The sequence below is a fragment of the Gambusia affinis genome, linkage group LG16 (assembly GCF_019740435.1).
Source record: "Gambusia affinis linkage group LG16, SWU_Gaff_1.0, whole genome shotgun sequence".
In the NCBI taxonomy this organism is placed as follows: domain Eukaryota; kingdom Metazoa; phylum Chordata; class Actinopteri; order Cyprinodontiformes; family Poeciliidae; genus Gambusia; species Gambusia affinis.
The window spans coordinates 18,297,715-18,369,803 of record NC_057883.1 but is presented as its reverse complement, the minus strand read 5'-3'; the positions used below and the strand labels follow the sequence as shown (position 1 = coordinate 18,369,803).

The 72,089-nt window shown below is 39.2% G+C and overlaps 2 protein-coding genes across 2 annotated transcripts; one reads left to right on the top strand and one right to left on the bottom strand.

Annotated features, from left to right (window-relative positions):
* Positions 1 to 52,743: 52,743 nt before the first annotated feature.
* Positions 52,744 to 64,615, bottom strand: exoc5 (exocyst complex component 5). Its single transcript, XM_044143198.1, has 18 exons — positions 64,390 to 64,615; positions 63,952 to 64,046; positions 61,604 to 61,751; positions 61,254 to 61,448; positions 59,549 to 59,613; positions 58,592 to 58,620; positions 58,386 to 58,495; positions 58,193 to 58,237; positions 57,938 to 58,078; positions 57,770 to 57,852; positions 57,482 to 57,691; positions 57,236 to 57,383; positions 57,039 to 57,147; positions 55,732 to 55,852; positions 55,561 to 55,647; positions 55,358 to 55,463; positions 55,025 to 55,240; positions 52,744 to 54,637 (listed from the first exon to the last, which is right to left on the bottom strand). Exons 1-18 carry the CDS (start codon positions 64,414 to 64,416, stop codon positions 54,449 to 54,451), a joined length of 2,124 nt encoding a protein of 707 aa, XP_043999133.1. The 5' UTR covers positions 64,417 to 64,615; the 3' UTR covers positions 52,744 to 54,448.
* An 845-nt stretch (positions 64,616 to 65,460) lies between these two features.
* ap5m1 (adaptor related protein complex 5 subunit mu 1) lies at positions 65,461 to 71,644 on the top strand. Its single transcript, XM_044143197.1, has 8 exons — positions 65,461 to 65,680; positions 65,816 to 66,473; positions 67,235 to 67,462; positions 67,538 to 67,677; positions 68,613 to 68,698; positions 68,803 to 68,915; positions 69,234 to 69,330; positions 69,415 to 71,644. Exons 1-8 carry the CDS (start codon positions 65,613 to 65,615, stop codon positions 69,495 to 69,497), a joined length of 1,473 nt encoding a protein of 490 aa, XP_043999132.1. The 5' UTR covers positions 65,461 to 65,612; the 3' UTR covers positions 69,498 to 71,644.
* Positions 71,645 to 72,089: the final 445 nt, after the last annotated feature.

Here is a 72,089-nt window from a genome sequence, read left to right as displayed (position 1 = left end):
CACAATTTGCTACAACAAACCTTGTTGAATTATAGTGGGAATTTTGTGACAGACTATCACAAACTGTGGAGGAAATGGCTATAAATGAAAACCTGAAAGGGTGACTTGTAATTATATTCAGCATCTACATCCCAAATGAAATTTAATACAACCAGTTGACTTAATCCAGACAGCCGTGCATTCATTCATCCATTTTCTTTCAGTTATCAGAGATTAGATTCTTTGGGTAACAGGTCGAGAAGAGCAACCCAGACATCTTTCTCAGCTTCACTTATTCTGGGGGAACCCAAAGTTTTCCTCGCCCTGAAGGGAGATACCTTCCCTTTATCAGGTTCCTGACTGGGACCCCCTGGAATGGGTTTCAATAAACTATTGACTGACAGAAGCCAAGTATTTTTAAAGACAAAGCATCATTTTTGTTTCCTCAACAAACATTTGCTACTTTGTGTGGGTCTATCCTTCAAATACATACAAGTTTGCTGTTGTTAGCTCGCTAGAATATTAAGGAACGCCATTGTTCTCGTTCATGAGTTATTTCACTCTCTTATCACTTATCACTTAACTCATTTTCAAAGAGTAAAAATAAAGTAAAACAGCGAACACTGTATGAATGACAACTTTCTGTCAGAGTTTGTTGTGATCTTAAGTAGTGTAGGACTCCAGCTGGTAAAATAAAAACAGGCACTCAGCCTTCCTCTCTCATTCCTTCACCTCTCTCCTGGTTGCTCGGGGGACTGGTTAGTGGCTACAGGAATGCGTTGAGGGTTGCTGTAGAGGCTGTAGCTCTGGACCTGCTTTGGAGAGGAGGTGGGGGCAATGTCCCACCCTACCCGAGCCACCGTACTCTGCCCAGGCAGGGAGGAGGGCCACGGGAATGCTAAGACCAGGAGGGGAAGAATTTCACCAGAGGACCTGCCAGAAAAATGTCATGCAGCGAGCAATGAAGAGAGCAACCTAGACAGAGAGCAGGAGGAACAGAGGTCTCAGCCAAGTGAAACGCAGCCTGTCAGTGTCATTTTAGGTTCGCAGGATACTTACTGATGATGCGCCAGTAGCTGGTGGCCTCACAGACACTGTGGCACCAATTCTGACTCGGATCTTTCTCAACCTCATCAGCAATCAGAAAAAACAAATTTGACTTCTAATACATCTGCCTTGCTTCCTTCTCATGTCTAACCCAGAATATTGATGTGTGAGTTTTGCAATCAGATGGTGGGCATCGGTGTGAGGCACAGAGTACAAAGGGAGGCTTGGTCGAAGGCCTCAGTCCACTTGCCAAAGTCTTTATGGCACCCAGAGAGCCATGCTGCAGCATCATGGTCCACAGCATGGAAAGACATGGGGCAGATGGGTGCAGTGCAGCAGCTCAACCTTCCCCCTTTCTTCTCCAAAATGTAAGTAAACAGTGGTGGGAATGGCACAGTGTGAGAGGGTCCATGGCTAAAGCAGAAAAGCTGTTGGAGGAGCATTTGGGGGGCTGGGAGAGAAAGTGGGAGTAAGAAACTGTTTGAGGTGATGGTGGAGGGGAGTCTTTGGGATCCTGTAAAGACAAGGGAAAGCCAGTCCCCCCCCAATCACATCTCTTTGAAACCCAAGAGCAGGGGCACGAGCCCAGCGAGGAGTGGCAGTGTGGCCCAGCGCCTGGGCAGACAGGCAGTCACCGCGCTGGGCTACCGTCCAGCTAGCCTCTCCTGGCCCCTTCCCACTCAAGCCCACCCCGTCTGTCCCAGGCTTATGGGAGTCAGACAGCTGACCCCCAGTGAACACACTGAAGCGCCATCTCATATCCTCGGTTGGGTTTGAAACAGCGGCAGTATCCCCCCGGGAGAGAAGCCCTGCAGGGATGAGAGAGGGTTGCTTCCCCTGCGCTCAGGCCTCTGGATGACAGCCCAAACTGGTCTGCTGCTGACGATAACCCCCACCTCACCATCAGGCCGTTCTGCCTTCAAGGCCTGTGCAGGTCCACACATCCCCATGGCAACAGTGGCAAGGCCGTCCACACAATGTGAGTGGGCATTGAGCCAAGTGGTGCCAAACTGGGATGAGGGAGAGAGATTTCGAGAGAATGCTCAGTCCAGAACCTTTTCACCTTTGTTTTGTCTCAAGGTAATCTTGTTTTTGGCTCCAGTGATTTAGTATCACAGACCTAATCAGGATTGTCATTGAACATTGGTCAGAAGAGACCTTTGTGATGTTCTCCAGAATTGCTGCATGTCTCTTAAATACCAGCAACTCTCTATGCTGTCTAAAACTGTGACAGACAGCTAAAAACTACACCCTGAATCAGAACTGGACTGATACCCCCTGAGCTCTTGGTTGTGTGTTTTAAGAGACGTCGTCCCGGAAATATTAAGCCGGCGTGAACGCAAGTAGTTTGATGACATTCACAACAAGCAACTAAAGTTGGTTCCCCACCCCCTCTAAGCCACCAGTAAGACATTGTATATGAGGGGATGGATGGTGTTTACTGAGAGGGGATATCTGCTGTTTGTTTTGTTGCTCTGCTTTCCAACCGTCAACACGACACAGATTTCCTTGAGTGCTGTTTGAAACGCGTATGTGTGTGTGCCATGTGTTATATTTGCTGATAACAGGATTTGCTCGAGTTGTAACTCACCAGTTGAGGAAGGTTAATTGTCAGCGAGAGTAGTAGAATAGCTACATGCAGTAATTATTAGTCTAAGTTGCTTTATTATTTAATGGTGCTAATTAGGCATTAACAGTGCTCTTCTTTTTGGATCACAACTTCAAATGCATGTCAAATTGCATGAAGTTCACTCTGACATCCATTAGTGGAACGAAGTGAGTGGTGTTTTGTAGATGTCCTTTGCCTGCTCATTATTATGAAACGGATCTGTTCTCAAGGTATTGATCCGAAAACTAGCAGTGGGGATTTTCAGAAATGGCTCATTTAAGTGCATCCTTATTTAGTTTGCAATAAGAACAATACATTTTATGGTTGGTCATTTTCTTTTGTTTGTTTCCAGGACAAGATGTGAACAAAAAAACAAAACAAAAATACAACATCTATGTTACAGCCACAGACATCAGTGTATTGAATTGGGATTCAATGTTATAAAACAATGTAAAGCAGTGATTAATTGTGAAGTGTGATTTTTTCTGCAAGCAGAAATCTAAAAAGTGTGGCATAAATTTTCAATTAGTTCTTTTTACTCTCATGCGCTCAAATAAAATTGCTTAATTATTATGTAAACACCACGAATGTAACAAAATCAGAGCAAATAAGGTTCCAAAAGGTTTGCTAGAGAACATTACTGAAGAAATGGCATCATGAACACCAAGGAACACAACAGACAGACAGGGAGGAAAACGTTTGCAGGGGTGCCCAAAGTTGGTCCTCGAGGGCCGGCATCCTGCATGTTTTAGTTTTCTCCCTGGTTTAACGCACCTGGATCCAATGATGGCTCTTTAGAAGGCCTAAGAAGAACATAGACATGCTGAAAAGCTTGTTGCACGCAGTTTGCCAGAAGCCACGTAGGAGATATAATTTTGAATATGGTGCTCTGATCAGGCAGGACTAAAACTGAACTTTTTAGCGAGCATGCAAAGAGTTATTTGTCGCAAAAATATAAAAGAAAATCCTCTGGTAAAACATGGTAATGGCAGCATTATCATGCTGTGTGATGCTTTTATTCAGCAGGCGCAGGGAAGCAGAAGAAGCTGGAAGAAAATGAGTGAGACTTGGAATCTGGTCAGATGTTTACCCTAAACTTAAAGGAAATGCTATTAGGGAACTGTTTAGGTAAAGGGCATACCTATGCGCTATAATGGTCTCGTTGAAGTCCACACATAAATCAAATTGAGAATCTGTGGCAGGTCCTGTAAAATGATCTTCACAGATTTCACTTCCCAATTATAGACTACTTTGAGTTGGTCTATTTCTTAAAGTCCTAATAAAATGTGAAAATATGAACCCTGTAAGAATTGTTTCTCAGTTGGACCACTAAGTGGTGTATGATTTGTTTTGAGGTGCACCCATGCGGAGAAGACTGGCATGAATCTGGCATAGAGGTGAGGGGGAAAGTGACAAGGAAAGAAAGCAAGAGATCAAGGCATGACTGCCAGTGCATGTCATTGCCCTACACCCTCATCAAATAGCCCCTTGCTGCTAATGCTGCTGACCAGACGCAAATTAATTTGGACGCCTGAAAAGACCGCAGAGCCCGGGACTCATCTCTGCCCTTTAAAAGAGAAAAGACACCAGCGGAGAGCACTCTTCCAACAAGGGGTGGGGACGGAGGCCAAGCAGAGAGGTTTTGATGGGTTTCAGTGGAGGGCAGCACAGTGTCTAGAATAAGATGGGAGGGTACAGAGGACACGGTTGAAAATGCTTGTCCTGCTATGATGACAAGATGGCTCAGCCATCACTGTGCTGCTGGCCTTCCCCTGCTTTTCCCTTGCTGGTGCTCCCCCTCAGGATACCACAGAGGGAAGAAAGGGGCAGTTGAGGTGGGGGGTGGAGGACCTGGTGGTTAGCTGCCGTTTAATCTTCTCCTTGGCTCACTGGAGATTCTTTCACTACAAGTCCCACTCCCTCCTCTTCCCAAATCTTCACCTGATCATCCTTGGGTCTGCTTTACGGGGGAGCTCTTGATCAGTGAGGTGATGGAGAATGGCTCTCGTCACACACTCCAAATAGGATCGGATTGCCTGGGAGAAAAAGGTGAGAACTGCATGGAGCCTGGTTAAAAAATAGGAAAAAAAAGGTAATGGAGGAGTAATGGTGGTGGTATGGGGATGCTCCAGCAATCAGATACTAACAAGAAATAAGCTCAGTTTCAGCTGGACTATTTGAAGGAGATTGGTCAAGCATGAAGCTGTAAAGCTTGTGTTTGCTGTTAATGGGAAGACGGTGGAGGGCTTGTTCTCCAGTGGCATCTCGTTGGCATGTCGTTAACCTCCCAGGGTTCAGGGAAACAGAGGCTGAAGTGCAGAGTGGAAGGAGCCTGTGGAGAGCTGGATCCCAGCTGGAGGACAAGGTAACAAAACAGCAGCACAGAAAAAAGGAGGGGTTGACGATGGAGTGAAGGAGTTAAAAAAAACCCCACATGCTGGGTCTCAGAGCGCACCCCCCGGGTTCAGCATTATACCTTTAAGTGACTCAAATTAGATGTTTGAATAATGTGGAAATGCATCCAATTCCTGCTTAACCAAACTAACCACTTATTAAGTAAAAAAAACACACACATGCAATAATTATTCTTAAAATATCTACATAAAACCAATCAGTTGAAAAATAGCCACCAGTAAGCAGTTTTAAAAAACGTTATTTTAATTATTTATTTCTTTGTGTTTATGCTTGTTTCACATTCTTATCTCTTTGTAGACTTTTCTGAGCTCTTTAAAATAGTTTACATATTGTTTGCCTCTTTTTTTTCTTAATTCACATTTTCATTCGTTTGTTGTCTTTGTTTTTATTTTAGAAGTGACGAAATCAAGAAATTCAACAAAGATAGAACAAATCGAGTTCTACGCATGATGGCATACACTCAGAAAACAAACTGGGACATGACGACCTAGCAAGATCATGAACTTATCATAGAAGATCAATAAAAGATCGATTTGAATAAACCAATCTTTGTATGTTGAATTTTATGTCAGAGTTACGAGTGCATCACTGCACTTTATTATAATTCCTTTATTAAATATGAAGGTACAGTAAGGATCCACTTAATCCTACATTTGACAGTAAAAAATTATGAAAAAAGCTCAACATATTTTGATGTAAAATATTGTTTTATTAAACCATGCAAAACTATACATTAGAAAGCAATCAAGTAAACTTCTTTGGTTAGAATGGCATGAAGAGAAAAGCTACCATTAAAAAGTTTTTAGATTCAGAGGAGTTAGAGTAATTACATGGCTCAACTTCACAGAACAAAAATGTACGAAGAGATTCAGAGATGGAGCTTGGTAACTCTCCCAAGTCTTATGATCAAGTACTGCTGGTGACACTACAACCTTCTACCCCCTCTTTTCAGAATTGCACTTTTCCTTCCCCCCTTTTCTTTTCTACAGTAGTAATGCCCCTCACTATTTTTCTACATCTTATCCCTTTTAATTAGAAAGCAAATTCTGCAGCCTGGAGAGACCTAATCCTCTACTGCCCAACAATGCACAGAGTGGCTTTGAACAGCCGACCTACAACCTCAACCCCCAACGCTTTAAATCCCCCCCAGCCTGATGGACCTTCAAGGGAGCAGCGGGCTTGTTCTCCTCAGAACATTATTACTGAAGAAATCAAGTGCTACAGTATTTGTAAAACTGCATATTTGCATTTTAGCAATGTTAACAGTAATTAACAAACTGAGTGACACGCGTGACAGAAACTACACAAGAGTATGCAAACTTGCACTATCTCCCCCCGGAAGAGATATAGCAGCAGCTGATTTGCATATATATTAATGTCCATTATTGTATAGATTAGATCCCATTAGTTGAGCTGATTCTGAGAGAAGGTGCAGTCTCTAAGATGCTAAAAGTCCTGTTATTATGTTAAAATCATATTTAAATAGTTGGAGGGCAAGAAATGAGAAGGGGGTTACGGCACTGATACAAGGTTAAGAGCGATAAGGCGCCCTGACCATCTCAACAATATGTTCCGATTAGAAAAGAAAACATAAAACTGAACATAATTAACTGCACATTTCACAATTCGTGTCGACAATCCCAGCTTTTCTTAGCTCATTCAAAGTGTGGACAGAGAATCAGCACACAGTCTGTTGAAAGTCATTTCCAGATTAATTCCTGGCTCCTTCGCACAGTTAACACCTAGTAGATGAAACCTTTATGAGAGTGTGAGTCTCCAAAGACATCTCACATAATGAAGACTTAATTCATGTTAAAGCTGTAATATGTCATTTCTATAAAAATGTTTTCTACATATATGTTAAAACTGTCACATATTATATGTTACAATATAATATGAGACAAACAAGAAGGTGAGCTCCTCTGCCTCCTGTCTGTGATCCTACTGCCATCTGCAGGAATGCACAACTCTGTCAAAAACAACCAATCAGAGCCAGGAGGTGGGTCCTAGTGCTGTCAATCACGTGTGCTGCTTACATCCCCCACCACACATAACAATAATTGATGACTTAATTGAATGCCACTCTTATAGTTGAGTTCATAATTATTCACACCTCTGGCAGATTTAGATTGAATTAATTTACATTCTTATCAACAAAGACACTGAGAAGAGAAATGGGACAGATATCTCCTAGAAGATAAAAAAAACAAAACAATGTAAAGGATAAAATAAATGATAATGTTGAAAATTACTTACACCCTTATCAATTTTCAGTGTTTGTTTTATAGACTATTTTTTACAGACCACATTTTTGCATGTTTCCACAGGATTTATGATGATTTATTACAACTTAATAAACTCCAAGCCTTTGAGATTGGAGGGTGTCCTTGCCATCACCCTAATCTTTAGGTCTGCAGATTCTCTATTAGGTTCAAGTGAAAACTCTTGCTGGACAACTCCAAAATATTAATTTTACTTTCAGTAAGAAAAAACCTATTGATAAAAGTAAAATATTTTTTAAACCCAAATCTGTCAAGGGTATGGACAATTTTGGAAATTATAAAGTAAGTAAGTAAGTAAGCTTCAGATAGTATAGATGATTAGAAGAAAAATACAGTATTTCTTAAAAATAAGCTAAAGTAAAGCAAGTTTGTAAGTCTTCAGTTGGGTATTAAATGAGTTCAGATTCCCAAGACAACATTTCTACCTTATTTTCAAACTTCCTACTTAGAAACCTTTCCTTATTGGTTTAACGATGTTGTCTTTGATAATAACCACAGGAAACAACTTTCTTAGACCAAATTAATAATTGCTAAGCTAGTTAACATTGATAGAGATGCCCTGGGCAGGTTAAGGTTTTGTGTTTGAGTGGGCTGGGAGTGCTGGGAGACAACATATTCACTTTTTGACTTACTCAAAGCTTCAAGGATCTTTCTTAGATCCTGTCTCAATTAGTTACTCACGCTGTCGCTCAATCTGTCACGTCATAGATGTCAAACTGACACAACAGTGGAGGGGGCCGTCTGGATGAACACACAAGTCTCCGTGTAAGCATCCAACATGAGAGCGTGGGTCACACTCTGTGCCTAAGGCCACCGTATCCCTTTCTTACTCAAGGGTTCAATTTTCAGAAAGCTACTTAGGTATTATTCTAATCCCCACCCAGCTTCACCCCCTAAGGCCAGAACCTTGTGTTGCCATGTTGGACCCCTGATCAGACGCTGTGTAAAAGTTTGAAGCGACACTCTTCAGTTTTAGTTTGTTGCAGCAATGGTAGATTTGAAGTGTTCTGGCTTGTTTCAGCAATGAAGTGGCCCAGTGCTGCTGCCAGACTCCTTTGGAAAACGCTGAGCTGCCAGTCAGTATCTGATGAATTTTATGCCAACATATTAATAAAACATCATCGCCTAATTTGCTATAACAACACATTAGCATGACAAAATCAATGGCTTTGATTTGGTATTCATGTATTTCTCTGAACATATTTGTAGATCTCTTGGGCCTGATTTCTGCTCAGAGGCGGTGTATCTGGAGGCTGCTGCAGATGGGGGAGCAGGGGAGGTTATAGTAAGGACTGCAGGGAGTTGTGGGGACGGACGCCTCTGTGGGGTTTTTTCTCTCTTGTACAGTTTTGTTGTCTAAATGTTTTACAAACTTAATTGGCATCCCCAAGGGGAGGCAGCCAGCTGTCTGCCTGATGGCCGGGGTTTTTAATTTGGAGCATGGCGAAGGTTAGCTGAACGTGGAAGCTAGCAGAGCGGAGCAGGACGTGCACATGTCCTGATCAAGCCCAGTGTTTGCTTGTTTTTCCCTCGTTCAACAACAGCTTCACCAAACAAGAGTGAAACAGATGCTATCTAACAAGCAGAGAGCTCAGAGTATTAGAACTAACATAAATTTTCTTCTTGCAAGTTTTACTTCTTCTTGGTATGCTAAATTTAAAAAAATAACCATTTTGCAAGTTTTAAAGGTTTTTATTAAGAAAGACTTCATGTTTATCCAAAGAGCCAATGTTATCTCACAGGGATTATGTTTCCTGGTTATTTCCCTGAAAATGTTGTGTTTTGATCCTTGAGGCACTACATGCTAGATATTTTTCCCTTGACCTCCATCTTGCTAGAACAAGTGTTGATCGGCAAACTCCTGGATTGTTGGGCAAAGTTGTCTTAGCTCCATTTTTTATTCATGGCAGCATTTTAGTTAAGTTTGGGGCCAATGACAAGAGACAACCCCAAATATAAATGATCTTGGGATGTTTCACTATTTGAATGATGCAAAAGTCATTGCAGAGTTTACCTTTTCTTTTCTAATCCTGAAAATTCTTGCAAAATCATAATCTGTCCTTGAAATTTTTAATGTCTTAACCCTCCTGCTACTGTTCCTGCATGAGATCTGCGCTGGTGGCAATTTAATCTCCTTAATGAATCCTCTTTAAGAGATCAACCTGGAACTTTCTAGACCTTTTTCTTGAATGAATTGACCCACTCTCATTGAAGCTCTTGATTTCTCTAAGAATGGTTGATTTGAGTGCAATTCTAAAAGCAACAATGTCCTTACCTTGTGAGACAAAGCTTTGATGTTTATCAAACACCTGCTCCCTTCAGAGTCAGATCACCTCTTCTACAATCGCTAAGATTTTTCCCTGAGATGAAATGATGTCATTTTGCGGCAGAGCTCACACCTAGAACAAATGAATTTCTAGAGAATATGTTTACTTTAATCAATTTTGTATTTCATCAGATTACTTGTTAAAAATCTCCTTGGCTCAACGCAAACTGGCACCATAAAAAATGAAGCAGTAAAATAATTATTTCTGTCTCAAAAGTTTCAAGAGAAATCTGGGGTAACAAACATGGGAAAACTAGGACTTCACGTAAAGGATGATAGATATATGCCCATGTTGCAATTTTGTGTTTAGTGTAATCAAATCACTTTGTGCCTATGTGCTTAAGTCATGGTATATTAGTTGGTTTTGTAGTTTGAAGCATTTAAATTGATTATTCACTTCCAGTTATATAATTAAACATATCAGAGCTATAATTTATTTTAATTGTGTATTATTGTATAGTTTATCACAAATTAAAATTGCTGATCAAACCAAAGAGCCTCCTGCCGCTAGACATTAATAATGAGTCATAAAACCACATTTCCTTACTGTAGACTATGAGGAGCTTTCACAAAATCTCCCCATAGTTTCCTACCTTATCATCAAATAAGGTAGAAAACATCTTCCCGGTATGAAATGTGCCATGGCCCACATCTCCACATTGTACCTGCAAACATGACTGACACGACTAGAATCTGTTTTTGAATAATGACTTAAATGTGACTTAATTTGACTAACAGTCCTTGTGCTTATATTCATTTAACATCTTATAGGTAAGATGTATACCATTCCTTAAGCGTAGTGAAGCCAGATTGCATTTCTCCTAACTGGACAATATTGAGAGAAAAGATCTTCCTCCAGGTGTAGAAGATCAAAGAGCACTTGAGAGGGAGCAGCACCATTCACTTCCCTTGAAGCCAAACCAGCTTAGAATGTTACAGAGTCAGTGTGAATCCTTTGATAGTAATGTCTCTCCATCATACTCCACTTGGAGTCTCCATAATCAACTCCTTTATAGAGAAATGATTAGCAGATCTAGGACAGGTGATTCATGCAGAAGAGCCATAGTTTTTACATTGTCTTCCACAACATGTGTATTGTTCAGGTATTGCTGAAATCTATTGAGAGCAATAATCTGAAACCCCATGGCATGCCACTTATTCTACAAAGGTTTATCTTCATCATTAATTACAAAAAACTCCATCTTTGCTCAAGTCCTGTGTCAAAAATAAACATTTTGTTTGTGACCCAAGAAAGCATGCTGATGAAGCGCTGCTGTTTTTAATCTTAATGTCAAGACAACATATTTTTCCAGACATATTTACCTTTTCTTCCCTTTTAAGCTATAGGGTTTGGTCTGAATTATCCAAAATACATAGAAGTGGTTCCACATTGTACAAGGTGTGTAATCAGCCTACAAGCACACACCTGTGCAGGAAGTAAATACAAATCCATCCTGGTTTGTGTTCTGCTGTAGTGGTCTACATGGCTGAGTTTGCTCTGGTTTGCTGGTCTAACCCCTTCCAGTGAGCTGTATCTGTAGGACATGTTGACTTTGCACACATTATCACCAATGCATGGTGGTGCATAGTCATGCAGGATAATTGGGCTGCAGTGGTGGCACAACAGCAGGGAGTACAAAAGTTTGCTGGCAGCTCAAGGGTAAATAGGACTTGTCATCCTCACAAAGTGACATTGACAGCTGAGGGAATTATAAATGTTTTCATTAATTCATTAGTTGTAACTGTTCAATGCAGCTTTGAGGTGGATATATTCACTTAATGTTTAACTTTAGGTGATCAGAAACTGTTGCGCAAATGGCTTCTTTTTTCATAAAAAAAAATCAGATGTGACATCTCAGCAGATATTGTTGAGATTACTAACAGTGGCAGCCTCTCTTCTTTAGATGGGATACTCTGGAAAAATGTTGGCTCTAGGCCCATCGGGATTTCTTTTTTCTCAAACAAGAGGCCGGATGTGGAGGATGTAGAGGATCAAGGGATCTGAGGCTTAGTAAGAGCCCTGTATTCATGACGCATAAGTCTGGTGGCTTGAACTGGAGCAAGCATATGCTGAGGTCTTTGCTGGTATTCAGGGTGGGACAGTCATTTAGCCATCAAGCTGCCTATTCCTGGGGACTCTTGTCATACCCTGATAACTTAGTGGTCAAGCCCAGTAAACCAATGTTCACTGAACTTGACTTAACATGAACAAATGCAACTGGATGACAATTAATCTAGACTGGCAGGTCGGACTATCATGGAGTTGATATAGTTATTCTAGACTTTTATAGGTTTCAAAATATTCTATCTGATAAGTGTTGTGAATGGGCTGTGGACGGTTGCACCACACCCCTGGATGAGGTGCCGACTTTAACGGAGCACGCGGGGCACTGCTCATTATTCAACATGTTTCTCTAATCCCAGCCCTTGTGGTAGGAACCTGCGAAAGAGCCTGGTCTTTGTGTCGGGGGGCTAATCGTGTTTTGGAAACGCCGATTGGGGCTAATCTCCTGGCCTGCCTCTAACGTGGAGCCGCTGATATCCTCTGCTGCGATAAATTAAGCTTCTTATTAATCTAATTATGGTACATTCATCCCCACAAACTTTCATGTGACTTGGAAAGCCCCCCATTCACCAGTAACTCCTGCTCCCCCTCTACCCAGCACTCTCCAAAGGCAGATCTTGAGACTGACTGCCCTTTTTCTCTCTAAGACTGCCTGGTCCAGGCTGGACCAATTAGGAACACTCAGGATTTTGCCTCTAACAAGCATTCAGGCTCCAGTCAGGCTCTCTACACACTCTGGGGCCAGTTTTAGTTTTTCTCCACCTACCCCCGTTGACCCCTTTAAATCTCCACCTGGTTCACTTCATCTGACTTTAACCTTGTTTCCAATAACATTAGACATCTAGAAGACACATAATGCCTTCACAAATTATTAATCACACATGCAACACTTTGTAATTTGATACCATTAAATACAATCACCGAATCCAATTATGAATTTTGTGGCAAGACTAAAAAGTCACTATCCACACCAATAATTCAATATCAGATTGAATGGATCTTCTTGGTCTACCCTAACTTAGCTTGAGATATGATGTAAAGAAGGGCCAATATTTTAGTCTCTATAAATCTGGTGGAGACATCAGTTAAAGATCTTTATAAGCATTAATGACTATGGAGGCCTGAATGCACACACACCTCAAAAAATATTGAAAACCGCATAACATTTTCCATCCACTTGACAACTGAACTTTTTTTCTACTTAAAATCCACCCAAAGTGGTGACGTTTAAGATATTATTGTGACAAAATGAATAACTTTGAAAGGAACTGTATACACATCGTTACCTTTCGTGTTTTCTACCAATTCTCTTTTGGTACACTTCACTTTTATACAATGTTGACCTTTCTTCAAGTCCATCTTGATTGGGATTCTTACCTTTTGCCACTTGCTCAGCATCCTGTCTCTCTAAGGTGCCAGTGCTTCCTTAACTGCAGTTCCACTCTCTTTGGCCTGATGCTTAGCTCAATGTTTTGGCTCTTTCTTGTAGTGCCATGGCCCTGTTTGGTGGGAATCGTGAAGATGTGGTAAACTCTCTGCATAGAAGTGAGAACAGTTCTCTGTCCTTTACGAGGACAGTGAACCTGAAGGGAGATGAAAGAAGTTCACATTTGCACTTTAGCTGCTGAAATGCAACCCCAATCTACCATGCTGTCTCTCTTACCTTACTCTACTGCTGAACTCAGACAACCATCCCCTGTGAGGCAGAGATGAGTGCTAAACTATTTTTGCTTCTTTTTTCCCTTTTCACTAAAGTTTTATTTCAAAGTTATTAAGAATCTGATCATTTCAGACTGTTCGCTCTTTGATAACCCTCCAAAACTCACCTTCCACAGGTATAATCTGTGTGGCATTAACGTTCTCCTGCTCTCTTGCCGATGTTTTGGAATTGTTCTTGCCTCAAAGCAAAATCTAAAGAGTGAGACAACAGGAAGGCGCTTGCCGCTGTTTGTTCTTAAAAACAAAGGTTCCTTGCTGCTATCAAACTCCCATTAGATACGGAGGAATTGAGTGTGCGGTCGTCACCGCGCACCAAACGGCGAGGTGATAACACAACGCAGAGGCAGGCCAGGACGTTAATTGCATGCCGAATATTTATAGGGTAGACAATTAGCTGGTGCCTTTTATATGCAAAATAACAACAGCAGCAGTGGCAACAGAGAAATGAGGGGGGGTAAGTAATTAAGATGCTCAAAACAGGACAGGGACATGCAGTCTGTTGTGCTCTGATTTGTTGCTAACAAACACAATAATTAGCCTGTTATTGGCGGATAATGAAGTTGCCACTGTCCTCTTCCCTCAGTCAAGTGTCATCCTGAGCAAGGATGTTCCCAATGCTGCTGCTGGGACCCCAAGGACGAAGACGTACAGAGGGTAGACGGGTCATGAAACCTCTCAAGGATCTTGTCAGGGTAATACATCAAGCAGGCACAACATTATGACCAGTGACAGGTGAAGTAAAAACACTAATTAACTCTTCATGTTAAACAAGGGGTATAAATGGAAGCAGGTGCAGTGACACAAGCACATGTACATACAAAGGGCATCCAGTGAACATTTCCCACTGACATTAATGAGCATTTATATAATAAATAAATGCACTTTAATGCAGCCAGAAGCTGATCCATTGTTAGTCCTGATAGGCATATCTGTGAAGAAGTTAAACAATAAAATGTTGTTAAAGAACATAATAGTGAGTGATTAGTTATTTAGTGAATCGATAACTTTCTGAAACAAGCCATCATTAGATTGAATGTCATACAGCCAAGTCCTGTTAATATCCCTTGAAGAAGTAGGATTATAGAAAACCTTTCATTTTACCTACATGTTTCTTCTCAGTAAAGGTACATTTTTAATTTTGGAGGAGAGTTCTGACTTGAATCTGACAGAGAATATATGGAGGGAGCAAAAGTTACCATCACTTAAACCCAGATTTTAGACCATTGTTGTAGAAAATTTGCTTAAATTCACAGTTATGCCAAAAAATGAGTTGATTTTTTGAGAATTTCCACGATAGCAGAATAGCAAAATACTGGAGGGACTGATTCATGTAATTTGCCCAGTGGAGTTTGGAAGGCCACATAAAAAGCTATTGTGAGCCAGATTTGGCCCTCGGGCCTTGAGTTGGACACATGCATCCCAAATTGTCTGCTAGAGTGTGTTCTGTGACAGATTAAAGCTGTTTTGGCAGCAAAAGAGAAACCCATAAGATATTTGACAGGTGGTTATAATGTTGTGCCTGATCAGCGTACAACAGTCCGCTAGTCAAAACAATAAATGTTCTTACTGCTGTACGTTGGCTTGCATAGTGTCATGAAAGTGAAACATCTTAATATGGGTGTACATGTGCATGTTATAGTTTGTGTGTGCAGCAGCTTCATAAGATTGTGACCGCAGGTTCACTGAATCAACAATGCTGTCTGGCAGGATTAGGTGCAGCCAGAGCTGATTTGATATTTGTGGCTGATAGTGCTTGTAAGCACGCCTTTGTTCCCTCCCATTGTGGCTAAGATTAAGGCAAACCTCCTCTTCATCATCGTGCTTCGGTGTAGTAATAACCTAGATAAAGCTACTCTTTGATTGAATCATTGCTGCGTGTGTGCAGGACCTCCTCACTCTCGCCTCCCCCCGTCAGCTGTCGCTCGCGCATCATATTCCTCACTTCTAACTCCATCGCTGTTATTCATCTCAGTTTTTAATTTCCCAACTTTTTATCTCTAATACCTGTCACTCACTGCTTGTCGCTAATGAGAATGTTTGTGCTTGTTGATTTTCGCTAATGAAGTCTAAAATGTGGATGGTTTTATTGATTTCTACTTGTAAAGGTTGAAACTTTTGAAATAACTTTTAACAAAGTCTAACAATTACACCAGTTCTTTAAGATTCTTAGTTTCAATAAATAACTGAACATATTTTAACAGCTGCAGAATGTTTACTGAGTTGTTTGGAGTCATGTGGAAGTTTAAATTTATAAAAAGTGGCTGTCACAATAAGAAACATTTCATTGCTCAAACACACTTAAATTATAGGTGATCTTGAAAGTGTATTATGCTAGAGTTATCACATGGCAAATAATTCTTTGTTATTTGAACATTTTAATATTACATTTTAAATTTACTCCCACATTGCATATACTGTGGTACATTTTTCACTAATGACTAACAATGAAAACCTATCTAGGCAATGAAGTAAAGATTCCCATTTCAGGATTGAAGTAAAATGTTTTTGACAAAGCCCATTGTGATTCTTCTGTATTTGGGATGATGACATCACAACAAGATCAGCTGGAGTACCAAACATTATGTATGTCGCATGGGTGACTTTTGAAAGTTTTGAAGATGTTATCCCTTGTGGTTAAGGAGACATTTTCTAGTCAAAAAAAATGCCTGAGTTCTTTATGTTTTGCTTAATTGCAAAATTTAAATGAAAAATCTGTTTCTTGATAAGAAAAATTTGGTTTTCTGTGGCAATCTGTACTCTTTTTACTCTTCACTCTGGGTTGGTATATTTAAAAGGTCAATGATGTTCATCTTTAACCCAATTATTATAATATGACTTACACAACCCCCTGAGCAAGTTGCCTACTAATCTTTGGATTCCTTCAGTCAGCTAAGCTCGAGTCAGAGTTGGAGTTTAGCTTTACTGAGGAAACCATTTTGCAACTTGTATTTTGGTGAAATGAAACTTTTAGACACAAATTATTTTAACTGGCCAGATTTAAAGCTGCTGTCCTTTCAGCAGAATATTAGGAGACTTCACAGAGCCAAATTGACATGAAGGACTGCTATTGTAACCTATGTTACACTATAGCACTCATGCAATGTTACAACAACTTTAAACCCCTGGATTATTTTTGCAGGCCTCTGTATCTGTGATTTTGCTTTAATTGCTAGCTTTAACAATTTCACTTCAACACAACTTACAGAAAAGTTACATTGGAGCTTATTTTTGCCCCCCTAATAAGTGTTGTCACATGATAAAAGACACTCCAAGTCATTGATGTGATTGTGAACCTTTCCTCCTTCTCTTGCTTCCTCACAGAGGTTAATCTCTACAGGTATTTCTCCTCGGCTGCTGTTATTAGAATGCAGCAAATGCTCTCTATTGATGCATGTCAGAGCCTCATTCTTTCATCTCCAACATTTAATTTACCGTCCTGTTGTGCCACTAATCCTGTGTCGTGCCATTTCCTCCGCTCCTCAGATTGCTCTCTCAAAGCCCTCTCTTCGCCAGATAAAGAGGAAGGTAATCGCCATTGTCTGGCTACAGATACACCAGTGCCGGCTCCCCTTCTTTCTGCGGCTCCAAATTAAAGGGCCGTCCTGCCCTTGCGCCCCCTTAATCACTGCCCTCGTCTCTCTGTGCGAGTGGACCCCAGGGCTGTTGCACTTTCATCCGCAAATAGGCTTTGAGTGAGAACCACCCAGGGCTGGCCTCCTTGCAGGAGATCCCCACAGTCTCTGCTCTCTTTTGCTCCTCTCTGGTTGTTCCTGCAGGAGTTTCACTTTCAGCCTCACACATTTTATCTTCCTCAGGCCCCCTCTGATTACTGAACATGGAGAGCATTCTGGTTCAGCTTCTGTTGCACCCTTGTGGATTTCCCTCTCTCTCCTCAGGAGGTCTGACCCACAAGTCTGTTGAAGAACTTCAAAGTGGAAGAGCATAGATTAATTTCTAATATTCCAAAACCGTAGGTAGAAACAGCCGCAGTGACATTTTTCTTTGATTACTGCACCACTAATTAGTCCAAGCCTCAGCTTGAATACAATGCAGTTTCGTTATTATCTGTTTTTGCTCTTTTGTCACACAAAAATGTCTGAAATCATCAAATAGTTTTAAATATCTATACAAAATTAATGAGATTAAATACAAAAAGCAGTTTCCAAGTAAATATTTAATTTATTAGATTAATAAACAGTTCAAACCAAGATGATTCAATGTGAAACATAAACACCTGCCCTTCTGCTAACTATAATAGAAAAAAAAGAATATTGCCAGGCATTTGGATTTATAACATCACTAAAATAGAACTTGTCTAGCAACATTATATAGATCTATAATCAACATCTTATGACCCTATTTGCAGTAATTTCAGAACAAATGAGAAACAAAATCACCAATAAATTTCAGAAAGTGTTGGCAACTTTGCCTACCAAAAAGTATTTCAGTAGCTGGAGGTTGTAAGAGAAACAACAACAGCATCTAAAGCAATGCATAAAAAACATAAAAGACCTTTTCACATTCTCTAAGAAAACATCTTCACCTCAAAGGCACATGGGGGAAATATTCTGAGAACTTTTTATAGAATATGTGTCCTGTTAGCTTTACCATAATGCTAACAAAGCATTTTACAAAAGAACATCATGATGATCTGGATTTGTATCTTCAAAACCTGGATGAAGATACAAGAAAATCCATCTTGAATCGTGGATTTTGCTCTCTACCAGGAACTCCTGAATAAGAATGCAGTCACGATTTCTTCATCGGAAGCTAAAACATCACCACTATAATCAGCAGCACAGTCATCCATTAGCCCATTTCTAAATGGCTAAACAACAAAAAACAGGATTATTTTTTTCTGGTCTGGCATTTAATCCAAACCATTTGCTGTGGTAATATGATTTAATTAATACAATCCTGCAAAGAAGTTTGAGTAAAACTTTTCTCCACATCTTTGTTATTGCAAACACTTAGAAGGTGGCACAACCAATAATTAGGTTAAAAAAAAGGTGATAACTTTTTACATAGTGTTTACATTGTATAGCTTTTTCCACTTCAAAGAACAAAAAACGCATTAAAACTTAATATTTTTGTCTGATTTCAACATTAGGTTGGTGATCTGGAACTTAGAAATCAATCAAAACGTGAAAATGTCAGAAATCTGTGTGAGAGAAAAAAAGCTTCCCATTTTTGAAATGAGACACAACCAAAACAACAGAAACCGCAGAAAAACCGAGCTGACTAGCAGCTTTATCAGGGTCAAACTCCAGCCTGCAGATTCACAATGTTAGCTAAGAACATTTGACTAATTTCTGTTAATTGTGGCTCTCACTTCCCTCCGCTCCACTGACATAGCGCCGGAGGGCTCAGCCAAATCATCGCCATTATGACATTAGCAGCAGCTTATCCAGTGCTAAGAGCTTGAGCTGATACTAACACTAAGGAGTTTAGGATGCTAAGATGAGGACGAGCAATCGGGGTAGCCGCCGTAAGACTGACGGACAACAATGAAAGTTTACAATAAGGATCAAAAGATCTTCGCAGGGTTAAGGGAACTATCCAATTAAGAAAACGCGCGCCTTTCAATGTGTGTGTGTGGAAGAAAAGAGACAGGGCTTGGGCTAATGCTGAAAAGCTGCTTCCCCATTTACTAATAACAAGCCGTTTAGCTTGAACGATTGCTGCCATGTACAAAGCAATTTGTTATATGGTTAGCTTCTTTGCCCTGGACTTATTAAGGGGATTCTCGTTGACTTGGGTGAAGTGGCTGTTCGTACATAGCTACACCAATAATTAGTGGGGAAACAGTACGGTGCGTTTATGAAACAAGAGACGACAGTAACCAGGGGTTCTGAGTTCTTTGGGAAGATGATTTCTTGTGATGTGTCCCAGGTTATAATCCTTGAACAAGAGATTTTGGTTCTCCTTTTAGCCAGCCGAGGGGCTCTGGCAGGGAAACGGCTCTGGGCTTAATTAGATCTGTCTGGGGAAGAGAAGGGCTTTAGGTGTAGCTAATTAAGATCATAGCGTGGCTGAAACATTTTAAAGTGCCTTTCAAAAGTATTCATACCTCCTTTTTTGTACATGTAGTTGTGTTACAAGAAACTTCAAAGTATTTCACAGGAATTGTATATGACAGATCAACACAAAGTAGCAGATAATTGTGAGGGGAAGCCATAGTTTCTAACATTTTCTGCAAATATACATTTGAAAAATGTGGTGTGTATTTTACCCTCACAAATTAAAACCTTGTAGAAGTCGCAATTACAGCTACAAGACTTTTGGGATAGATTTCTAGAAAGAGACACAAGATTTTCTCATTGTTCTTTGTGAATCAGTTCAAGCTCAGATTGGGTGGAGACTATCTGTGAGCATCAAGCCATACAGCCACAGATTCTAAGTTGGATTTAGGTGTGGGCTGTGATCCAGCGCTTCTAACACACAGACATGTGTTGATCTTAATTCATTCTTCTCTCGCTGTATATCAAGAGTTGTAATGCAGCTGAATCATTTGGATCTCAGTTTTTAGCGGCATGCATCTTCCTATCACATCTCCAGCTTTCGTGTTGAAGACAAACATCCCCACAGAATGATGCTGTCCCCACCATGTTTCACTGAAGGGATGATGTACAGTGTTATTTTCCTTTCAATGTAGGTCAAAAAGTTCAATATTTGTTGTGTCCCCTTCATAGGTTACAACAATCTCCACTCTTCCATTATGACCTATTCAGCGTTGAGTGAATATACAAATAATTGTTCAAGTTCTCTCACCCAAGCTGTGTGGATGTCCAGAGCTCCTTCAGACATACTTACTAATTAGGTCACTTCTAAAACCAATTACTCTCACTCAATTTTATTTAGATAAATCAATGTAAATGAGCTAAAACCACCTTAAAGTCACGCTCTTTCCTGTATATCACATAAACTCCTGCTAAAATCCCTCAGATTTCTGTTTGAAAATAAAATAATGTTGAAAAGTCCAAGAGGTTTGAGTAATTTTGAAAGGTTCATCAAACTGCTGCACCAATCAAGTCCAAAAAGAGCACAACAATGCTAACAAGAAGATATTCTTCATGGATAAACGTCATAATGATGAGATCTAGGTTTGTTAATCCTCCAGTTGCCTAAATTATCTCCACATTTCAATTATATCAAGTGCTATCTGACAGGTGACGAGTTTAAAATATCACTGGGGCATTTTCAGTAACTGCCAAATGTACGGCATTGCATCTGCTTGTTCCTGGACCTGAAAGAGTCAGGGACACTTCACAATAAAAGTGGAACTGACTCAAACTGGAGCCCCCTTGTGTCTTCTGGCGGCTAAAATGGTTGGAGGCCAAACTGCTGCTCCTATAATCCCTCCTATTGACAAGGGCTGCTCTGTTCTCTGCCTGATCTGTTTGGTCTGTCAAGTTAAGGGAGCCCCTCTCCTGCTTGTGGCAGCCAAATCTATGAACAAACCCTCAACCGATCTCTGAGCCTTCCCCTCATATTGTCTTTGGTCTACCATTATCCCTGCTGCTTCAGTGGGAATCATTATTTAATTGGCCACCACAACAAAATGGATACTTTTTTGTTCTGTATTGAAATTGTACAGATTATGTTTCAGATCACATGCACATGAGGTTTCAGGGGTTGCTCTGCGATTAAATTAGATGCTCCCTTCATATTTTGAAAATTTGCCTCACACAAGAATAAAGGTATGAATAGAGCTGTAGAGAAAGACATCTGATATTTCCCTGGAGCTTTTCAACCCTTTTCATCCCTTCATTCTTTTTTGTTAGGACCAAACCTTTCTTGCTGTGACTTTGTTTAACCGCAGTTATTTCATCTCTTGTTCATTTTGGCGAAGGGTGAAAAGGGAAGGGAGCTTTTTAAATGTTGCGCATAGCTGTGATAACCGGGCTCTCGCTCTCTGTTTCCCCTCTGACCAGCAGTCACCTTTAAATCTGTCTTTTCATATTCCTCCCAAAGAGTCTTGTCTATTGAAAAGGTGTCTGCCAAACCGGATTTTTCGACAAACAAGAGAAGGACGGAATAGGAGAGAAGGGATACCTAGAAAAGGCAAATAACCACTGAAAAGAAATAAAAATACTTCCTCCTCCGTCTACTTTACCCTCTTTCTTCCATTGTTGGACAAGCTTTAACTGAAAATGTGTCCCTTTTAATTGCAAATTGATAGGTAAAATTAAACATTTATTCTTAAAATATTCACCACACAATAACATTTTATGATTTTTGTAAATCTAGTTCCTTGAAAAGATATTTCAAATTCTTCATATTTTGTTACATATCAATGACTAACTTTATTGTGTTTTATTGGGATTTAATGAAATAGATCAACAAAAATAGAGCATAAAGTATGAAACAGAAGGAAAATTCTAAGTGGTTCTTAATTTCAAAAGTATAAAAAAACACTGCATGCATTTGTATCCAGCACCCTAAAAAGTGATACAGCTAAATAAAATTCAGTTCAACCATCTGTCTTCATATTAGTATATCCACAATCCACTTTGCATATACCTAATCTACCATATTTTCTGACTTAAATCTGCATTTTTTTCTTTGCTAAAGACACTGGGGATTGATAATCCATGATAATCAGTTTTTGAATATTGCCACAGATTCACCTTTGGAGTTACGTCTGAACTTTGACTGGGCCAACAAAATGGTATACGTTTGATCTAAATGGGATTGGTTGAGATTATGCAGGCAACAACATTCTTCCTATCCTGCTATTAACTTTTTTACTTTTAGTAAAAATAGAAAGCATTCCCACATCAATTGTTCTTGCGTTTATGTGTAAGCATCTGTCTTCTCTAACCTGCTTTATGTCATGGCAGATGTTCGCTTGCACTGAACCAGGTTCTGCTGGATATATATATATATATATATATATATATATATATATATATATATATATATATACATATATATATCTATATATATAAAGGTTTGGTGAAAAAAAAAAAGAGGGGTGTGAATACTTTTGCTTCACCCTAAGTAGTTAAGTAGTATTCACACTACATTTTGTAAGCTGTCCAACACACCTGAATGATTTTTGCAAGACTTTCAAAAGTCTCCTAATGAATATTAACATGTTTTGTTAATGTATTACATTTCGATGAGGTGTGACAAATCTAAGCAGCAGTTTGAGCAAAATGTATATCAATCTGGGTGGTTTTCTGGTGACAGGCTGCGGGACAGCACCATCCCATTTGATCGACAGGCCTGCGATAGGTGACGACAGCCTGGCTTCTTCGTCCATTAGCAGCTAAAGGCCCCGCGTCACCGTCCACCACATCTGCCAGTCCCTCAGAAAAAAGGAAATATTCAAATGGTAATCGGAAGCCCGTGAATCATAAGCCCAAGGTAAGCTATGTAATGCTGGTAAGACAGTGAGTAGCGCTTTATTGGTGAAGAGTGAAATCCTTTTTGCCATTCAGGAGAAGAATTGCAACAGTAATGCCATTAGCTTGCACCCCAAATCACCAAATGCCATTTAATTGCCAGAAGCAGCCCATTGTGTGGATTGGGTGAATTTAGGCTTTAGCACGGCTCTGTTTGTATGTGTGAGAGCATGAGGGGGTAAAGATGGAAGTGCCTCTGTTGCAAGGGGGAGCTGTAAGGGTGTCATAGTGTAAGATGTCTGAAGAATGATTGCCCCTAACACATGCACAGTCACACAAGCAACCGACGCCTAACTAAATCTCCGAAGTAACTAGCTTAACTAAAGTCTTTAAGGAAAGTAAATTCGGACAAACTCCTTTCTCCTTAATACCTGATTTGTTCAACAACATGATTTGCAGCACGTCTATTCAAGGCCTTTTTGGGCCAAGCCGAGGTCTTAAGGCTCAAGGCTTGTAGCTTGCGGTTATTGTGGGCTGTTTAGGGTTTGTCTCAAATCTTCTTGTGTGGGTGTGTGGACGATCCTAATACTGGCTAATGGGCTTCGGCAGAGTAACAGTCCCCCAAGTCCTATTGAGGACCCCATGGAAAGCAGCATAAGCTCTATTTAATAAAAGCTCCAGCCGGATCTTTCTTTGGAGTCTTTTTTTTAGCATTGAGAAGAGGCCACCCTCCACCAGCCCTGTTTTCACCCCAAATCTCCTGTCCGTTCTCTTTGGATCTTCTATTCCTGCCGACCTCGCTCCAACCGGACCAATACCAGCATCTCTCCTCTGGACTACTAGCCCAAACCCATCAGCATTGTTATTTCCTCCCTCCTCCTCCTGAAACCTGCCATAGTCCAAGACATTGGCCTCCACCCCCAGTCCTGTCTCATACCGTCAACGCTGACCCTGACAGCCATGTCCCGGGGAGGGCTAAATTGAATGTGAAATGCATGGTGGGTCCTCGCAGACTTCATTGTGCAAAGTGGGAGTCTGGGAGGCGAGCAGCGTCACTGCTCCTCACTGCTGATCTAGTTTGACAGCAAGACGGGAGGAGGCAAGAAAAACATTCTCTTGCTCTCTTTGAGAACGAAAAGAGAAGGCCTTTTTCAGGCCCCCCTCCCCAACCCGTCTCTCATCCACCAGCCAGCTCCGCCATGCCTCCATCATCTCACCCGTCTTCTTCTTTTAACCATAAACTGAAATAGGCTGCAGCTTTCTTTGGACTGTTAGTTCTCCTGAGATCACAATATATTTCAATGAGCTCATCTTTGGAATGATAACAGTGTGATCTCTTCTTGCGCTACTGGTGTTTCTTTTCGTAATTTCCACTCAAACATCCACAATTTTGCTTCAGAAAGGCATAAAAAAACAAAAAAACTTTTAGAAATTTTCTCACATTGCAACCACCGGATTTAATTTATTGGCACTTTATCTGATAGACCAAAGCAAAAAGTGCATAATTCTGAAGTGAAAGGAAAAGAAAACATGATTATTTTTATGTTTTGACACTTAAAAATCAAAATAAATGTTGTATTTAGAACTTTTTTTCTCTGATACTCCAAAATAAAATTCTCAGCAACCAAAATACTGACTCTACGGGGGTTCATTAAAGGCATCAGAAGTTTGTTAGAAAACAAGAGTGAGCAAAATGAATCATAAAAACCAAGGAGCTAGCAGATAGGCCATAGATGACATTATGGAGACGTTAAAGCAGAGTTAGTTTCCAAGCTTAGGACATCTCACAGAGATCTCATGTCAGAGAAAAAGCAAACATCTGGAAGAAGGTGCTCTGGTTAGATGAGACCTACTTTGAACTTTTAGATAAAATATTAAATATTAAATGTAGCAGAAAATTATTTGCTCTAGACCCTGAATACGCCATTCCACTGTGAAACATAGTGGTGATTTCATGCTTTACTTTTACAGAAAAGGGTGACTATGCTTTTCAGATTTTTCTGTTTAATAGAAGTTTACATTCATCATTTTCTTTCTACTAATTTATTACTCTGTGATAGTATATAAAATACATTTTAACAATATATACTGAAATTTGTGGTTCTATGATGAGAAAATGTAAAAAATATTCAAGGGGGATGAATACTTGGAGCTTGGAAGGTGCAGTAAGAGAGTCCCTAGTCAATGTCTGAATGAATGTCTGAGCACACATTAAGCAAAGGCTGCTTGTCTTGGACTGCGCCTCTCCACTGGATGCTCCAAATCCCTCATTTGATGCAAATGACAGTCATAAAACATCCAGTGATTCTCTCATCGCTGCACATTGCCTAATCAATGTGAAGTGCTGTGTAAAAAAATACATTGGCTCCCTGTAATAGTTGTTTTTGACCGAGTCAAGTGCAGCTCCTAAAATTAATCCCAACCTGAGATTCAATTATAGGCGCTTGGCTAAGCAGGAGAGGGATAGAGGCATGGGCAGGACTGAGGGGACAGTGATTGCGTTTCCATATATGTTTGTGCTTCTGTAAAGTGTATGTATGTGTGAACTTTTCTGGTTTCAGACATAAGGGTGTGAAACAAGAAGAGTGAAGATATCTTCTTGTTTGTTGACCTTGCTGGTTTTGATAAGGGTCAAGAAGACTCCTCAGATCTCTTACCCCAGGAGTCTTTTCATCATTCGAAGGCTCCCCACGTCAGTCTCACAGAAAAAGAGAGATGTGCAATGCCGGGCGAGTGGAAATTCAGTGTCGCGAAACCTCATTGTCACCTTTTTCTAATGAGTGCCCCTATCATCAAATGTGTTTTCAGCTCTGACACTGCCTGCAGAGAAGGAACAGAAAGCCTGGTTTGGGGAGACAAATAGGAGCTACACTTTATCTTCATCAATGTGCAGGAAAGCCAGGCTTCCGGAAATGTATTTCTGCCGCCTGTGCCAGATAAGCAAGTTTCGGGTCAGTGTTTGTGCTGTGTGGTTTTGTGAAGACGCTGTATTCATTACAAGGTGTTAGAGTGGCTCTTGTAATATTAATTCACATTAACATACTATTGCTGCTAGGATCCATCAACACCTCAATCGTGTAGAACGACCAATTTGTGGATATTAGATTAGCCGTCCTCAAAGTTGGCAGGTGAGAATTTAATGCAAAAACAGAAACTAAGTTCAGAACTGAGAACATCTGACGGCAGCAGATGTGCAGCACAGAATGAAAAAATAACTAATAAACAATGCAAACAGAAAATACATTTTCACTAAAATGTCTAAAACAGTAATAAAATCTGTCTGTTTAGGAAAATCAAGATTCAATAACCTTATTGTCATTTGAAACCAAATAAAAAGCAATGAGTAACATGTTAACAATTAGTAGTAGTAATTAGATGTTTCCCCCAGTAACCAATGCTTTTTGAGTATCCCTGTAACTGCTGAATTAAATCCTTAAAAGAAACCTCTTGATACAAGCAGACATCAATGCACTCACAAAAAAAGCATAGGAGCAAACCTGTTTTAAAATATCTGAAACGTGTGGCATGCATTTGCTCTCAGCCTTGTTGAATCAATACTTTGAAGAAACATTTTTTTACAAGTCATTTGGTGCATGTCTGTACCAGCTCTGCAAATCTAGGGAAACTAACAACTTTGCTCATTCTTTTTTTTTAATGAAAATAGATAAAACTCATCTAGATCAGATGTGAACAATGTTTTTCAAGTCTTGTCAGATGTTTATTTGTATTTAGGTCTGCTAAACCATAAAATAAACAATAATCTAGACAATGCCATTGCATCTTTGTTTGTCCTGCTGGAAGATGAACCTCTTTCCTTTTTCTGATTTGAAAATGTTTTATTCCAGGATGTCCTGTGTTTGTCTCCACAAATCTTCTTATCAGTTCTGACTAGCTTCCCTGCTTCTGCTGGAGAGCAACATCCCCACAACATAATGCTGCTGCCACCACCATGCATTACCATAATTATTCTGTAATTCAGCATTCAGGCTGTTATTTAGGGTTAGTTTTATTTCTTGAATTCTAACATTGGTTTAAAGTTTCCTACAGTTGCTCATCATGATGCTGTTTGTTTACTAATGATTTCTTATGTCTGTGGGAAACCGATTAGGTTTTAATTAGGGGTGTAAGAGTACACAGGGGCTAGATGCATATGGACGTCTCACTTTTTAGATTTATAGTTTTGAAAAACTGCATTATTTCCTTTTCACTTCACAATTCTGCTCTTCTTTGTATTGGTCATTCACATTAAAAGTAAGGCTCTGTCATTACTACACAACCCATGGACAGATATAGAATATGATATGTATTTGTGCTCACATTTAAATTTTTTAGGTCTGACTCAGGTGAAAACAAGCCAAAGAAACAGCACAATTTCTTTGTACTTTAAAAGGCTTGACACTTATTATACAACATAAGACATAGCTAAATTATTTGTGTGAAGGTATAATAAATGAATTTGGCTGTCTTCACCACTCCAAAAATACTTTTAATCATTATTTTACAGTGTACATGCTCTTTACTGCACACTATAAGTTGATCTTCCACCAGCCCAAGGACGATGCTACTGTCTCCCATCCCTCCCCCCTTCTCTACCCTTCCTGACAGTGGGCCAATGACAGCATAAACACAGAAAAGGCAATTTAGCAGCTTCTTTTATAACTACTTTGAAAATAAAGGAATTTTAATTATGGACACAATGAAAAGAAAAAAGGAGGAAAAAGGGAGGAAAAACATTCACACACAGTAAACAAAGCTGAAACAATTATCTTCTGGTGACCAGTCGGTGTTTTTAGAACAGTCATTTTAATCTTTTATTTACTGCAAACAGAGAGAGAGGGGGGAGTGCGAGTCAGCAAGAGAGGATGGGGATGCGAGGAGGGGAAGCTCGGGTGAAAAAGACGGAGATAATATGCATATATTTTAAATATCCCCACCCTCACAATCAAAAGATGCATTTTATTAGGGAAACAATTTTGCAACACCAGGGTGGAGGAGGGGGGAAGTTTGTCATTTTGTTGTTGGATATTGTTCGCCGTCAACCCCCAAACACAGCATTGCATTTTCCCCGTATATTCAGTGAAAGGGAAAGGAAGTAACATTGTGAGCTCCCGAAGTGATGATGGCAGCCATAATTGAAACTGGAAGATATCTTTTGTTGAACTGTGGCGGTTATAGTAAGAAGGTGATTGACATAACTAACTAAAATTACTTTAAATGGTCAACTGTGTGAAAACAACAACAACAAAAATCACAGGTATGGATTTCTTTTAAGGCATAAAATCTAAACTAGCCTGGCTAAATCTGAAAAAATTATCCCCTCCTAAATCCAAAAACAGATTCTGGCAGCAACAACAAACATCAAGCATTTGCAATAAGTGTAGCTGGAATAATTTTCATTAGGCCACTCCAAAAACTTGATTAAAGAAGAAAACATGAGCCATTCAGATGGACTTCGCGATGTGCTTTGAATCATTGAGTTTCAGCTCAACTCCAGTTATTTGCTGGATCTTGTCCTTCAGGATTTTATGATTCCATCTGAAGAAGCAACAAAACACCTCCATGTTTGACTGCTGGCATGATACTTTTTGTCTGAAGTACTCATCTGTCCACAGAACATGTACACAAAAGTCTCAGTGATCACGAAAATTTGTTTTGGAAATGTGAGGCACAGCTTTGTGTTCTTTTTAGTCAGAAGGTATTTTGGCCTCAAAACTCAACCATATTTTTTTTTTTATTAATCTCTTACTTATTCTATTCAAATACACTTTATTAGTTTAAATTTGATGCCAAATATCGTGTACAAATAGTATTTCACAGTTGAAAAATTGCATACACTTTTGAAATTGACGACAATTGTAATTAGGTATAATGTATAGCTCTTATTTGCACTCACACCTTCCTCTGCAATGAAAGAAACTGCACTGTGGAACATCTCCTAAAGGGAAAAACAATTATTTTAACACGTGCTACAAATGAGTCTTTGAAGCTGTGAATGTAGATGCTTATCGGCTGTTTCTGGCCCCTACAAGCCTCAAGTATGAACATTTACTTCATTGGATGCTGTTATCCTCCAGTGAGTGACACTGATGAGTTGTATGATTGCCTAAGATACCAAAAGCTACGAAATCTCCATTTGCAGTGAGGAGAAAATTCCATAGGATTAATTTTCTGTATAAGACCCCTGCTCAGGCCTCCAACCCCCACCCTGTCCACAACTTCAGCTGTGCAGCCTGGTGTTAAAAGACCCAGAGGAATACTGTCTTTGTCATCCCACCGTTCGCGGCTGAAGAATAAGAGAAGTTTTAATCCCCATTGTCCACGAGTCTGTGGGTGGAGGGGGGTCCGCGGCTGTAAGATGATCCAACCGGCCACACTAATCCCTCCATACCACTTTCGCCTTCACATCAAAAACACCCCCCACCCTCCCACAAAGCAGCAGCCCTGTGTGTTGGACCCCAATGTGCAAATTCTAAAGAGCAAAAAGGAGCAAAGAAATAGTTGCAACAACAGGGCAGAATAGACTTAAAGACAGTTGCACAGAAGACGGGGTGAGATCTGGGGTGAGGGTGGGGGCATCGCCGGCTCCTTCCAGCCTGCGAGAACACACGCTCCTCCTGCTGCCACTCGCCCCCTCAGGTCAAGCCCTGATGCTGCTGCTGCACTTGCTCTTTTATAGGTCTCCCTGGGAACCAGAATATTCCTCAAAACCTGTATATTTCTTTCTTTTTTTTCACGACTACAAGCTGGGAGAAAAGGGACAGGTGCCTCTCGGCCGAATGCACATGAGCTTAAAGTTGTACACAAATGCCAACTGTGACACACCATATTGTTTCGATCTAAATCCTGGATAAGCCAGTAAAATAACAGGCAGCCAAATGTAAAAAGAAAACAAAACAAAAAAAAAAACTGAAGAAGTGGATGCTGGAGCTTCTGGATCAGACATGACTTGTTCAAACTGACAAAGAAGATTGAAACCTCACTCTTTAAGCTCTATCTAAATGTTGCTGTGAGGGAAATAATGGCTGTATGCTGTTCAATGCTACTGGAAAAAGATACTTTATGCCAACAGATGAAGATTAAAGCCAGCAACACTTGACTCAACAGAACCACATAATCAAGACAAGAAAAGGTGAAGCAGAGCAAAAATTTAGGAAATATCCAAAGGTTAAAAGTGTTCATAGTGCAAGTCCATGCACGATTTTATAATATTTATCACAATTCTTTGTGTTTTCCAAAAATGAAACTCTGATGAAATAAAGTGGTAAATAGGAAAAACATTAGATTGTTTTCATGAGTCGTGATTCTATTGTCTTAATATTTAATGTGTTTGAGTGATGAAGCAGTGAAACAACAAAGTAGGAATAAACAGCTGAATGAAGAAACATTTGAGTAATATGAACTAAAATATGATTTTGGTTAAAGCCAAAAATGACACCAATAAATTAAAATTAATTTGCTCTCCACCTAATTGATTAAAATGCAATACTAAAAAATACTGTCAAATTGTATGCACAAATTTCTGATTTCTATTTATTTGATAAACTAAATTAAGTAAAAGCTAATTCTGAAGTCTTCATAAATGTTAATGAATATGTTGATGACACTGATTTATAACTACATAAAACGCAACTGGAAAGTGCAGAATGTAAAAATGTGCTATTATTAAATACATACAAATTAAGACCAGAATTATCCAAACCACTGACAGACTTAATTTTTCCAATCAACCAAGTTTGTTTCTGATATAAAATTGTAAAGCTGTCTCTCAAGTAATATGAAAGAAGTGTTTTTAAAAAATTCTCTGCTAAAAATAGCATGTTGAAAAAATCTATTAAAGTGTTCTTATTAGTACAGACCTTTTTCTATGTTTCTGCTGGTATTTTTTAACATTTCTCTTTTGCACTGAGCTCCAGGTCTTTGAAGGTAGAAGGTCAAAGAAAACACAAGACAGCTGAAACTTTTTAAAGAGTGATGACACTTCAAAAAATGAACTCTGAGATTTATACCTGCAATCACAGCAGAGTTAATCAAGATTTCATGTGCTTGAACAAATCTGGTTTTTTCAATTTAAAAAAGAGAAAACAAATAAAAGGATTAAAGTGGATGAAAAAAGTCAGTCAGCATGATGATCTTGATGCAGGACATGGAAGAAGTTGTCTTGGACTGATGATGGTTGTAGTGTCCAATTTGGTGGGAGGAGCAAGACAGTCAATGACACAAACTCATAACTCAATGCTACAAAGTGATTCTTTGTGTGGCCTCTGGGGGCAGACAGTCACACACATCAGAGATAAGATGCTCTGATGAAGTTCACTGTAACATAGAGTGAGAGACGAGTCAAAGAGGGGGCAGGAAGAGACGAGGGGTGTGTGCGTATGTGTGTGTGTTTGCGTGAAAGAGCCAGGAGACAGCCGTTTAAAATTCTGTTTCCTGCAAGTGAGGAGGCTAATCCTGCCCCTATAATTCCCTGCAGCCATAGCACCCCTCCTTCCTCAACATCACCACTCCCTTTTTCTCTATCGAACTCACCCTGTATCTCTCTCATTCTCCCTCTCTCTTAGTGCACACTCCATGAGTGACAGCACAATGCCCAGGCCCTCGCACGCTTATCTAACTCTAGCAGATGGTCGACTTGGATCAATGCACACACGCCACGATCAATGGCTGTGATAAAGAGCGGCGGGGATGGTACCCTTCTCTCCAGCTCCCTCTCTCCTTCTATCTGCCTCCCCTCATGCCCAGCCTGCTGCCCCTGCCCAATTGTTTCTCTCCTCTGCTTGTTCATCTGCATCTGGACTGGCAAGCACCCGAAGCCCTGCTGATGGAAGAAGCGCTCAATGTGCCGTCCGCTGCATCGATCAGCCTCCCTCGACCTCTTCCTTCAGAGAACTCTGAGCCTCGTTTCTATCAAGCTTATCAGAAGATCGCCGCTTCATCTCCTCCTCAACTTATCTCGCTCTGTCTTTCTTTCCTACACCAGCTCAAACTGTATCTCATATGTTAATCTCCCATGGCTGTACTCATTCTCTTCAGCCATACAGGGCAGCTTTCTGCTCCTGACCTTCTGTCCTCCTTCTGAATGCCTCCTTTACAATGAAGTTGCAATCTTCTGATGATTTAGCCTCTCTGGTGCCTCAGGGAATGGATTTGTTTCCTCAGTTTAGTTTCATTCAACACCATCAAAGGTTCAGAGGTGACAAAACTGAAGTGAATCAAAGTGGGTCACAGACGTAACCCTGAAGAGAAAGTGGAACAGAAGTCTGACTGAGTGAATCCCCAACACTAACGATGGGTGCAAAGTGGGCCACGGAGCACGCTGATAAACAAATTCAAACAGCGTATGCAAGAACTACATTGACAAACTCAGTGGGGGATCTGGTTCTCAAAAGTCGGGCAGTAAAATCCATTTACTGTTAATCTGAATCAACCTGAAAAAAAATAAAATAAAAAAAATCATAGGACAACCTTGTGCATAGAGATTAACCCTCAAAACCCCAATTCTATTCAACCTCTCTTGCATGTTTTTAGATACAAAAGGCAGAACATGCAAAAACTATCTTTGTTTTATTAATCTGAGTAATGATTCATGCAAATACTTTAAAACATTCTATTGCCCCAGTCATAAATCTTTTTCAGCCGCTAACAGTTTATTTTTCATCAGTGTTATGTATTATTAAGTTCCTTCAATCTATTGTGACCAAGCTCTCCGTCTCTACTGAAGAAAAGCATCCCCCCAGCATGATGCGGCCACCGCCATGTGTCACTGTGGGGATGGAGTGTTAAAGGAAATGTGCGGTATTGGTCTTCCAACACACAGAGTTATTCATATAAAACAAAAGGGTTCCTTTTGATGATCCTCTTAACTTTAGAGATAGAAAAATTCTCAATTAGAGCACTAAAATTTTACTTTATTGATACATTTATTCATAATAAAACTCATGCAAACATCTCCAACTTAAATTGTTGAAACAAGACAGATGTTTATTTAGAAGGACATGAAAAATCAAGTTGCTAATTTAGATAGAATTGCACTATTATTGAAAACTACACTGATAAACTAAAACACTTGTCTAAAATCTAACTGAGTTTGATGGCTAATACTTAATCGTCCCATGTCTGCAGTGTCCCCTACTTTAAAATACATTTCTTATGACTTTCTCTGTCAGAGAAATTTATAAACCGAAACTATGCTGTGTCGGTTTATAATTTAAGGTTGTAGTTGAGTTCAAAAGTATGAAAACTAAGTAGTAAGAGGTATGAATACTTCCTCAAGTCACTGTAGAGGTTTTTTTAAAGTAAAAATTTTCCTTCCCTTAAAGGAATTGTAATTGGCCATCGGTGATGTAATGCAGTTCATAATAAGCCCATTAAAGCTTTTTCTTTGAGCTGATGGAAAACGCAGTGGCAATATGGACACCTCTGCTATTTATACCTCTCAAATCCTCATGCATATTCACACAGTGCAGAGACGAGGGAAAAAAGCAGGCAGACATTCTGACAAATAAGTGCCTGGATCTCATTTCTTTTAGAGCCTGAGCTATTTCAGCACACTATGGCCAAAGCCTCATCTATTCTCTGTCTGAGCCTCCTTTTATTTGGTCTTGGTCAACATGGTCAGCATTGAATGGGTGAGAGGAAGACAAAAACAGAGATAGGAAGAAGGAAGTTTTAAAGAAAGGCCTGATAAAGAGTTTAATTTGTTAATCTAATCATTCCAGGGACAATTTGTGTTTTATTGTGTTCTCTTTCGATACTAATTAAGTTTAGCACTTTTGTCAAATGACTAAAAACCTATTTAGTCAGCAAAGGCTGACAAAAGTAACTAAAGAGACAAACTGTGCTTGTTAAACTGGAGATGTAATTTTGTAAGTTTAATATTTGTGTCATTACAATACATGTTTTAACAAAAATAGAAAAAAGGCACCACAATGATAAAGGCTGAGTAAAGTTGAATTTGAGTATTTGTTCTGATACAAATTGCATCATAATTAATATTATAAAATTGGGAAAATTAATTGAAAAAAATTAGGAACAGGGCAAAAATAAAAAATAAAAAGTCAGAAATGGATAGTTTGGATGCAGGTTTATATATCAAAGTAAAGTTTTCAGAAACCTTAGGAAGTATTGGGAAGTAATTGCCATGCTATTGTGTGGATCAGACTCTGACAGAGTGCAAAGTTCAGCCCACTGCCTAACTGACCTGACTGACCGCACTCAGCTGTTGTCACCTGATCTGTTGTTCAGGTGATCTGTGGTCCAAAAGCACTTGTGCTCTCCTTCTTGTTCTTCTCTGTTCCTCAAGAAACACTTCTTAATCCTGCTTAATTTGAGCAGAGAGAAATTCATATGTGCCAGTCAGAACAGTTACAGAGCACACCGCCTCAATTTTTCCACGTAAAATAAAACCGAGCTTAGGCTCTAAGCTGTATTGATCTTAAGGCTTGATAGTGTGATCAAGGGAAAAGATGGAGCCTATAAAAAGGGCACACTTTTAGATTACAGGTGACACTGTTAGCACTGTTAACCATGCAGAGCTGGAGAACATTGATTGGGAAGTCACCCAGTCAATGGCAGATTGAAAATATTTTAATTATTATCATTCTACCAAGAAGTTTGTTTACCTTATAGAAAGTGAGACAAACATTTCTCAAAATAAATGCAAAATGGGGTATAGATAAAAGCAAAAACGAACATCTGTTCATAAAAAACATTAGCAGCAAACAGCTCATTCTAATAATTGCTGTCTTTGGTGAGAATCAATTTGGGCTCAACTAAATAGTGTTGTGAAATATCCCAGGTCATAAGCTAGGCGAGTCATTTTATTTTTGTTTGATTCATTTACTACACCTCAAAGGTTGGTTCATGATAATATTGTTGAGCAGGTCTATGACACAAAAAAGTCATAGTTACAAAAAGTCCCACAAACGTTAAAGCATTGCAGGCATTTGCCTCAGGTGATTTCGGTCATGGTTCAACAATTAGAAAGAGAAATTGATTAAAAAGTGCATCCATGGGATGGTTCTAAGGCTTTGTCTTACTGTTTTCTTTCTCTTACAGTAAGATATGCTAACTGACACACTGACCAGACCAAAGGTTGCAATAGCAGCAGCTTAGATACAGGTGTTTTTAGTGGTTCTTTAAATAGCCTATCTATCAGTCTCATTTAAGTTGCTTCCACAAATTCCAAAAACTTCAAACTAATTCTTACCCTCTAAATGAACACAAGTAAAAGGCAAACTGTTTTCTGTTCCCTGTCTATTTTTGAACAAGTAGATTAGATGTAGTGACAAAATAAAACAAAGGCAAATCCATCAGCAAAAGACTGTGCAAAGACTATGCCACACTTTGCTAAGATTCCTCACACAGTAAGTCAAAAGGTAAGAAACACAAGACAAAAAAATCATCTTCATACAATGGGACCGTTTCTTTGTTTGAAATGCTGAATGTGGCGTCTCAGATCTCACTGGCATCTTCCTCTGGCAGCATCACTCTTTCCTTTTTGTATTTTTGTCATTGTGGATTGTTGTTTACCAGCTTCGGTGCCTCATATCTGTGTCTCTGTTTCCTCAAAACACCTACTCATTTGAAGACTGATTCATTCCGGGCTAATTCAAATTCCCTAGGGATTAGAGACATCTAATTTGGTGATATTTCTGCCATGCACTCTTTGGCTGTGATATTTGTGCAGTCAACCCCTCCCCATTTGCCACAAGCACAAACTCACACACATGCACACACACACACACAAAGAAAAAACTGTAAATATTGTGCAGTTCTTTCTCTTGCCAAGCTCAGCATATTCTTGCAATTTTGAGAGGTTTTCAATTCATGTGCTTGCTGGGCATCTTTGTTGTATCGTGAACTGCTCACAAGGATTCAAGATAGGGACAGAAATAAAAAGAACTGGAGGGGAAGTTTTTCTAAATTAAAATATGTGTTTAGAAACAAACTGAAGCAAAAATGTTTGTCTTGGAATCAAACTAAAAAAAGAGGAACTGTCTTGGGTGATTTCTTTGACTTTATGCATATTTGTGTTTGTGAAGCCACAAGATGTCAACACCTACACATTATTTGGATGTCAACAGCCTTAAATATGCAAATACCTGTATCGGAGCTCTTGTAGAATAATATGTTTTCATTTCAGTTTGTGTAAAAAGAACCACTTATACTATCTAGAGAACTGTTAAAAATGTATTTACTTTTAGTACTATTTTGGTCATGCATAACTCTATATACATCTTTAACCTTTTTAGAAATTGCCATATTACAATTACAAACTGCACTGTATTATGTTGGGGTTTACGTGATACAACAACACAATACATGATTAGTAGTACATGATTGCGAAGAGGGATAAAAAAAAAAAATTAAATCATTTTTACATTTTCATTTACAAATAAAAAGTGTGGTGGCCAGAAACCACAAAATTTCCAGTAAAGCAACTGTTGCTGCCTCAGAGAAAAGTAATGGGGCCATTTCAAACAACTTTGAAGCCAATACGCAGAGAGAACTTTCACTGGCAAAAGAAAAACCTTCAAGACGGCTACTGGCATATTTAACAGTGGATGTCCTTGCAAATTCACAAAGTGGTCAAACTGTAAATGATCCAAAAGGCAAATATTAGATGGTTCAGGCAGTTCAAGCATCTTAAATAGTAAAGTTCATACAGAATAGTTAGAAAAGCACTTGATTCAAACTTCAACCTCAAAACTCCACTTCCTCCTTTGACATTGTCTATAAGACACAGTTTGGAGTTGGGAACCCTTCAGTGGAGTCATTCTCTTGCAGCAATCATTACCAATTTTTATAAGCAGGAAGCCTGGGCATGACATGTATTGGTCACTATTGTGTATATGCTATAATGCTATCATTCAACCATAAACTGAACTGGGACATTTTGTGCTTACTCAAAAAAGTTGGGGAACTCTCACGCTCAGTCATGAGCATTGGAAAACCCACTGCACTCTGTTATGGTTTGCATTTACTTTTGATGGCATAGTCTTCAGTCTCTGAATTATGGTGCAAAAAGGGCAACAGTGTTGGGCTACTGATATGAGTCTCTGTTTCTGTGTGATCAACTTAAATATGAAACTCCAGGCTGCTTGGCCATGATGTGTAAAATGTTATTCTGTTTTGTGCACAAACAGGTCTAATATTTTCAAATAAAAAATGTACAAGAATGTTCATCAGAAAAGAACACAAATAGAAAAACTGTGTTTGCTAATTAATAAACACTAAACTTTTATTTTCCCTTCAAAAAGGTTTTAGAGCAGCCATCTTCCTGAGAGTCACTTCTAGGCATAAAGCCAAAGGTGTTGACAAAGTTTCTCCACAATAAGCCTTGCATTTCAGAGGGTGGCGTGACAATGATGGATAGCTGTAAGCTTGGTACCAATAAGAACCTCCAAGTGGTCGGTTTGAGGCCCGGGACTCTAGAAGATGGGCTCTCCAGGAGATCCACTCTAAATTAAATCCTCAGAGGCTGCTAGGCTACAATGGCGCTTTCCCTTTACTGCAAACTCACTCTTCACCACTGCTTCCAACCAGCCTCACTTTTGTTCTCCAACAACAAGTTTTTCCTCCTTAATTAATTCAACAGAAAGTAATTAAACCTTTGCATTTTGCCGACATCCTTCATCTGCCTCGCCCTAGCAGGCCTCAAAGAAAAGGTAGGATGGAGTGAGGGGGCACAAGAAATTAAGAGCCCTCACTGCCAAATGACCGTCGGAAGCAAAACAATATTAGCCCCCCGAGTTAGTGGCCAGGACTCATAATAAAAGAAAAACAAGACTGCGCAGAGAGCCGGGCTGAATGCTCTGCGGTGGCAATGCAGGTTGAATTGGTCGGCGGCGGGGAGCTAGAAGCTGCTGAGATGGACGGCGGTAGCCACAGAGCCTGCTCTTAATTTGCTGAGTGAAGTGAGTCCTCAGGGGTGCATGTTGTTTGGCTCCGAGGGGTAATAAAGGACTTGGCAACTTCAGCCAATTTTCCTTTTATTTTGCACTTCATGTGGAATCTTGGAGAAATGTGTTTGCATTTGCAAACTGCTGTGTTACCACACACTCAGTGGATCAAATTGTTCTGTTAATAATTAGGAACAAGAAGTTCAAGTAAACCTGAGATCAGGTTGATTTTCAAAATTAAAATCAGATTTGCTGGCCAAAGGATTTGAGGGATAAACTTTAAGAAAATTAAAACAAGAATAAAGAAGCAAATTATATAAACATAATAGTAGTCAATTTATTTTTTTAGATAAAAACAGAACAAAATAAAGGTGCAAAAATGTTCATCATAGTGATAACCTCGGGGAAGATGCTGTTTCTGTGGCAGCTTCTTTTTGCAAATAACACCAACCTGAAAGTCAAAGTCTAAACTGTTTGTCTCCAGGTTCTGTGGAGTTTGCAGAGATGCTAGTTGTCAAGCCTCTGACCTGTGCCCTGTCCAAAAACTCAATGGAGGGAAGGTCAGCCCTGATTATCCTCTCTGCAGACCTGATTGTCCAACCTCCATTTGGACAAATGGACCTCCTGGAGGTGATCTACAGTAGACACAGTGGTGTTCACCTCCTGTCTTTATGCAGACACATCATTGTCATGGATCACACCAATGACAGAACTGTCAACTTCAAGAGTTTCACAGGCAGTCCACTTTCTCCTGAGATCTCTTGCTAATGTAGAAGTTTATAGATTTTATTATTGCATCCTCTTACTGTGAGAAAGATTTGTAGGGAAACTTTTTAAAAGAGTTTGTGAAATATTTCAAACTCTACAAAGGATTTTATGTGTTGTTCTTTGGAGTTTTGGGCATAATCTGTGGCACAATTAAGAGTGATATTGGCTTGAGGAGTTATCATATTTTTTGATGCAATTGTGATAACAAAAGTTGTGATATTTATTACTTTTTTAAGTATACGTATAGCTGTGGCTGCAAAGCACAATTGATAAAAAAAACCCCACATCTGTAAGTCGGTTCCTACTTTAAACTCAAAGTGTGTCTTGGGAATGATTTGACAAGTCAAAAAAAAAAGAAAGGTCATTGTTGGGTCAGGTAGCAAAAACACAGCTCAGCAAATGACAAGTTTAAAGGATGGAGGTCTGAAAGTGGGTGGAGGATTGTGGAGGTGGGGCCTCCTTAGTCTACTTGGAAGGAGCCAAACAGCACAATGTGGTTGGAAATGTTGGGGCAATTCAAGGTCATGCTAAAGCCTACAAATTCACCCCAATAAAAACTGATTTATATGAGACATGACCAATACTGTCACTGATCTGAACTGGTTTTAGTCTGAGGAATAAATAAGAATAGTGAGTCTTTCATGTAAAGGATAAAGAGGCTGCCTTCAAGAAGCCTCTCCTTTTCTGCACTTTGGATTACATTTCTCTTGAGTGGAACTGTTGTGCACCGCTTGCTCTAAACGTTTTTTTTTTTCCCACTGATGCACAGGAGCACACTCTCCTCAGCCATTCTGCGACTCTTGGCATTTTGCTTATTATCAGAATACTCTTAATCATGGTGGAGACAGCGCCAGTGAAGAGAGCGAGCTGAGAGAGACACGTCAAAACATCTTCAACCGTAAAGGACCAGACAGCGAGCGTGATGGGCAAATTAGTCAGAGGCGCTGCCTAAATGGATGGCGAGGGCACAGAGTGAGGGGGGGGGAGGGACGGGGAAGGATGGGAGTATGTGTGGAAATCAGAGAGAGGAAGCAGAAAAAAGGAGAGGAACCTTCTCCATTTCGCATTTCAGCGGTGCCTATATTCCTGAAGCACTTCGCCAGATCACAACCCACTAACTGATAGAAAAATAAATTAAGGAGAGGCTGCTCAAATAGATATGATTCTGAAGAAGATTTAAGGAGTGGAACTGATTGTGCATGTCTGATTCCTGTGCTTCAGAGTCCTCACCCGGGGGGCTTGGCTTTCAAAGCTGCAGTGACTTGCACAGAGAAACACTCCATTAACAAAGTTCAGCTCTCCTCCGAGCCTCACTCCATCTCCCCCCACCACAGAAGACCTCTCACTGGCAGCAGCGCTTCTTCTTTATATATATTTCTGAAGATATTTCAGGGGGCAGCAACACCATAAACATTAGGAATCTAAAAATGAGAGCAAACGAGACAGAGGAGGCTTCAGTCTGTTTAGACCACTCGCAGTCAGTCACAGCCCATGTAATCACTCAACAAGCAAAATCAGAAAGCAGATTATCAGTGAAATAATCTGCTTTCTTTAGGCAAATCAAACTTAAATTATCATGTCAGAAAATATCATTCAGGTTTAAAAAAATTGGTTTTGTTTGATTTGAAGAGCAGATATTTGGAGTACATCACATTTTAGAAAACTGAGACTTTTTCAGTGGGACTGAGAATATTTCCTCAGTTAATGGCTCTTTGATTATTCTATGTCAATGAATAAAATCTTTAGTGAGGGTTGTAAAAGCATCTTCACAGTTTAGAACGTGAAAACAAGTTTGTAATATTTCTAAACTCGTAGTGTCGGAGACTAAAAGTCTCAGAGAAATGTTGATAGAAACTTTAAATAAAAGATATATTTTTAAACGATCAAAAATAATCAGTTAAAAAAGGTCAGAAGTTATTGATTGAGAAAACTGCATATGAGCAGGAAGTTGTCCTCATGTTTTTGCTTTTTTGTTTTTATTTTTTACTTTGGAAAGATGGTACAATGTAATCCTAATCTAAAGCACTTCATGTGAAATGAATATTGAAATTAATGCTTCAGAATGAAGCGTAGTTACACAAAATTTGTTTTTTTATGTGGATTCTCCCCGTATTGCATCATATTGCTTTTAAATATTTCTTGCTAAAATTATTTGTTTTTCATATCCACACTCCAACAGGGGGTTAAAGTCAGCAGAAAAAACTCAGAATGACAGAGAGGCGTAGAGTTCGACAGACGGAGAGAGCAGTAGCTCGGGTCCAAGGATTAGAGTCATGAGACTAGACAAAGGCAGGACCATTACCCCTGATTGAAAAGGCTCAAACCCAGTGACTCCTTCTTAAATCAGATGGTGAGAAAAAGACTAAAAAGAAGATGTAGACAGAGTGATATAGGCAATGGAGTGTTTGTTCTGTACGATCCTAAAAGGGAGCTGCAAAAAAGCTGAGCAATTAGGTGTGGTGGGATGGTGAAGCTCTGGCTTTATGGACAGAAGGGAGCCTTGTGATGACTTTGAATGTGTGAGTTCTGAAGGAGTTACAGCACTGAGAATAATTGTGGTTATGGGGATCAATTTGTGGCTGAGAAGCTTGCATGGGCCATGATCAAAGTGCCTCATTTGATGCAGCCTAGCCATCTGATAACCCTCCAATAACAGGCTCACAGAAAAAACCCCAACTTGTTTTCACCTGAATATTTTGCCACTCTTTGACTGAGCTCTTGACTCTTTCACTTGTCTATGCAGCACTGAAAACGCTTGACTTTCTGGATTTAACTGAGTGGACATGAAGAAGATGAGGAAGAGTGCAGAAGCAAGGTGAGAGTGGATAATTGAGCAGTCTGCAGTCTTGGAGCTCAGAGATAAGTGAAGGAGTGAGAAATCGAGTGTGATGCTGAGGCGAGGGCCGGGCCCTTTATTTGATGGAGAAAAGAGGAAACAGAGAAAAAGGAGCGGCGGACGTCTCTGAGGGGGAGAGATAGACGGCAACAGAGCGAGGGACTCGGAGACAGACAGGGGGGAAAGATATGGATGGCAGGCAGCAATTACTGAGACTGAAGCTCCATGCGAGCACAGCCAAGTGTGAGTCTGTGTGTGACAGTATGTGAGGAGAAGAGAAGCGCAGGGCGAGTGGAGGGAGGGAGGGAGTGAGGATTGAGATCTCTGACTGCCGGGGCCCCTGCTGACTCTCATACAGGCAGATCACAGGCTCATCATGTCAGCTCTGTTTGTGGAAATCCTCCCTCATCAAATGGCAAATTTGCTACACGTTTACCTTTATCAGATCAGAGAAGAGAGGCAGAGGAGCTGAGAGAGAGGTGGGGAGGGGGAAAGGTGTGTGCATGAGAAAGAGAGAGAGAAAGAGTGTGTGTGTGAACGGCTCTCTCTGTCGCGGCGACACCATCGAGGGGCCAATTACTTGCTCCTCTGAGAGCAACGTTGCCATCTTAGGCCTTTCATTCTGCCACCCTCCTCAGAAACATCTGTCTTTGAATATGCAATGAGTCGCTGACACAAGGCTAATATTTACCAACATCAAACTTGTCTGTTCTGCCTCTAGTAGAGAGCTGAATGGGACTGGTGCTGCTGGGTTGCTCTCCCCCTCCTACTGTAAGATTACTGGCCTTGTTACTGACACCACGCCTCGCTGCCCTCCTCCTCCTTTTTCTGCTCGCCCTTCTCTTATCATCTCGCCCTTTCGTTTTCTTCCTCCTCCTCTATTAAGACTTAATTAACTGGACTTGGGTCTCATATACCCTTTAAAGCCTTCTTGAATAAATATCAATATTGACTGAAGTTTTACATGTCAGCTTAGGATATCTGGATTTCTATGGATCACAGATAATGAGCACATTTAACCTGTCTTCACGTGCATGTTTTAATGAGAAATGTTTTATTCTTGTGCAGCATAATCCAAGAATCAATTGACAGATTAGATTAGAAGACGACTGTAGTTGGCCAGAACTTATTTATTCCAGAGGTTTCAAGGAGGTACGTGTCTGTTATACTGTCAAATTATATAGTAATACTAGCTTTGTCTGTTGCAACATGTTTTACATAAAAGTAGAAACGATCTTCTTGTAATCTCAGTAGATTTGTGTTGAAAGGTATTCATAACCATGGATAGATAGAGTACTCAAAAATTTAATTCCAGTAATAGTAGCACTGCTTCAGCAAAATTTACTCAACTAAAAGTACAAAGTAGTGGTGCAATAGTAAAAATGTATTTGATGAAAAAAACTACTCAAATACTGAATGACTCATCAAAGTATCAATGATTTAATATTTAAAAATTGCAGCATCAGATGAAACAAGATATAAAGTTGTATGGAAATCTTAGTATCTTAAAGAGCAAAATGAAAATACTTTATAGAAAAAACATTATTACATGAATAAAACCAGGCAAAAGAAAAACTCGATTTCTTTCAATATACCATTTATGAAACTTTAACAAAAACTGGAGGTATGTGTCTGTGTCTGGTGACGTTTTGGTTAAAAAAAGCCTGTTTTCATTCAGTGAAGTTACTATAAGAGCAACTATACTTTATAACAAGGATACTCAAGGAAAGATATATAAAGGACAGTGCAGTAAAAATACTCTTAAAAGTGCATTTTTCCAAAATGTTACTCTGGTAAATGTAATGGTTATTAGTCTTCTATACATTTCATTGCGATTTTATGTAAAAAAGTGCTTAGCTGTAAAATGGTAGAAAAAAAACAAACATGTTTTTTAAAAGTAAAATAAAGAAATCTGAAAAGAGTGGTATATGTGGTGTACATTTGGGTTGGTTAGTTTCTGCTGCCCTTATAGCAACAAGTCAACAGGAACATTTTTGCAGGTTCTTCTCGAGCAAAACAGCTCCGGATCAATCAGATTGAATGGAGAATGTCACTTAATGTTTTGATTCAATCCATTCTAGCTTTCCTGTCGCTGCTGAAAAAACAACATTCCTACAGCATGATACTGCCACCACCCATGGTACAGGTTCAAGGTGATGTTTCATTTCACTCATGCACGCCAACAAGGAGCATCTTGGAAGCTGTGCTCCCTACAATGCTTCTTGGAAACAATAAATGGAACTTCTCATGATTTCCTTTTTGTACAATATTATTTCCATTCCCACATGATGGATTGTCCTTCCCTTGAACTTCCTCACAACTTTATCCCTTCCTGCTGTGTCTCTTAGTCTTTCTGATGTTGTTTGCTCACTACTGTTCTCTGAAAACCCTCTGAGGCCATCACAGAACTACTGGAGAGTCAATTACACACATAAGGGTGATATTTGCCAATCAGGGGGTTTCTAAAAGCAAAGCATTGGACTGGAATAAAAATGCACACTATCCATCTTCTGATACCACGTACCATTTTTGTTCCACGTCCCAACTATGCAATCCACTTTAATTTGATGAAAATTAGAGTGGTTTTAATTTTCATATGACTCAATGAAAATTAAATACACTTAGGTTTATGGCTAATGTGACAAAATGTAAAAATGTTCTAAATGAATGGTTATTTTTACAAAGAACTGAATAATTTGATAGAAAACAAACACTCTCTGAATTTAGCAAGAAACAGATATGAAAAAGTAACATGATTAAGTAACTTCTGCAACCTTCTTTACCAGTAATGACCTGATGTGATTATTTTTTATTTGACCTTTGCATTTACAGTTACCAAAATTGTCACTGAATCTTTAACTAAATTATTTTTAAGTGTATTATGTAACAGGAACAGTAGGTTAATTAGTTAGAGGATTTTGTTCATTTTCTGTTTTAAGGTACATGGTCACACTTTACTTTTCTCAGCTCCAACTTGAAAACAACTTTGTGAGTTTAGACCCTGTTGAGCTTTGGTTCAACAAGAAAATGGCTGAAATCTAGCTAGAAGGTTACATACAATCATCACATAAACTTGAAATCACAAAATATTTGTGCAATAGTTTGAATGAATGGAATATATAGACAATTCTTTCAGATACTTAAACAATTTAAATTAATTCTACCTATTCCGACAAGAAGAGTGGTCACACGTCCATTCAGACATACTATATGTTTGAGCTTGCATATATATTGAAGATGTGTTGATTTGAGAAACTCCAAAATAAATTCAAACTTTTGCAAGTTAACTGTTGTGTAAAAACACTACTATTTATATAATTTTATTTTTTTTTAACTTAAAATAAAATTATAAAGGTAAGTTGGAAAGAAGTGGCTGCAGGATGATGCAGTTAGTAGAACTGCAAGAAGGTTGTGGGTTCAAATCCCAGCCTAGTTGGCTCTCCTTGTGCATGTGTGGGTTCTCTCTAGGCATTCTGACTTCCTCTCGCTTTCTAAAAACTTGATAAATAAATTTCTACTGTCACTACATGCATAATCAGTATTAAGGATTGATGCAAAATTAACAACGCTATACAATAGACTGTCCACTGTTGCCACGTTTGTTCAGTAGGAGAAGGGATTGATGTAAAATTGGTGACTTGATGCAATCAGCTGTTTCGTTAGATGAGAAAACATTTTACCAGTTGGCAATCAATCAATTCAATTTTATTTCTATAGCACATTTCAGCAGCAATGCATTTCAAAATATCCTGAACACGACTGTAGTGTTTTACAACTATGATTCAATTGTAAGGTATGTAACTAAATTAGACTCTATGTATGATTGGATTGAATTGACCATGAATTTCAGTATAAAAACTGCGTTTGTTTTGTAAAGTTTCTGGAGGTGATTTTTTTTTGTGAATCAGTACTACATAAGTAACTGTAACTAAATTTAATCGAGTAGTATGTGCTACACTTTAAATGCAAATTAAATGTGCCTTTTAAAATCTACATCTTTTGATAGACTCTTTTTTCTGAATATAAACTTTGTTTTTTGAGATTTTGGGAATAAGCTCAACATGAAGGCGAATGAGAGGAAAAATAGACAGAAAATCACTGTGTTTTGACAGAAGACGATCTCTCCGCTCTGTTTCTGCTTCTGCTGACGGACAGAGATTAAAGAAACAGAGAAGGACAGATTATGGAGACGCAGAGATTGACTCATGGAAAGAGAGAGAGAAAAGGTGGAAGTCGGGAGCAAGAAAGAGAGAGGGGAAGATAGCAGAGAGTGAGCGATGAGCATTTGCATAATGTCCTCCACCACAGTAAGTCCCTGAGGCAAGTCATGCTGGATAACAGAGGACCAATACTCTTAATTCAATCTCTTTATTTTTCTAATACATCAGAAATTAATAATTTGTCCCCATTCCTCCCACAGCCACCCTCCTCTCGTCCATGAAAAACCTCCGCGAGCGTCGAGCTGAGCTGCCTAAGTTTGTAACTTTAACCCAAGAAATTGATGTGAGCAGGCCTCCAGGCAGACCTGCTAATGAATGGATAGAGAGAGAAAGAAGAAAGTTAAAAGATGGTCTTTTATAAAGTAATTTAAGAAAATCCTGTTAGCTGGATCAAGTACAAGAGTATAATTTCTCAAAACGGGGAAGTGGAAGAGCTTTTTGCGCCTCTCCCTCTCACTTAATAACAAAATTAAGGAGGTAAAAAGATAAAGAAACTGAATCAATTAGAGCAACGTTCGTAAATAGTGCTAGCTGTTGAGAGCGCAGAATGGCCCATGAAGGTGGTGGGAACATCTATGACATTTTTTATAATTTTATTTTAACTTTTATTTAGTGTGTGAAGAAAAGATGTACAAATTTTATATTCATCTTTAAGAAATTATCCATGTTTTTATCACCAGAATAATCAGGGGTTTTTTATGTTCTTGGTCTTTCTCACATTGCAGATGCATAAAGAGACCACCCATCAAATACACAGTGTATTTACCAGGCACTAAACACAGTAGTATTAAAAATGAGGTTAGCAAGTTATTGTGAATTTATTATGGTCATTGCTGCAAATATCTTTAAAAGAAATTAAAAGGTATTTCAAATCTACATGAGGCTGCATTATTGATCACTTGTTATCAGAAAAGGAGAAGTTATTTTATTGCAGGAACACTTTTTTAAATAAAATGTATTCAAAGTTATTAGTTTGTCATTAGTTCAATTCTGACAACACTACTTTTTTGTAACAATTTTAATTGTCGTTTTGGCACACACTAGATACATGAGATGCTAGAGGTCAGGATGAGAGGTGTGGTTATCATGATGATTGAAATGAAAGAAAGCAATGAAATGTGGGTCAATCAGTAGCAAAACTCAATTATAATACCGACACTCAGGTGGGTTAGCTACTGTACAAGTTGATCTGAACTTGTAGATTTTAAATTCAGAAATTAAGAGATTATTATAAATGCAAATATCATAAATATTATCCATAAATATAATAAATTTACAAGTGTTGAAATACAACATAATGTATCTAAATATTAGTTCAACTTTAACTATTTTGTTAAATAAGTTCATCTGAAAAGATGGCTGGAATTGCACTGTTTTGTTTCAGTCTTTTAGGTGTAAAGCTTAATTTTGGCTCAGAAATGTTTTCTAACTATCCAAATGAAGTATTTTAAAATTATTATGCTGAATTTCTTGGTTACATTTTGTGGTTTTGTCTCATTTCGGCTTTTCTTTTAGTCTGTAAATAACTATAAAGCATGTCTTGATAGGAATATTATAAAAGTTCACCTTCTTTGCAAGAACATTTTTATGTAAATCAATTGAAGCCCTATCTATTGGATATTCAAGCCAATATTCTTAATATTTACTTCAGTCAGCCAGCTACCACAAAGTTAAGCCAAAATAAAGGAAAAAAGGCCCATAATTGTATTTATAACAAATAAACATTCAAATATTCGATAGAATATTAAATAAACACATTATTCAAATAAATAATGTGTTCATGTATTTGTTTCATGACTTACAAGCCATGTATTTAAAATACAAACAAATGTAGTAACCTGTAGGTATGATGAATATTTTCAAACAGAAAAAAACGTTCTTAAACAACAGAATTTATGCTGATTGTTTCTGAAAATTAACTTGGCGACTGTTGGTTTACAGATTTCTTGTTTTGACTCACAAAGCAATGTGATTCTTTTGACCTTTTATCCGACGTTTCAGTTCTGCTCCACTTCGTCAGCAGATAAAAGTGAAGATGAACGGTCTCTGCAGGCGCCAGAAACACTGAGCAGCACTATTTGATTCATAGTCCCCTGGGTGTTATGATGGGGGAAATAATTGTAAGTATTTGTATTTGTTTCTTTTTACACTGTGATGAGCACTGGGAAATACTTAATACCTTCCAGAGATTATACGGTAACTCCCAAACTCCCATGATTATAATTAAGCCTGACTTGGTTATAAAATGAGCAAATAGCAATTTAGTTTTGCATCGTGTGAGGGAGCGTCCCTGTGTGTTCCTCTGTGTTTTTATACATCCTTACGTTGCTAAATATACTTGGTGCATGCGAGTTTCCAATTGCACATGTATTCTTTGTGTGCATTTCAGAAGAAAGGGTTGCAGAAGCAAAGGCATCTATACTGGAATATTTGCTCAGGCATGCGCTCATCTTCTGGCAAAAAAAAAAAAAAAAAAGAAAACAAAAAACACAGAGACATTACCCCATCCTTTCTCTTTCTCCTCCTTATTCTCTATCTTTTGCACCTTTCTCTCTTTCTGTATCACTTACAAAGGCAGCCGTTTCCTCCAAAATGAGGCCACGTTCGCAAGGTATGCAAATGAAATCACTGCTCGTGGATTAGAATGGGACACCATATACCCTAAATCATGATTGTCAATCATGGCTGGGGATTAAGGGATATGGGCTCACAGACCTAAAAAAGCAACATTTCCCCCCTCAGGCTGATTCCCATTGTGCGGAGCTCTGAGGAAGGAGAGGGCTCCACAAGGGGAAAGAGAGCAACACTGGAGCACCAGTGCCCCCTTCTGTCTGAAGCCCGTTGTGTCGTATCATCATCAAACACCAGTCAGGCTGAACAGAAATAGAGGCTGGCACATACCAGCCTATTCATTTACATTTGACGTAGCCGCAGGCAAAAGCTTGATTAGACAAATGCACATGCTTTGGTGATGCAGTGTTTCATCTTCAGTGGAGGAGAGAGAGACCTCATTTGTTTCTCTGGCATGTGTGGAGTCTTGGTTTAACATCAGTGGGTTAGGAGGGCCACCGGCCTTACAAATCTAGCTGCTGTTCTTCAATGAGTGTCCAGCACTGAGACCACTTAACTGGATATAGATTTGTCTTCATACAGTCATTTTCATGCATGTGTAAATTAAGTTGTTCCACTTGCAATTGGAGATGTGTACCATTAAAAAAAAAAATAATGCGTGTCAGGAGCATTTTTTTAAAACAATTAATTAGAAATGTAAGAAATGAAGTAGTATTGCATTAAAAATATGATTACTTTCCAATAAATGTGGTTAATTTTTATGTAAATCATTAGAGTGCAGCTCTGAACACACAGCCATGTTTAGTGGAGTGTGCATGCAGGCCCTGGAGCCCTCAGCTAGAGTGCCAGTCTGTTCCTGTGGTGCAGTCAACCAGATGAACGCAGCCAAGAGAGAGCAAGGCACAGGCACGGAGCCAGGAAAGAACCCTGGAAAACACTCCACTACCGGCAAAGAACAGCAATGGTGTTTTTATAAGAACATAAGGCTGAAAGTCGGGGGGGTAAGGAGGACAATCAAACTAGCCATCAAAACTACTGTTGTGAATAATTATGTGAATGAAAGGGGATGATTATTAAGCTCTCTAAGACAAAACCTTTAATAGAAAAGTGAGGGAAGGAGGATAGCTGGCACAGTCTGCATCCTCACAGCCATAAGACGGAGGGCTGGGCGGCACCTGTGTCTTGCAGAAGGTTAAGGCCAGGGCAACATCTGCATCACATAGAGTCTGGCTGAGCGCTCACACTATGAAAATCTCTCACATAAGCAGCGCTAAAGTAAGGTTCTAAGAATCAAAGCTGGCCTTATGAAAAAACACATTTTCTGATTTCAATCTGTATAATAAGCTGGAATCTTTTACTCCTGCACTCTCTTGAAAAAAAACCATTCATATCTAATTTTTCTTGATAAAGCCACAAACGTCATTGTATTTTAATGGAATTTGAAAGAAAAGTAGCACAAAACTGTGAGGTAGAAAGTGCATTCAACCCCCTTTAGTCTGAATTAAATCAAATCCATCCATGTGTACTTAGATTTCAGTCTAAAATCAGCTAAAGCGAAAACCACAGAGGTTTGTTGGAGAACATCACTGTACAAACAGCATCATGAAGATCAACAAGCACAGCAGAGAGGGCAGAGAGAAAGTGACGGAGAAGTTTAAAGCAGAGAGGTTATAAAACAATAATGCAAGCTTTAAGTGTCACAGAGTTTTGCTCAATCCATCATCTGAAAATGTACTGCGCAACTGGAAACATGGGAGACTGGCTGAACTAAGACTGAGCAAGGAGAGATTTATCAGAGAATCAACCAACATTAGAGTGACTTTGGAGGAGCTGCAAAGATCCCCAGCTCACGTGAATCTGTTGACGGGGGGAAAAAATGTTTTTTTTTAGGAACAGAAAGAAGAAAACCATTAAAAGAAGGGCAGAAAAAGCCCCATTTGTGGTTTTAGAAAAGCCAAACAGTAAGCATGTGGAAGATGCAAAGTGGTGGAAAACTAACAATGAAGATCCTGCTGAACACAGTGTGGCAGTGGCAGCATAATGCTGTGGAAATGATTTTTCTTTCAGCAGAGTCATATAAAATGGATGAAACCAAATGGAGGGCAAGCCTGGAAGAAAACCAGTTAGATGCTGAAAAAGAGGTGATACTAGGAGGGAAGTTCACTGTCCCGTAGGACAATGACTCTAAACATGCGGCCAGAGCTATGATGAAATGGTTCAGATCAGAATATATTCATGTGTTACATCTAAATCCAGTTGAAAATCAGCAATGAAACTAAAAAATTGAAGAAATTCGAAGAGGAGTGGGTAAAAATGAGAGGCTTGGTAGAAATCCATGTCATATTTTACAGATTTCTATGTATTCTTTCTTTCCTCTTCACAATGAAGCACTACTTTGTGTTGTACTGGGGGGAAAAAACATTCCAGTAAAACGCACAGAAGTTTCTGGATGCAGCACTACAAAATATAAAAAAAGTTAAAGGGGTGCCAAAACTTTACGAGGCCTTGTAAATGATCCCAATTGCCTTCCACAACAAGTCCACCTGAGTCATCCTTTCTACTGGAGTGGGGAAATAAACAGATATGAGCCATCAGCACAGTGAAGAGCAAATCATTATGCATCATTAGGTGAAGATTTAGTTTAAACGTGTTTAGCAGGAATTAAGCAAAGCTGCTGTTGACATGGATTGACTGCTGTAATGCTTTATTGTCAGTGCTCCAGGAGGGAGAGTGGCCCAGCCCAGATGGGGGAGCAAAAGTGTGCCGAAAGCAAGGATTTATGGGATGTGAGGAGGAATAACTGGATGTGCAGATGGAGTGGACAAAACAGGAAATGCTGGTTGATGACTTATCTGGCAGAGGAAATACCAGAGTAAACAAATACCGGCGATAATTAAGAGACAATATAAGTTTCTCTTCAGCTTCAAGATGTTGAAGAGTTTGTGCCTTACTCTTTCTTTCCAGTCATTATACCTGAGCTAACTTTAAATAACAGGATAAATTATTTTTTGTCTAAAGAAAACACAAGACTCTGAGGTTTTGTGGACAAAATGTCCAAGACACTCACATTATTTGCCAAATAGCTTCAAGCTTACATTACTCTAAATATTTACCATCCTATAGAGAAAAACTTTACTGTCCACACTTGTGTCATAAATTAGCTTTTATGGGTCTTGGAACTACAGAGTCCCACAAAAGTACTCTGAACTCAGGTTTGAATGTTTTCACACTTTGTCACATTGCGAACACAAACTTCAATTGATTCTATTGGGATTTCATGTGACAGACAAATACAAAGCGCTCATTATATTGAAGTGGAAGAAAAATCATTCACTTATTTGAAGAGTTTATACAAATCAAAATCTTAAAGGTGTGGCATACATTTGTATTCAGCCACCCTGAATCAGCCCTTTGTACAACAATCTGATTTAATTTCAGAATGTCAGAGTGAAGATTGTTTTTTTCCCGCTTCACTGTTTTGTGATACTTTAACATATTAAATAAAATCAAATAGTATACATTTTTATAGGTTTGATCTGAATTATATAGTTTGTCTCACTGGGATCCAAGATCTCATTAAAAAGACCCACTTAAAAAAAACAAAACAGGACTTACAAAAACAGCAAGGATACATGTAATTAAGAATGTTGACTCAATTAAATGAGCAAGTTTCATAAGATTTACATTTTTGTCTTCCTCTTAAAAGAAATTCGAATTGTCCAAAAGGAATCAAAGTGGATTCAGGTCCTGCTGTTCCACACTGACAGAGTAAGAAAATGCTTTAAGAACGTTTGTGGTTCTAAGGTGACCAAATACAAATACTTTTGCAGGCTGGGCCATTTTAACCAGAATCAGTCCAACTCTAAGTTGCACTGAAGTCTTTATGTTTCCATGTATGCAAGAGTTGCTCAAACTGACGATTAAGGGGGTACAGTCTTATCCACCTCTCCAGTGTTGACAATATTACTAATCCCCTCCACCTGCTCAAACACCCCCCTCCCCCCTCATCCCTCCACCTTCTCCATGTGCCCATGCTGGGAGTCCCCGGGGCCACGCTACGCCGCTGCCTCCGTCTGCACGCCAGTTATCGTCTCTGGCCGGGCTCTGCTCCCCCAACCCCTTCCCGAGTCACGCACATTAATCGCCACAAAAACAAATAGTTCTCAAATGTTTGGAAAATCCCCGCTGTTTGCATCAGGGCCTAACAAAATAATTTTTACAAGCTATCTAGCTGTGATTAGGACAGAGAGAATTGAATTTATGTGGCATTGATAATATTAATATTAGCCTAATTAATTATGTTGTTTGAACTTGCGCAGCTCTGTGTGTACCTTCTACACAACACTAACCAGCCGGCGCTGGAGCTGAGCTCTGAGCCGTCTCTATCTCCGCCGCTCTCCCCCAGTTCATGACTACTGCACACAATTCATCAGCTCGTACAGATCTAATCCCCCCCAGCTCTGCTCACTTCCTGAAGTCGAAGAAAGAACTTTACTCTGGTGGCAAGAATTCCTATGAATACTTGATGAGTTCTACAGAAAGGAGGAGTGTTTCATCTCACTTTGAAAGTGACATTCACACAGAGAGATGAAGAGAGAGCGAGCAAAGCAAACTTTCTATTCACAGCTCTCAAAATATGAAAAATATCCAGAGTTGAATAATAAAATGCATCTTTATTGAATCCATAATCACGGTAAACAGCAGTACAATGGGAGCAGCAGATAGTTCCAGACATCAGGAGCGCGATCCTCCTTTTTCTTGGGCAGAGGGCAGCTAATGTGGACCTCCAGTAAGCTGTGTGTGTGTGTGAAGAAGTCCCTTTTAAGTTCAGTTTGTTTCCCTAATCACTGGAGATCAACATTTCAGCCTCCTCTGACCCAGAAACGCTACAGATCAGATGAACAATGTCTTGGACTTCGCGCACCGCTGACTGAGCAAGTGTTGATCTGTGCAATTACGGAGCCGCACACTCAGTGACCCATCGCACCGATCTGAACTGTGAGGGACCACCCAGACCCTCCAGAGAGGGATTCTCAGGCTTGTCTGCTTCCATCATGCCGTCCAACAAGTCACAACGTCCTCATGTGGCTCCTCTGTGGCAGCTATGCACCGACATCAGCAAAATCTGCCGTGCTTGTCATTTCAGTTTGCAAAGCACCGCTGGCTCGGCCGGAATCTGTTAATATTTTTTTAAAAGTGTCAACCACTTTGTCTGTTGAGCCAAAAGAATTAACTTTGTGAAAGGGTTGGGGAATTATCGCGATGTTATATGGGTAAAAAAGAATTTCTGTGTAGTGTTTATAATAAATTTAAATGATATATTTGAAAACACAAGTGAATTCTTTTAATATTCAAGGTATAGCAGTACAGCTGCAGCACCCTGATGTCTATGTGACAAAGGATTTGTTCCGTTTTATATTTGTTTACAAGTATTTACGCTTCTAAGGCCTTGACTAAGCAATGAGGTGAATTTTTCCTTTTACTGCAATAAATACTGCATAGCATTATGATTTTTACCTCAACATCACCCATCCCCACTTCATTATGTTAAAGTTACAGTTACATTACTTTTGATAAACTTGGATGCTTAAAAAAAAAAAAAAAAGAAGTACAAAACAATCCATACTGTGTTAGTTTAAACTGAAATGCAGGTTTTACAGACGCATACCTGAGTTACATGTATATTGAGTACTAAGAACTGAAATAAGTGTTTCTGACTAATGCTTTATTCGCTATTGAAATGTCAGGAATAGATGCAGACGGTGTGGTCAGAGTTTGGGGTTATCTTTGTGATGCTTTATTTTTACCTCAGATGCTGGGACAGAAGAAGCAGCAGCAGATTATGAATGCAATTACTCTTGCTTCTAGATGTTCCTTTTAGACCATAGCTGCTCCTCCAATTTCATAGAGCTTTCTGATCACTAAATATTTCAGCCAATTAAGTAAGTTTCCACCCTATGAAGTGAAAACTTGTCTGACTGGACAGGAAGTCTCCCTTTAAAGCTGCTTCAGAGCCAAATCCTGTGCAGAAGTTCAACCAAAGAATTTAAATATTTGGCACAAGCAAAGTGTTTTTTTATGCAAGCACAGATATAAGTAATTCACTTATAAACATAAATTTGTCAATGATTAGTATTTAAAAACAAAATTGATTCAAGGTCAACAAATACTTATATTTCATCCTTTTACAGAAATAAAGAAAAACAAAAAGGGTAAAATTCCCACATTCAAGGAGTATTGGCTTCCCAATCAGTGTGGACTGTTTGAAGGAGACAGACCGATTGGCAATTAGTATCTTCAGGAGGCATCATTATTATTTTTTTCCCTGGACGGAGTATAGTAGGTCTTTAAAGAGTCATTAGCTGAAATGACGGCCCAGTCTTGCTGAGCGGTAGTCCACTCTTAGCTGGACGAAGGCGTGCAAGAGGTTCCGATCCAGATTGGTGAGCTGCTCACCTGAACAGACTTGCTTCAGGTTGTCAGGTGCGACGACCAGCAGGTTACAGAGGGAGTGGAGCGTGTCAAAGAGCTGCAGCACCAGAGGGACCTGAGGACGGACAGGCAGAAACGGTTAAGAAACTACATCTTCGATGGAAGATTAGCTTACAACTAACAAAAAGCCAAAATCCCGTTTCTCAGAAAAATCATATAAGAACAATAAAGTTAAGGCTGCTGATTGACATCTGCCTGATAGCAGCAACAACTACAACTCAGCAAAAGAAGCTGGATGTTCAGAGAGCTTTATCTAAACGTATTTATAGAAAGTTGAGTAGAAAGAATAAAAAAAAGTGTGGTTAAAAAAAAATTGTACACTACCACACTTTTTTGTGTGGTATGAGTCTGGGGGAGATTCACAAGCCATGGACTCCATGAGGAACCAGAACCAAGTTTAGCCTGTGACCGGAGTATTTTGGACCTCTGTCCCTTCACTCACTCTGAAGTCCTTGGCGCATCGTCTGTATTCAGCCACGTCGCAGATGGCCAGCATGCCTCCCATGGAGCTGTAGCTGAATTGCTGTAAATGCTCGTGGATGAGTCTGTGAAAACGGACGCCCAGTTCCGCCAGTACTGTGTCCACGTTTTTCCCGTCCATGGACTTCCGAACGTGTTCCACCTGCTTGCTGACATAGCCGCAGACCTTGGAGCAGGCCTGTGCGAGAAACAGAATAAAAACAGGAGAATGTACCGACTTGTAGCTTAGGAACAACAAGGCGTGTTAAACTAGCAGCATATGTTGAGCTTTGCATGAGAGTTCAGCGTCTCTTACAGTAGTGTACTGGATCATGACGTTGTTCTCGTCCTCTGGCCTGAAGTCGGTTTTCTTCTGCTCTGTCAGGATGTGTTTCATCTGTCCCACCATGCAGCTTAATGTTCTGTGTACAAAATCAAAATGGCCCAGAAAATTTATTTTTACTGGCCAAATAGTAGTTATATGGGACAAACAAAAAAAAATAATTAAAACACACTAACCTGTCAATTCCAGTGTCCAGTTTCACTTCCATTTGTTCTATCACCTCCTTTTTCTTATGCAAACACTCGGCCAACTTTGGAGAGGAGCTGCAGACAGATTACAGAAAGCAAATTTTTGGGTGAATTGACAGGAATTATAATTTGTAAGAGGCTCTTTTGGTTGTAACTGACCTTATTAGAGGCATGAGCTGGTCATTAAACTGCTTGTCAAACAAATGAAAGATAGAGTTTGCTTGCTGAACCACATCTAGGAAGTAGAGGTTGGCATTTTTTGCATCAGATGAGGGAATCGCTGAAAGGAAATCATGAGAAAAGGCAGTAAAGAATATGACGTCATTCAAAAAGGAACATTTTTACAAAATGCAGCGTTTTTTTTAAAGTTCCCGGTGTAACATGGTGTCTGTCATTTCCCATTCGGTTAACAGTATAACAAAAAAAAGAGCTGTGTTTGGCAGCTTTTTGCTTGGTGTCTCAGATGACTGCCAAGAATAAAACACAGCCTATTTCGTTTTCCTGGAGCTGCCTCAGCGTAAACATATCGCAGTTAGTAAGCAGGATCACATTACGTGAAAATCACCAGCTCAGACTAAAATTATCCAGCTACCTCATCTCTTTTTTTACCATCCACAACTATCCATTATTTAGAATTTATATTCCTCTTGAAGAAGCACTTTCACTTGACAAATAAGAGAAATATTGTTTTTATGTTTAGCTAGGCCAACATTATCAACATTTAACAGTGTGGTGTGATAATCACTTAAAGAAATTACTGAAATGTTACAGAAAAAGTTTTTACTTTGTAATATGGATTTTTTTTTCATTTTTCATCTGAATAGACATTTTATTAGACAGTCTTGATTAAATTTTTCTTTCTGTAATTCTATATTAAACAGATTGTGTTTTTTTTACAAGCTTTTTATTGAATGTAGCTGGCAATGAATCTGACAAGACAGCTTTAATGGAAATGATAAAATACTTTTTTCCAAGACATGAACAGACTACTCAATATCTGGGATTAAGGTTTGCAATGAACCCAAAACAGAAAGAAAAAAAAATAGTGTATACTTAGGTATTTAATAAATTGTCACAAGTCATATTGAAACTCTCACCTTCAGCAACAATATTTGCTGTATGAAAAAATTAAGTATTTCTGGTTAAAAACAACCTTAAAAGTTTACTAATGGCTACGAAATCTGTTTTACTTTGTTCTTCAATTTCCATATGAACTTTTATCCAAACATACAGGTGTTGTATGCATATTTTTGAGGTTGAAGTGCCTCATTTATATCTTATGTGGACAAGATAAACTTTCCAATAAATCAAAAATATTGGCTCTCAAACTTTAGATTTTTAAAACCCTTGAAGGTGTTTGTCCTGAATTAATGTGATATTTACTCCAGTGACGAGTGTATGTAAATGTTTCACTGTATGAAATAGTAAACTGCCATTGTGTTTCTAATGAAGACGGATGGGAATACCTGCCAGGCCGATCTCCAAGGCATAATCAATGTGCTCCACACACAGATGTTCAACCAGCAGGAGGAAGATTGAGAAGGCATTCTTGGGCAGATCAGACGGATCTGAAAGCTGTGCAGCATTCAAAGAAAAACAATAATTTCATTTAATTAGAAAACATGAAGGCATCAGTTAAATGGAGGAAGTAGAGCAGATTCACCTTGTGGCATCTCTCAAAGGCATGACGCGTCTCCTGCAACAGGTTGACGACCAGTTCTGGGGAGAGGAAGGTCTCCCCATGGGTGTCGATGCTTGGACCCAGTGAAAGATTGGTACGCTGTCTGATCCGCTCCTTCAGTTCTTGGATACTGCACAAACACAGCAATGTTTCTCATTTCTTGCAAAACACAGAGCAAAAAAAAAAAAAGCTTATAGAAATGTTTCAAACTGCAGGTGAAAATCTGACCTGCCCGAGCCAATCGAGCGCTTCTGGTGGTTCTTGGAGTCGTAGTATCGCTGCAGAATCATAGCGCCTCTACTGCGAAGGTATTCCCTTTCCATGTTGATGTAACTTTCCAGGTAAGAGGAAAATATGTTCTTTATGAGTTTGGACAGGAATGTGTGCTTATCTGAGCCCAGGTTGAACTCTGTCAGCTTTGTGGCTAACGCTGTCGTCCTGGAAACATTGAGATGTAAAGTAAGTACAATTACACATGAACGAAATTCATGAAACGGCAAGTGAGCAACTTGTCACCTGGTGTAAAGGTCGTAGAGGTTCTTTAGGTACTGCTCTACATCTGAATGCCGAGTCTCATCCAGTTTTTCTCTAACATGAGCCTGATGGGACATAGGAAGTTAAAAAAACAAACAAAAGAAAAACCTAAACATGAACAAGTGAATGAATGAATCACTGAAAAAGTACCTGCAGCTTGTTCTCAAAGATGTTTTGGATGAGTTTGGCCATGACAGTCTCCGGACTGCTGAAGACCTCTCCCACCTGCTTGTTGACCCTCTGGCAGAGAGCTGCTGTATCTTCAAACACATCATTCCTCACGTAGGCACCCTAAGGACAGAGAGTAAAAAAATAAAAATAAATAGAAAGGTAAAGAGCTTGTAATGTTTTTATCTAACAAGGAAACAAACGAGATAACATGTTAAAAGAGAATCAAACTCTTACTTCCTGACATTGCTTTATGTAGACATCCACACAATGTGCATAACCCTTCAAAAGAAAGACACAGATGTTACTCTTCCAGCAACTTTAAAGTGCATAGATGAGGCCTTTAAGCGCTAAACTAAAATACCTATTAGCAATATTTTTCACTATATAAATTAAACACCAACAAATCAAATATGTCTTCCTAGGACACCTTGAAATGTAAGAGAACTGCTGCAACTTCCCGCATGCGACCAATTTCCCCTCTGCGCTGGGCTGCAGTGAACTCCTGGATCAACTGTCGCTCCAGGTCATGATATTTACCTAGGCACAAATAAAAGTAAACACAAACATAAAAGCAATATTTAATGCGGCCACCTTTTGCTGTTCTCAAATGACGGAAGTGGAGTAGAAACTTACTTGCTATTTTTGCTTTGACATCTGCAAACCTGTCACACACAAAGGAAAAATGATCATGATATTTGAAAACATCTGCAATAGCAGTAATGGACTGGTTTCAGTCTGGGGCCTCCAACCTGCCGGTCTGGAGCCACAAGTGGCCCTTAGGATTTTCCACAACGGCTCTTAAAAACTTTGGAAACGATAAAGAATCAACTACTGTTTTCAAATATGATATAATAACAGTTTTTCATTTTTTATGGAATGACTGCATGAAATGTTCAAAATATATTGACACAAACAGCACTAACAATGCTTTTAGATAAATTTCCCGCCCATTCTAAATTATGTTCTTTTCATTATAACATTTTTCACACTAACATTCCATAAAAACAAAATATCCATTCTCTTTTTGCAAGGGTTTCATGTTTTTCTTTATTTTAAAACAAAGAAAATAGTGGTTCTTTAAAAAATGTTTTCACTGAAGATGTTTCTAAAAAATTATTTTGTTTAGCTGCATTGAGGACAAAAAGGCTGTTTGGACTATAAAAGTAGCAAATTCCTGGCTTAGATTAAAGCATCTTAATGTGTTACCAGTCAGCATTCAGACCTGAATCTGACTGAGAATCTGTGGCAATACTTGAAAACTTGATTTTCTCAATCCAATCTGACTGAACTTGAACAATTCTGCAAAAATAAATAAGCAAAAATTATTCAGTCTATAGATGTGTAACTGAGGTTGGAGCTGTAAGTATTGACTCAGGGAGAGATGAAACAATCCCTTATAAGGAATGTCTTTTCATCCACTTTGTGTTGGTCTATCACATAAAAGTCCAAAACTTTTATGCTTATGATGTGACAAAACATAAAAAAGTTCAAGAGGGTGAATACTTCTGCATAACGGTGTGAGTAATACACCACCTTTCTGTTGCTTGACAGCGCTCTGTTCTAAAGCTGCCTCTAGGACGCCTGACTCACCTGTCGAATGGGAGCTCCTGGGCAATGAGATGCAGCTTCTGAATGATATCAGCAGCCTCCTTAATCTGAGGGTTACAGAGAGAGACAGTGCAGGTGTGAGTGTTGGCGAGCGAGAGAGGGGAGATGTCAGGTGAGGTGGAAAAAAGAGAAATAGCACAAGAAAACCACGTGAGGTGGACATCCAGACAGAAAGTGGGCAGGCCGCTGGCGGCGTCTCCACTTGAGGGATCATCATCTTAGGGCAGCCTCCCTCCACCTTCCTGTGTTAAACAGGAAGCTGATAACAGACAGGCTGCGCTCACCTGGGCATTGGCAGCAGCAGCAGTCCTGACTTAGCAGCACATCCAGCTCTTTACTGGCACGTCTTTTCTGAATGGACTGTAATCCCACAGGAGGCTAAATCGCTTTCAATAATCTGTCCGGCCAGGGATATCTGTGTAAAAAAGGAGGCCCTATCGAGAACACTCCCCTCACACCCCACCGCCCGCACACATCGGCTGTAAAAGCCCCAGACCTACGAAAGGCCCACCGTCCGCAACTCCTCTGTTCCCGTAGATGCCTGCCTCAGCTAACATCATTACTCTGCTCCCGTGAGGAGGATCCAGCCTTTCTGCTCGGCGAAGGTTTTCTAAGTATCTGTCCCCCAGCTAAGATTAGCTAAATCCCATGTAAGTAATGTAGCCGTCTCCCTGCAGTCAGGGTTTAGCAGCACTTGTCTCCATGCTGGCGGCCCAGCCCTCCCTTTCAGAAGGATTAGCAAAGCCATCCCCCTTCAGCTATTCACTTGCAGCTTTCCCATTTCCCCCTCATATGGAGGTATGCTCAGGAAAAGGAATCTGGACAGATATTTTTGCATGCCTTTCTGGTATACCAGCACCATCTCAAGCTTCAGTCTATAGGATTGAACCCCCAACTTCAAATGAAGTTCCTCTTAAATCTGAATCATTCAAAGTTGACTATCATGACAAAACTACAAAATCAAACTTTTATACTGCAAAACACAAAATCGTACCAAGTATTTTTGGTCCAGTTTCTAGTGCAAATATCTTAATACACCTGACATAAGACAAAACCAACTTACAAGTAACTTTCAAGAAGAAACAGAAGCTTGTTGCAAGTCAAAAAGTCATTAATATTGATACAAAAAGTCCTGGTTCCACTGGGAGATTATTTCACTTATAACTTTTTTATCAATATTAAGAAGTTATTGACTTAAGCCAAGCTCCTATATCTTGCTCAAAAGTTACTTGTAAATTAGTTTTGTCTTCTTTCAAGTCTACTAAGATATTTGCACTAGAAACATGACCAAAAATACATATTAAAGTTTTGTGTTTTTGTGGTGTCAGAGTTACTTCTTTCACACCAACACGCCTCAGAAACATGCATGGTTTTTACTGCTCCTACATCTACCATCTGGCTTCATAACACAAAGCTGGAGACCAATCAAATTCTCCCTCTAAGACAAACTATAGTAAATGCAATTAGTTTTGACATCCGCATCCTGACATCCATGCTCATCAATCAACCAGCTGTTGTCAGACAATTCCATTAATCCAAATTAGTCAAGGGATCCAACCAAGGGGATAAACCTGACAAATTAATAAGGGTGGGTTACCTCATAATCCTGTTCATACTCACTGCAGGAGCCTTCAACAGTGGTCTCACACACACACACAAACACACGCACACCTAATGTCGTCCTCACCTTGTCTGGGTTATGGAAGACGTCACTGCGTAGGTCTCCGTCTAAGAACTCGTTGAAGTATGTCATGAGCCGCTGGGCCTCCACGGCCCTTTGGCGGGGCGTGTTCACCCCTTCAAGCTGGTCGCCAAGGTGACACACCTTAGTGGCCACATAGCTGATGTGCTCATCAAGCTCTTGAAAATGCTGAAAGGCCACCTGAATGAAAATAAAAGCAAAGGTGATATAAATAGAAAATATAATATGTCACATAATAAGCTGGGTTGTTTTAAACCGTCTGATTTAAATCTCATAATTTCCAAATGCTAATCTAAGTTTTGTGTTCAAAACTTGGGTGTTTATTTTCAACCTACTTGGTTGCTTCTTTGCAGGTCTTGCACTTTGTGGGCAAATTCCTTTGCTTCCCGATGACACTGATGCTCGAGCATCTCCACCTTCCGCTGGATCTTCTCATCCAGTTGCTTCAGCTCCTCAATGTGACACTTAAATTCATCCAAGAGCCTGTTACAGAGGACAAGCAGATATGTCCAGACAGAAGTTTCCACTTGTGAATGCAACACAGACAAAACATAAAACAAAACACATCAGGTGAAGGAATCACTGATTGGCAAAAGGTTATATCTGTCCCACTGACCTCACAGATACAGTAAAATAGTTACAGAATAATGTTGATCATCTAATTCCTGGCTCCCTTGGCTTAAAAAGCTCAGAAAACTAGTAGCTTCGTCAGCTGCATTTAAGTGCCATTAGCACTACAGAGCAAATGTTCTAAGTCAGCACCACATTTCAAGGAGTAGGAAATATCCCAAAATGATGAGTGTATAATCTTCTGACTAATTCCTTCAGCACTGGCTGCAGCTTAAAGTCATCTTCCATCGTCTCCCAACAGACACTCGCTTTCCCGGCTGGTGACTCACAGTATGGTGGCCTCCTCAGACACGTCGCCGCTGACTCCTCGCTAAGAGCTTCCGAGGAGGTGCTGGCAACAATTTATGGTTGAAGTAGATAAAAATGGGAATGGATCTGGAGCAAAGTTAAACTGGTGTGGCATTTTTGCTTATGAGATGCAACTCTGTCCCAAAGTGTAAACATCACAGAAGTGGGGAGAAAAGCATGCAAAGGATTTGTAAACATATTTATTTCTTAATTTTTTTCAAGCTATCAAAACGTCTAAATCAGTGCACAGGAACCAGAGATGTGTTGTAGTAAGTATTAACACTATTAGACAAAGTCACAATTAATAGTTGCAACAGAAAAAAAAGTACCTAAAATGTTTTTTTACTTAATAAATAAAAAGTTAATAAAATTTAAAATTGGCTAAAACATTTAACAAAATGAAATACCAAAGTATTTTAAAACATTTCAATCTTATTCTACCCGTTTTTATTTGGATCTGTTAATTTATTTTTAAGTAAATTTGCATTTTGGTTGTGCAAAGCACCTTGAGCAATATCCCAGTTTAGAAACTTTACTGGCTGATCCACATGCGTCACATGAACAACTGCAATACTTTGCTAAAGGGAGCATTCTAATGAGGACAACATGATTCAACATTTTTTATTACCTTGATCATGAAGTTTCATAATTTGAAAAACAACAGGAGGAAACTTTTGAACCAATTTCAAATGAAATTATTTAAAGAGACTTGTTTTAAGACATCAATTTTTGTTTTAATATGAGAAAAATAAGGGGAAAAAACTGAGCTAATCTAATGGACATCATCCATATTTCTTTTCTGCACTTGCAACTCTTTGTTAGTTTTATTAAATACATATATTATTTACAATTAAAATATAACAAGGGATGAAGCTTTTCTTTCAGCAAATGGATAAGTGTTTGCCTGCAAGAAAAGATTAGAATTTTAAGAGAAAACCCAGAGTCTCACAGTAACTTGATTAAACCCACTTAACATATTGCTGTTTTTAAAATGCATTTGATGGATTTATTATAAATTATAGCCATAATAAATAGGAATGTACCAATTAAATTTTCAGGAATCAGTTGATCATTTCTTTTAAAGGACAGGTTAAACACTAAAATAATCTAAGAACTACTAGCAATTTCAATTTACACAAACATTAATTGACGGTGCATATTTCTATGCATTTTCTCAAGTTTAATAAAAAGAATCAGATAATCATTTTATTTTAAAAACTCAATTTCCACTTACATTGAAGCCTTTAATTACCTTGTAAAGGTCAAAATCTTCATTATATTTCACAGAAACAAAGTTATCTCAAAACAAACAGTAATATAAAACATTTTCCATTTGAACAAAAAGAAATTCAGCTGGGATTGATTTCAAAGTAAACATTGTAGTTAAAAGCTGAAATTAAGATTTTTTTCTTCCATTATTTGATGGAATATTGACTCAAGCATTAAGTATGTACAATCCAATCAAATAAGATGATAAAAAAACAACCTTGCAGAATTTGTTTTAGTCTCAACAATGACAATAGGAAGCACGGATTTGTCAAATCTGAAATTTGCAATTAATACGCAAAAGAAAAACTGGACATCTGTTTTAGACAGAAAACATCTAGTTGGTGAATCGCTAAATGCACATTTACAAACGCCTGCTGGTCAAGAACAATGTGCTTTCATATAAAGTAATAATAATAAAAAGATAAAGTACACTAAAATAAGATGATATATAGGGGCATTACTCAGAACACGTGACTGGCAAGCATCTATTTGCTACCTTTTGGGGTCAAACGCCTCAGCTCCTCCTTTAGAGCCTCCTCCTGGAGTCCTCCATGCCAACCTCTCAATGTACTCATCAGCGTCAAAAGGCTCCTACATGGGGGCAGAAACCATAGATGAATGAAGACCAGATCATAGTATGAGTAAACCATAAAATCTACACAGAGCAGAAACAAGACTCATAAAACATTTAAAACCAGCAGTGATTCTCCTGCACGCAGTCAAAAACAATGACATCTCCAGGGAGATGTAAAGTGCTGCTCTGTTTCATTATATTTTGCTGAATAAAACAAGCATGTATTGGCTATCGAAGTTGTTGCAAACCTTTCTTTACACACTGTACAAATAAATGAAGTCAGCACCGTTAAGCAGCCGTTATAACATTTGACCATTAGTTAGCCTGCTAGCTAGAATAGCTTACTGCAGTTGTTTTTACCTCGAACAGCTGAGCGGTGGTCGCCATATTCACGATTCCCCTGACAGACCCGCAAAATTAAGTTTTAAGACAACCAATTAACCTACAGTCAGCTATCACGCCGACGTATGCTCGGGTTTGTTTTTTCTTCCTCTCAGTTTTACCCCTTTGTTGACAGCTAGCTTGTAAGAAATGCAGCTTCCTGTATGGGATAGAAGGGTGGGACAAGTAGGTGCTGTCGGAGGCTGAGCCGACTCTATATGCCGGCTCTTTGAGATGACGCCAAATTGGCAATAGATTCCCATCTGAGAACCGCTATTGTATGAGAGTTAAAAAAGCAACAGTGCAGTGCAGAAATTTTCACACCAATTTGACTTTTTCATATTTTGTCACTTTATGAACCAGGGGGATTTTATGTGATAACGATACAAAGTACAAAATTGTGAAGTGGAAGGAAATTAATGTGTTTTTGAAAATGTATTCAAATAATATTGGGAAAATGTGACATATAATATTTAGAACCCTAAATATATTCTTTGCAGTACCACCATTAGTCTACCATCTTCACATTGAAAGACATTTAGTCAAATATTCTTTGCAAAACAATAGTTCAGCCAGTCTAAGGCTGCTCTTTAGTTCCTCCATCCTTGGCACATTGTAACAGCTCAGAGATTGCCCTAAATTTATCTCCATCCATCTCCCAGTTAACCCTGACCTAAATAGGGAAGACAATATTCCTGCTGAGGACAAGCACCTGTACATCATGATGATGAGGCCAAAAAGTGAGATTACGGTTCTACTTGACCAGAGGACCTTCTGCTGTTTGCCTGTACTGTCTACATATACATTGTTTATGGAAAACTTTATCCAGGCTTTCTCTTTGCTTTCGTTTTGCATTAGTATTTGGTGGACAGAGGAGAATAAGTTCTTCATATTAGATTTTGGCTAATTTATTGCATTGAAACTGAGCAAATATTTCAGACAGTAAAAGGTTTGGTGGTGAACTTAGCCAAAAACATAGATCATAAAAAACAGTCGACATTCCCATCCCTAGCACAGTCACTTCATATTACGCATGCGCTTGTGTCAGCTGATTAGCCTTGGCCGTCACATGAGATAACAACAGGAAGTTAACTGCTGCATCAAGAGAAATGTGTATGCTGAGAATAAAAAGTAATTTAACGTGCTCGTAGGGATGCAAATATCAATCTGTGGAGATTAGGGAAGTTCTTGCAGTCGAACAAATGAGTTTGCGAGCTTTATGGATTATTTTTCATGAAAAAGGAGAAAATGCATCAGTACGGTTTTCAAGGTTTGTAACTTCCTTCTATTTTTCTCTCTCTGTATAGACTCATTACAAAGAAAAGATAATTGGTTTTATATTAGTTTGTTTATTTTAACCTAACTGTTATTTAATGTAGCTGAATGTCATGTGTCTCTCTAACAGGAGGTTTTCTACTGTGGAACACCGCGCTAAAATCACGGCAGGTTCCTCCTACGTAGCCGTCCCAGAGGACAGAATCTTCCCGCAGCTCCTGCTCACTGAACTGGGCCTTTCCAGTCCTAACAAGCCCTTCGTAGCTGACAGAGATGATTGCCTTTACCGTCCACGTTCACCAGCTGTGGAGCTACGTTTGAATGGAAAGGCGACATTGTGGCCTGTGCTGGCCATCTCTCAGGGTCCACTCATCCTGGCTTGCCTCCCTTTAGTGGATATCCCCTCCGAGCCGCGACCACCTCTGGCCAACCTGCTGTCAGTGTCTCAGGGTCTCACACTTCTAGCTGGCCTCCAGACCTTTGTCCTAGGGTCAGGGGGGAAGCTTGACAGGGAGGGCCTGGACTCTCGTGTGGCAATGCTGCCACCTCTCCTCTTGCAGGCGTGTCCTCTTGGCACACCTCTTGATACTATACCACTGGCGGGATCACCTACTGCACCCATGGCGCCCACATCTACGGTCACCCAGAAGCAGCCAGCTTGGAAGACTGGTCTATATCGGGGTCGAGCCTCTGTGAATGTGGCTGTGGTTGAAACAGTGCGCTCCATGCAGTATGGGAACCAGAGCGGACAGGATACCTGGGATGTTTATGGGACAGTGACCTGCAAGGTAAGGGCGCTATGTAATGAAAGTAGTTGGTGTCCTAAAAAAGTATCCATACCCAGTGAACATTCACACATGTTCTTATGTTGCATCCACAAGTTTTAATGTATTTCACTGAGATTAAATATTTTAGTGCATCCACAGAGTATTTAATATTTTTTTCTTGTCCTTTCTGTAAAAAGGCATTCCCACATCATGATGCTGCCACCATATTTCCACTGTGGGTATGGTGTGTTTAAGCATTTGCAGTTAGCTTCCTGTCACACAAATATTTTCATATCACTCTAAAGATTTGAGATGTGCTTTTATCTGACCACCTCACTTTCCTCTACATGTTTGCAGGTTCCCCACAAGGCTTGTGTCAAACTGTAAATCTATTTTTAGCTTTCTTTTATCATTAGTTTCATTCTTGTATCTCTGTCATGAAGTCTATATACGTGGTGTGGGCAGTCAAATGATTGTTGTGATGAGAGATTCTCCCACCTGAGCTGGGGATCTGTGCAGCTCCTCCTCCAGACGATGTGTGTCAAATTTTAATTTCAAGTGTCAGATTAAAAGGGAAAACATATTATTTACATACTTTTCAGAAAATTAAAACTGTGTCCTTTCAGTTCCTTCTTCACAATTGCACACTGCTCTGTGTTAGTTTGTCTTCTTGAATACTAATAAAATGCTCTGAAGTTCGTGATTTCGACATGACAAAATGTGAAAACGTTCAGGTGGTGTGAATATATTTTGAATGTATCATTTTGCACTTCTTTCAACAGTGTGAAGTAGAGGGGGTGCTGCCGAACGTCACTGTGACCCTCACACTGCCACACAACGGTTCTCCACTGCAGGACATCCTGGTCCATCCCTGCGTGACCTCTCTGGACTCTAATATACTGACCGCCAGCAGTGTTGATGGAGCAGACGGCTCGGCTTTCTCTGGGCCGTACAAGTTTCCCTTTTCTCCTCCTCTGGAGCCATTTAGACTTTGCAGCTACACTTCACAGGTATACATTTCAGATGAAGACCAATGACTTTATGAAGCAAGGAGAGAATGGATAACTGATTAACTTTCCTTCCAGGTCCCTGTTCCCCCCATTCTTGGCTCATATCAGCTGAAGGAAGAGGAGAATAACCTTCGTGTGAGTGTGTCCCTCAAGCTCCACGAGTCTGTGAAGAACAGCTTTGAGTACTGCGAAGCACACCTGCCGTTCTTCAACAGGTAAACAGCAGAATGAAAAATTCTCTTGCACTGGGCCATCTTTGAAAATAGCTTCTGATCCATTCAAAAGAACACCTCTGGTAAGAAACTGTAGTCAAAAGGTGCTTTATTTATTAAATTTTTATTATGCTAAGTTAGTGATTTACTATTTATTAAAGAGACTTGTAATTGATCTGTTAAGGTCAGGCAACAGGAACTTGTACAATTGTGCTTTTATTCCTACTCAGTAAAGTTTGTCTAGAGCTGTAAAACCAACTTTGCCTGTCCTTTTTTGTTAATATATACTGCATAAAATTCTCTGGGAAATTAAATAAGTTGCAGCAAAAACTGAGACCATTGATCAAGGTGGACTTAAGAAATACTACAAGTTAAATTCAAAGATTTGGTGTCATGATGAGGAATGTTTTTTTAAATCATTTATTTAAACCCAGTAGGAAGATGAGCCTGCTCTTTAGAGCTGGTGAGGAAAGGAAAGGACAGAGCAAAAAAGAAAGGCATTGCCAAGGCGATGAGAGGAAATGCAAGGAGCAGACAGAGTAGAGACTGTTTCACTCAAGATTCTTGAAAAAAGTCCTAATTGTTTTTATGTAATTTTTCCAGAAAAAAGAGAAGCATTCATAAATCTTTATATGTTTGCTTGGGTGTCTGAATCCCATATTAAAAACTCATATTAAAGAGACTTATGGGAGCAGCTATTTGCACTTTAGTAAGAAAAATGTAGAGTTGTTTTCTGTTAACTTTTTGATTTTAATTAGTTTTTTTTTAAAGATGTGAGACTAAATTGAAGAATTTATACATAAAATGTAAAAAGAAGAGAGACATTGCCAAGGCGATCAGAACTGTTATCTAAAAAAAAGATAATATAATAGTGCCCAATAGGTGTGAAACAATGGTGTGCTTCTAATGCTTTTCTCAAATGTTTGCATGTTGTTCAGAAATCAGATGGGTGTGGCGGATGTGAAAGTGAGCTCTGGCCAGTTAGACGTGTCTAAAGAGAAGAATCTGTTGGTCTGGGCTCTAGGTACATGTGTTTGTTTTTTTTTTTATTAAAATGTTTTTGTTTTTTTTCTAGAATTATTTAAAAGATTTTAAAAAATAAAACTTTTGTTTTTTGCTAAACTAAAGGTCAAAAGTTTCCAAAGTCTCGTGAGGTTACATTGAATGGCAAAATATCTTTTTCTGGATCCTCACATGGACCTTCTGATCCTCTCTGCACTGGACTTACTGCCTACGTTAAGGTAAATTGTTACAGCTTTCTAATAAGAACTCGTGTATTTATTTAAAAAAGAGAGACACAAAACTATTTCAGTCTTTATCTAAAAAGACATTTTCTTTAATCATTTCAATTATTTACTTGCATTTATTAGCCTTACATTCTTTATTTTTTGTTTGACTTGCAGGTATTGGTGAACACTAACATATAATTATGAAACCCATGAATGTCTTGGAATTTTCCTCTCCTCTTAAAATGTTAATAAGTTGCATGTAGGTGGACAACTTTAAATTTGGTTTCATCAACTCTGTGCTGTTTGCCATTCTTCTGTTTCTTCTAACAGTTGTACTTAAGGGTGCCAGACACGACTCTGTCTGGATGTTGTGTTGACCAGCATTCAGTGCAAGTTTATTCATCTGCCAAACCAAGGATTTCCACGTGTAAGTCGAGAGCTTTGACCTCAAAACATTTCCTGCTTTTATCCTTATGTGAAATTGAAAGTGGTGTCATTGTGTGGTCCTCAGCCCGAGAACTTCAGTCCAAAGAGTACTACATCTGGAATTCAACTGGTTCAGCCCCGGTGTCCACTGGGCAGATGGTGGTCTAGTGTAGATCCATCATAGGCGGCTGCACAGTGCACTGTTGAGACTGAAAACCAAGTCCAGCTGAAATGGATGCAGATGACCATAAAGATAATGATTTATTGAATTTATTCTGTATAGCTCCAATAACAAGTTTACAAATACTCATTATAGACAAGAATTTCATATGAAGCTCTTTTTTTAGGAAAGATTTTTGATACAACAAGCAACTAAAATAAAGCGAAATAGTGAGTTTGAATTTAAAATTAATTTTCTATCATTTTCAATTAAACATACACTTGAATATATGCACACATCTCCACTAATAGTTGGGTCAAAGTCCCTGGAACCACATACTTTTTGTAGCCATCAGAGGCTATAAAAGTAGCAGTACTTTTGGTGGTGGCTAAAGTAAGAGTTTGATTTGCCTTTAACTTGCTGAAGAACATTTATGTTACTACTGGATGTGTGGGTGTATCTATTCTTTTGAGCCTGTGTAAAATCAATTCAAACTTGTGCATCTAATGTCTATTTTTAAAATTGAAGTTATTTGTTGTTTTTCATTCCCCAAACCTAAAACGGAATGCATAATTAAAATTAACATAATTTTCAGAATAATAAATGTAATTTCTCCCAGCATAGTAGCTTGTTTCCTTTTTAAAAAAAAAAATAGAAAAAGTACAGCTACCCTTATGGAGGTGGAACCCTTCTTGTTCTTCCACCCTTGACTTTCCATCAGATTTGCACACAAGGGCCACCCCTTGCTCCGACAGTCCCACTTGAGTGACTCTCCATCAGCCGTATAATTAGCAGCTGGGGCCTTGTCATCAGCTGCTGCAGGTCTGGAGAAGAGGGCAGCTGTGCTGTGAAAGCCCAAGCTGCCCTGGCCAGTGTCTGGGCTTCAAAAGGCTTCTCTTAGGAGCTGGCAGGGCTCCTTACCCATACCAATCACTGCACCCTCTACCCCCCCGTCTCCTTTTGACCCTCATCCTTGGCCTGTCAACTAGAGGCTCGTTCAAACACACAACCTCTCCAAGCAGACTGATTGAGCGCTGACCCTTTGGCCCTCTGAGACTTAAAAGCAGCCGGTCTCTTTCAGTGAACAGGACCTGCCTAATTGGTAAAAAAGTCACAAGGATGGTAATGGTTGAGCTGGCCCTTGAGGTTGGAGAGGTGCTATTTAAGACACAACTTCAAGCATGTGATTTGACCTTTTGTTTATTTAACACAGTTGTTTGGGAAATCTTGCGATTGACTTTAGCAGGTTACAAAAATCTTAGCCACTTTACTTCCTGTCATGTTTTGGGGGCTATGAAGCTTACTCTGATTTTTCTTCTGCAAATGTTACATGTCAGTGCATTAAGTGGAATGAAAAAGGAGGTGAAGAAGGGGTTAAATTCTCCACATTTCCTCGGCAGCCAGACTCCTCTGAGTGGCCTCATTGTCTGCTGTTGGCCTCTTGTGCCCCTTGCTGGTCCAAACGCTTCATTCTCACGTGGATTTCCACTCAGAAGGCTGACCATGACCAATCTTCTGTCAATTGGAACCAATTGCTCACACGGCATCCTTCACCTTCTTTTTATGTAGCGATACGGAGTGGCAGACACCGAGACCTCATGTCTCTTCCCCCTCCATGACAATTTGGCTTTAAGGTCCAGTGTGTGTGGTTAGCGAACCGGAAAAGGAGAAGGTCTTTTTTTTTTTTTTTTTTGTGGCGGGTTGGGCCACTTTAAATCTCCTCAGCATCACAATATGTGGCCCGTCTGGCTCCTTGAGTCTACATGCGGCGGCGTCTTGCTGGCAGACTTTGCTTTATTGATTTAAGAGTTTGCTGACTAGTTCTCTTTAATGTGTTGCTCCATCCTCGGTGCCTATGGTCCACCACGACCTGTGAGATTGTGCCATCTCTTATAATCATCCATTTATTTTGTTTTAGTTTCTTATAAGGTGTTGAAACATTTGCAGAGTCAAAATCCATTAGGTCGACATAAAACTGTGAAAGCAAAGTTGGACTGTGCTGGTTAAAATGATTAAGACTTCATACAATATGCATCATATTTTTGCTTAAATGTTTCCCATGTCAAAATATTTGCTACACTGTAACTGTTAAATAATTGTTTTTTTCTGTATCTCTGCCATACCAAATAAAAACAGTTTCATTTCAATCAATCAAGCAACAGGCATTCATTACTTTTTCACATATTGTCACATTGTAACCACAAGCTTTGGTGTATTTTATTGGGGATTTATGTGATAAGTAGTGGAAGAAAAACACTTTTTGATATCTTTCAATTTCTTATTTTTGCATATAAAAATCAGTAAATAGTCTGAACCTATCTGGATATTAACGTTATGAATGTTAGTCCTAAGCAGAGTTGCACTATTAATCTTTGTGGCATTTTTCTTCCCACTTCAACCTATGTAAAGTAATTTTAATTATATAGCACATTTTCAGGAACAAGGCACTTCAAAGTACTTATGCAATATCATATGTTGGTCTATCACATAAAGTCCCATCTAAATATATACAACATGACAAAATATGGAAAGAAGGATGAACACTTGCCACTGTTTGGGCCTTTTCAACCCAATAATGACGCCTTGTGGCAGAGAACAAT

Excerpts from the sequence above, each read along its gene's own strand:
- exoc5 (XM_044143198.1), bottom strand. The coding sequence starts at position 64,416 with ATGGCGACCACCGCTCAGCTGTTCGAG. Across the intron at positions 58,621-59,548 it reads CAGGAGCTCCCATTCGACAG|GTTTGCAGATGTCAAAGCAA; the intron begins GTGAGTCAGGCG and ends TGTGTGTGACAG. Across the intron at positions 57,853-57,937 it reads TCTTTGAGAACAAGCTGCAG|GCTCATGTTAGAGAAAAACT; the intron begins GTACTTTTTCAG and ends ATGTCCCATCAG.
- ap5m1 (XM_044143197.1), top strand. The coding sequence starts at position 65,613 with ATGAGTTTGCGAGCTTTATGGATTATTTTTCATGAAAAAGGAGAAAAT. Across the intron at positions 65,681-65,815 it reads GCATCAGTACGGTTTTCAAG|GAGGTTTTCTACTGTGGAAC; the intron begins GTTTGTAACTTC and ends TCTCTCTAACAG. Across the intron at positions 67,463-67,537 it reads TTTGCAGCTACACTTCACAG|GTCCCTGTTCCCCCCATTCT; the intron begins GTATACATTTCA and ends CTTTCCTTCCAG.